Below are 71,620 nucleotides of genomic sequence, written 5' to 3'. Positions count from 1 at the left end.
ATTAATTATTTGATATTCTATGTCAATATTTACTCAAGTATACATATTTGTCATTTACTGATCTAATCAGAGACATTTTAAAGAATTGCTAATGATAAGTATACAAATAAATCAGTTGAATGTTCTTCTGTGCAAACACAACAGAACACATCATAATATAATGGGCTAATATCATCTGAAAGAGGTCAAACTAGGGCTTTCCATAGTTTAACTAAAGTGTTCTTATTCTACTGCTCGCTCGGACTTAGCGTGCAGATGAGAACAGCTGCAGTGAGCCTCCTCCAGCCTGTAGTTACACTAAAAGGTCAAAGGTCAGGCCTCAATGCACCATGATAATCCAAGGGACACATTCATATCACACTGAATATAAGAGAATAGTGAAAGGCAATACTAATCCATTACAAACAACAAATGGAGGTCACCAAATATTTATTCTAATGATTTTATAATCTTAATGACAAACAGTGTTTTACACAGTGTTTTACACAGTTTCACAGTGTTTTAATCCAACAGAATGGATCTGAGATCTTCCTTGAATAAAATAATAATGATCCTAATTAACAGCTAACTTTGAGTTTCTTTGTAGAACAAGAAGCGTACAACATATGGTGGCGGAAGTTTTTACATATGTGCCAAGTAAATCTTTCCACTTCATTATATATACTGAAATTGAAGGTTCTTATAATTGACAAAAAAGTACCATATGACCTTTATACTATTATAAATGACTTTACTTGATTATTTAGATGCCATGATGCATTATGGGTTAGCAGGATGTAAGTGTTGTAGTCAAGGTGGAGCTAGTTTGAACAATTTCATAAATTGTGCATTCAATTTGATCAGCTAATCATGTGTTTTATATCTCAATATTATTATATATGTAACTACAGCTGTCATACAAATGCAGAATTATAAATGAGCTGGACATTATTACATGTATTGTGTTCCATTCCACCGTACAACACCATGCAAGGAAAGATGTTTTATGCCCTGGTTCCTTTTTCCATTTTAGTGATGTATTTCTTTCCTTAATGTCACCATGAAGTTGAGGATGACTGGAAAGGAGGACGGAAGGGGATTCTGTGAGGAAGAGCCCCCAGTGTTTGGTGCTTCCTGTCTGTCAGAGCTGCTGCTTCTACTGAGGGTCAGAATACTGACTAACACTCATAGACTGTATATATAAATGGACGTAGTGTCCGTGACGTCACCCATAGGATTCTGCAGAGTTGCCGAGAAGCCCTTAGTAGGCGGAGTCGGCCACTAACGGCTTGACAGCGACGTCAGAGTCTAATCCCGCCTGCTCCAAATAAGGGCAAAGAGGCGGAGCCGAGGCGGGACCTGCTGCCTCCGAACTGGAAGTAAACAGAGCTAGCTCAGGCTAAGAAGCTAAGCTAACATGAAATACGTGCATACCAAGTTACTGCTAACAGTGTAGTTCCCCTATATAAACGTTACATTCATAATCAAATGAGACAATCTGCAAGAGAATTAGCTATGTTTTGTTATTCTTAATGCTTGTCATTCACACGTTATGAAAAGACGGACTCCACCGCCCGACCCCGGACATAACGGAGCCGCAGTGGGCTAGCTCCAGGACGCCGGCTGGAGCTAGCCCCCTGCAGCTCCGTTAGCTCCGGCGGCCACCACTGGGATAATTGGGTCCCCAATTAATATTTGCTCCCGTTTAGCATTATGGGCGTCATAGCCATAGACTATAAAAGTCTTACCCAAGGCTGAATCATAAACTAAAATGTATATAGTATAAAGGGTTACGTCCTTAGCTGGCTAATAAGTAACAAGCTAAGCTACCAAGCACACAAACACCTGCAAACGGGACATGTATAATATTATCATTTTAGACTTCTTGGAAGTTATGTTACTACATTCAAGCGCACAGCACAACATTTTAATTGTCTGGTATTTGTAACAATATTCCCAAAAAGGCACAATCACCACGAACACGGCTAAAGCTAAAGGGTCAAGTACAGTAACTACAACTAACTAACGTTGTAGCCTCTATGGTTGTAGCCATGCAGAGTGGACAAGTTGCTGTTAGCTGACAGTGAGGCATGTACATGTCCATCAAAGTGACCACGCCCTAATTTATGCAAAAGCTTTAAGGCTTAATATTAATTAAACAGATGACAGAAAAAATTCACCCCCCCCAATCCATATTCATGAAGGAGGGATCTAACTATACAGTGAATATGGTTTTTTGAACCACGATGTAAACATGTTTAATTCTGCTCTAAAGTTGGGCATTTTAACATTGGGGTCTATGGAAATTGCTCCCTTCTGCAGACTGCTCCTACTGGCCACTAGATGAACTGCAGTTTGAGGCACTTCCGCATTGACTTCCCGGCTATTCCCCAGAGTTTGCCGCTTGCTAACACTACAGGTACAAGTACTTCAAAGTATGAATATGCAGCACAATCGCTCATAATTCAGGGCAGAGGAGTGCCAATATGAGCAAACCCAGCTCAGATGACATTTCTTATGAAAGTGCATAGAAAAAGGATGCAGTTTAAAAAGAATGAAGTCAATGTAGTGCATTCATTGTTTTTAATGTAAAAGGAACCAAACGATTATGTATTGTTGTGTTTTTTTTGTAAATAACCGACGGTATCAAGAGGAAGTAAAGTCCCCTGGTTTGTCACTTACTGTATACCCTAACTGCCATGAGACAACTCAAAAGCAAGTTTCCAAAATCCGACACTGAGGTGGTCTTAACGCACCGGCAGATGACAGCGCTGACAAAGTCTGTTTCCCGCAGCGAGACGCTACAATACTAATTGTGGGCTTATCATGTTGATTCGGCCACAACAGAAAAAAGAAAAACAAACTCTCGCTCTCTCCAGAGCGGCAGGTCAGCCAAAAAGGCCAACATTAGCTCGTACCTGCTGCCACCCCTTAAAGCAGTTTTACACATACAAGTCAGCATTCGGTCATTCACACATACAGAGCCTGCCACACACACACACACACACACACACACACACACACACACACACACACACACACACACACACACACACACACACACACACACACACACACACACACACACACACACACACACACACACACACACACACACACACACACACACACACACACACACACACACACACACAATCATCACTCTGAGATGAATGTCTTTTCTGCTCCTTGTTTTATTCATAATAACACAGGGCTGGGGATCGAACCAGCAACCCTCAAACTGGAGGACGACCATCCACCTCCTTAGCCAAAGCAGCTCTGTACAAAATAAATACAAATAACTGTAAACCTATGGTGACGATCTGCTTTAGGATGTGATTCTAACTGGATGTCTATGTGTTTGGAATTGGCTACCCCAAGAGAAGGGACAGGAGCCTGCAGTTAAAAAGAATCACATTAAGGCGCGAACAAGAGCAATAAAAAAGACAGTCACATATAAATATTAGCTAACAGGAAAATGGGAGAAAGCATACCTAGAAAATAGCAGAGAAATTGGATTTGAAATTTTTCTAACTGTGTATAGCAGTAATATAACAGTATCTTTGTGAGTAAACATCTCTTGTGTCTTAATTAAAACATTTTTCACATTAGATTATATTAGATATCATTTGTTCCCCAATTGTAAAACTGTTTTGTTACAGCATCATGTAAACAAGGCATTGCACATGAGTTGAAAATAGAATAAAATAGAAAATAAATATAAATAGATACATGCTAAATATATACATAATATCTAAAGAATGCACAATATATAATATATGGAATAAGTTGTGTTCAAATTTATATAATAGACCTACCTATTACTAAAAATATAAACATAGGACACTTTATACTAAATATAAACAATTTGAGAAAAGTGTGAAAAGTCGTTATTTTCATTACAATAACATCTTTGCTTTCTGAAATGTAAAAACTTTGCTCCTCAGTTTTTCATAGATACATAGAACCATATATCATTTGAAGGTGCTGACAAAGAGCCATTAAGAACCAACCTAACAGGAAGTCTGCCTGCCCCTCAGTGGTGTCAAACACAATCACACTTCCAACTCCACCCTCCATATCATGATCATATATCTCCCTCCTGCCCAACATCATCAGTCTTTCATCCTTCTGAAGGGAACACAATCAAAATAATATATATTTATCCCAAACTCTACCGTCTCTAGAGCAGTTGATAGGACAGCCCCCCCCACCACACACACACACACACACACACACACACACACACACACACACACACACACACACACACACACACACACACACACACACACACACACACACACACACACACACACACACACACACACACACACACACACACACACACACACACACACACACACACACACACACACACACACACACACACACACACACACACACACACACACACACACAGACACACACACACCCACACACACACACACACACACACACACACACACACGTTTTACCAGCTTCTCTCTCCACACCTCCTCCTCTATCTGTCTTTTTGTTTCCCAGGTTGGACTTTGCAGTTGAACTTGAGACCGACAGACAGCTTGTAAACAGTTAGTAGTCTGGCCCCTGTCTGGTCTGGAATGGCCTGGGGAGGGGCAAGGGGAGGGGGCAAAGGGCGGAGAATCGGACACTGGACTGAACAATCCTGTTTTAACACCTCCACATGATTTACAGATCTTTAAACAAGTCCAAACCAACGCAGAGCACAGGAGACTTCACATGCTTTTACAAATAAATAAAAACGATGCCGGACACACTAAATAACTTCCTTAGTTTGAGATCCAATTCATTACATTTCATTGAGCTGACCCTTTTGTCCAAAGAGACTAATGTAACAGGCCCCGCTATGCAGGGCGCGATGACAGATAGTATTCCCGCAAAACAGGAGAAATGATGAACAACAAAATCCTTAGCTGCTCGTTTGGCGGGTCTTGCCAGAATGTATTATTCATTTGGCACACACACAATTGTTAATGTCCATAACCATTTGACACAACACACACACAATTGTTAATGCCCTTTTCTGTCAACACTTGTCCATATATATATATATATTCATGTCTTCAATATATTTGAAATAAACACCATGACTTAAACTAAGAATTTCTCTCTTCAGATATTGATGTTGTAATCAAACTCTTTTAAATACCTTCCCAGGTAAAGCATCAGAATCTAATCTGTGCTAGCATTAACATCCCACAAGCATTTATGTATTAACTCTGACCATAGAACACATACAGATAATACAAAACACACACACAAAATACTTAGGATATAAACCCAGAAAATATGTAAGTACAAAATGTACAGGAGCTGTAAACAATTACATGTACTTACATTCACTTTGACCAAAGAGCTTATGCTACATTAAAATAGCGACCGCCATTACACACACGCGCACACAGCAACCACGAGACAGTCTCCTACGCAGATTTGAAGACTATAAACAACGTCCAAACACCACTTCAAAAACTAGGACATCGTGACACAACACTACCGTGGATATTTATAACACTTGTGACAATATGTAGACAAAACTGACCAGAAAAACAGGAGAAATGATGAACAACAAAATCCTTAGCTGCTCGTTTGGCGGGTCTTGCCAGAATGGCAATCCAACGGCAGCACCGTCTCCACATCAGTTCGTTTACGGCAGGCGCAAATCACAACAAACCCCTTTACAGCAGTGTTACCCTGCCATCTACTGCCCCCTGCTGTCCATTGTTAAACAGGTTTCTAAAATGATATTAAATATAAACATAACATTGTGATCACACACTTTGTATGGGTCACACACTCCCCGACAAAGAAAAATGGCTCCCGACATTAACCATCAACTTCTTAACTTATGCCCCTTCTCTTCGAACTTGAAAACACTTATACACACTCTCACAAGGGCACTTCTTTAAATGTACAGGTGAATACAATATGTATGAGAGTGGGTGTAACAATCTTTCCTTCTCAATATGCATGTATGTATGGTAGCATTACAGTGTAAGGCAGTGTCTGGTGTGTAGTGTAAGGCAGTGTCTGGTGTGTAGTGTAAGGCAGTGTTTGGTGTGTAGTGCAATGTGGCATAGGAACGGGCTGCATTCTCCAGAATGGCAGGGCTTGTACAGTATAGAGTCCCGATGGGTCTGTAGGCCCACATGATCTGAAGGATGGCTGACCAAGGGAGTCATATGTCAGCGTTTGAGGAGGTCTCCTGTCCCGTGTGGATTTCCTCACTGGCTCATCCTGAGGTGTCACAGGTCGGTCCAGGGCTCGACATTAAGGACTGCCCGATGGCCCGGGGCCATCTAGTATTTAACTCGGACAATAAAGCCTCACCTGCTGGTTGCCCGATCGGGCAATCTATTATGCCAGTATCATGCAGCTTGCGGATCCAGTATTGAGTGACCCGACAGTAAAACTAAACATATCTATAACTAGTTTAGGCAGTTTGAGAGGTAATTAAAATAGCTACGTGTGATATTCTAACCTGAAGTGTGTGTTTTGTCCGCTCACCCCTGCATGTGTGATCATGCAGCGCTGCGTGTCGACTCGTCGGCAGCAGCTGATCTCTCTCTCCCGTCAGATTAGACTTCACTCGCGTTTATGTCCATATCGATCAGATCCAGCTAGTTCTAGCTAATGATATGACTACCTGCTTATTAAAAGACACCTAAACAATAAGTGTCGCTATGCAACTGGGTGAGGCCACAAAGTATAGCGCAGCATTTTGCATTTGTTTACATGCCCACCGGAACCCCGAGGCATTACCAACAGATCAACGCACAATCAACCCATACAGGACATCTCTGTCTCCCAATTAAGTGTTAGACATTAGAATTGACTATTCTTGTCTGTCACATACTCTTCTTGTCTGTCACATAAGTGGCGCAACTGAAGCGGTATTGCGCTAAAGGGAAATTATTTTGACCAAAGAGATTTAGATTAGCCGGATAACGGGAACTCTGACGTCGCCATTTTGTGTGCTTCGCGGATGCGCTCGGCTCCTCTCGGCTGCTGCTCGGTCAGCTTCCGGATGAGGAAGCATTCATTCGACCAACTTACAGTAGATAACATTACAAACATTTTCAACAGGAGCCATAATAGTGTAAATAATGTTTATTTTTGGCAGTTAAAACTGAATGTAATGTTTTCTACTTTTTTACATCTGGGAAGGCATTTGCCTTCATGAGATGGAAAGTGTCTTGACAAACAACTTAAGTATTTCTTATAGCTATGCAGGGCATGCAAGCGAAGACAAACACAAACGAGATCAAAGAAACTTCAAATTGTACAATATAATATTGTGGTGGTTCATCTTATAATTCAGTCTAGAGAATGCACCAGACAGCATCTAAGTCTAAGACCTGCAAAAATCTTTTCTTTTCTAGGGGGAGGCCCCCCAATCCCTTCGTGCCATTTCGTCCGCGCACATTTTTCAGGGCAATCTCTATTGGGCTCATGGCCATCTGTAAATTAGCTTAGATGGCCCACAGGGCCATCTCCCAAAATCCTTAATGTCATGCACTGCGGTCATAGCCATAGGGTACTTGTACATACTCATGCTCTTCCGGTGCTTCAGAATCCACAGGCAGGTCTTCCTCATCAGTCCGTTCTTCTGGTTGTTCTCTCTCAGGTGTAACAACCTCATGTTGTTCTGGTGTATGATATCTTGATGGCACTCTATATCCATGTGGTTCTGGTACTGTTTTCGGACCGTCTGTGTTTTGCTGAGATCCAGACCTAAGTTCAATATTCTGTGAGTGAAGTCCAGCTTGTGGGGGTACTCTTAGCCAGTATCGTACTCTAGGTGCCTCATCATCAGAGTTTTCTGAGTCACTGCTTTGTGATGTCTCTCTCTGTCGTTGTTTCTCAACATGATGACTCTTGCTCTTCCCTCTAAGTGGTAGCGAATTTCCTGTTGGTTCAGGCAAGTTTACAGGTAGGTCATTGACAACGTGTAGGAGATTTCGATGGAGGGTACGGATCTTATCACCACCTGTCTCAGGGCACACTTTGTACACAGGAATTTCACCAACTTGTTCTTTGACGACATACAGAGTTTGTTCCCAGTAGGACCTCAATTTTCCAGGTCCACCTCTCTCACTCATGTTGCGGACTAGGACTCTATCACCAGGTTGGAGCACAACTCCCTTGATGTGACAGTCGTAGTACTTCTTGTTTCTTGCACTGGAGTGTTGACTGTTTTCAGATGCAATCCGGTAAGCCTCTTTCATTCTCAGAGCCCATTTCTTAGCATAGCCCTGTGTTGTTTCAGTCTGACCTTTGGCTGACAGACCAAACATCAAATCTACTGGGAGACACGGGTGCCGTCCAAACATGAGGTAGTGGGGTGAGAAGCCTGTTGCCTCATGCCTGGTGCAGTTGTATGCATGTACCACCAGCGATAAGTGGTCTTTCCAGTTGCTCTTTTCTTTTTCTCCCAGGGTCCTCAACATTTGGAGCAGTGTTCTATTGAACCTCTCAGCTGGGTTTCCTTGGGGGTGGTACGGGGTTGTCCTCGAATGAGCAACTCCAGCCAGATGCCACAGAGTCTTGAACAGGTCATTTTCGAACTCTCTGCCTTGGTCGTGGTGTAACCTGGCCGGGTAGCCGAATCTTGGAATGAAGTCATTATAGATTTTTTCAGCAGCTGTTCTGCCAGATTTATTTTTTGTTGCATAGACTTGAGCAAATCTGGTAAAATGGTCAATAAATACTAAAATGTACTCGTAGCCCCCTTTGCTAGTTTCCAGGTGCATATAGTCTATAGACACAAGCTCAAGTGGTGCAGATGAAGTGATGCTGCCCATTGGTGCTCTGACGTTTGTCACAGGTTTCTTTTGTTTGATACAGGGGCACTTTCTGGTTACATAGGTTTCAATGTCCTTTTTCATGAAAGGCCAGTAGAAAACGGTCTCGAGCCAGGTGGATGACCCTTTCAGCCCCAACATGTCCCATGTCGTCATGGAGATGCTTTAGTACGAGGGGGTGGTATTGTGATGGTAAGACGAGCTGCTAACCGGTTGACTGGCTGTCCGGTACAACAGTTGATTTTCCATGTGCAGTTTTCCCCACTCGTTCATGAGCTTTCTGAGTGTACCACTGGCTCTCTTCCTGTCCTCATTGGTCAATACTGCCTTGGCCTCTTTAAGTTTGATAAGTTCACCGATTGCATGGTCCTTCCTTTGGGCATTGACGAGCTCACTGTGGTCAATGGTAAGGGGTGACACATTCACAGGTGACTTTGAGCATGAAGCCAGGTCCAATGCAGCAACATAAGCAACATCCTGCCTCTTTGCAGACTCACAACCATTCCATGTGGTTTGGATGGTTTATCTTGTGAGTTCCACAGTACACTCTCTGACGTAGGTGTCAATGTCAAGAGGGAGACGAGAGAGCATGTCTGCGTCTATGTTCACTCTTCCTGGCCTGTATTTGACATCAAACCTAAAGTCTGCTAGCTCACCTACCCATCGGTGGCCCACAGCATTCAGCTTGGCCGCACTCATCATGTATGTGAGGGGATTATTGTCGGTGTATACTGTGAAATGGGGTGCATAGAACAGGTAATCCCTAAATTTCACACATATCGCCCACTTAAGAGCAAGAAACTCCAGTTTCCCTGAGTGCATGTTGTAATTCTTCTCAGCGGGAGACAGAGTTCTTGAACCATGGGCGATGACTCTCAATTTTCCATCCTGTCGTTGATACAACACAGCGCCGAGTCCCTGCTGAGAGGCGTCAGTGTGAAGCACAAATGGCAGTTCGAAATCCGGATAGGCCAACACAGGTGGGTGTGAAAGCGTGTCAATCAGCTGTTCAAGGATCCTTTGGTGATCATCAGTCCACAGGACAGGTGTCCTTGAGGGCAGCTGAGCTCCTTTTCCAACCTTATGTTTCCCCTGTGTCACGGTAGAGTTTCCTTTAATTTGTAACAGATCATAAACTGGTTTTGCAATGCTTGAGAAGTTTTGAATATAGGCTCTATAGTAGCTTAAGAAACCCAGTAACTTCCGCACTTCTCCAACTGTGCTTGGCCTCTTCTCTTTCAGGGACATGATGGCATCAATGTCTTTTGGGTCAATCCTGACACCGTCTGCAGAGACCAGCCTCCCAACATACCTGACCTCTTTCTGGAACAGCTCACACTTTGTTGGTCGAAGCTTGACACCATGGGACTGCAAGGCTCTCAGGACTTGACGTACTCCCTCAACATGGCTTGTGAAGGAGTCGGAGTAGCAGAGGATGTCATCGAGGTAAGGGATACAGCAGTTGTCATGCAGCGAGTCCAACATTTCCTCCATGCTGCGCTGAAAAGCAGCAGGGGCGTTGGAGAGTCCAAAAGGTATCCTCACCCACTCATACAGCCCCCAAGGGGTGATGAACACCGTCATGTGTCTGGACCCTTCAGCAATGTAGCCCTGGTAGTAGGCCTTGCCTTGGTCTAAAATGCTGAACCAGCTTTGGCCTTTTAGGGTGTCGATGAGTTCCTGGATACGAGGCAATGGGTGACGGTCTGGTACTGTTTTCTGGTTTAACATTCTATAATCGACGCATAACCTTAGGGACCCATCCTTTTTCCTGACGCAGACTACAGGAGCTGAGTACGGAGATTTGGACTTAACTATCAACCAGTGTGCGAAAAAGTGCACGTCCCACCGTCCGGGACGTGTTATCTACAACATCGGACAAGTAGATATTTCAATTCACTTGTCCGGTGGACAAGTGACGTTTTTCACCGCTAATTAATGACAAATTATTGATAAATTCAGCTTACAAAAGGCATGACTCATTCGCAAATTGTCCGTGTCCGCCGTTGTTGTTTGCGACCGCTTTACGTTTCCTTTTTGCTCACTTACGTCGTGTCGTAAAACTGTGTGAAAATGTAAAATACAATGGCGAAGAAGAAGGTTCTAGTGGCCCCAAGAGGGCAACAAAAGATTTCTTTCTTTTCTAAGAAGGTTTGTACACATCATTCTCACAGTTGTAAAATGGTATGTTAAGTTAACAAGGAAAATAATTGAAATAAATTCTGTCAGAAAATAGTGGATTAAGGGCTTGAAAGGGGACTCTACAATTTAAGATAAAATAAGATGGACTTTTATTAATCCCTGTGGGGAAATTCAGTAGGCCTAGTTCAAACAGCAACAGGGTAAGGGTGAAAAACAGGACAGCACAGATTCACACAGGTTAATCAAATCGAAAATAAAATCGAAGATACAAATAAATATAATGAAAAACTATGAAATAAGAAATTAATACAAAATAATAATAAAAAAGCGGTATGTAAAATAATTTTAGAAAAAAAGGGGGGGGATTGAAAGGGGGGTCTATTATTATGTACCAAGGGGCTTGAAAGGGGGCATATCAAATTATTTCAGAAAAAAACCCCAAAAAATGCAGAAAGGTTCTATAATCTATAATTTTTCTGCAAGAACAGGAGTCTGAACAACAGCCTGAACATGCTGAAACGAGTCCTCAGAAAGTCCCAGAGTGTGAGCAGAACGATGACTCCCCCAGTCACAAGAAAGCCTCTGCTAAAAGGCCATGTTCAGTTATCTCACCAATGGCTGGTCCATCTAAAAAGGCCAAGAGTGACATCGCCCTGACACCCAAGAGGAAAAGAATATTTATTGAGACTTGGAAAACCCAGTTTCCGTGGGTAAGATGTGTGGACGACATCATGTTCTGTGAGGTCTGCAGAGAATATACATCCATTGCTGACCACAACAGTCAACTGTACAAGGGTGTCACAGGGTCAAAACGCATTGAGACACTTCAGTCACACGAGTCCAGCAAATATCACCTTCTCTGCATTCAAAGGAAAGAGGTCACAGAGAAAGGCACAGGGCCAATGTTTGTGGCTCTCAAGAAGCAGGCAGAAGATATGGACTACCAACTTCTTCTTCTTCTTTCGTGTATCGTCGTCATATGTCCAGCTCAGTGTCACAAAGCCACGCTCTCATCTCTGGTCCCACTTGGAAGAGGCCAGCCTCTGAAGGAGGTCTGTACAGAGGACAGGTGGTGATTATGTGGTCGGCAGTCTGCTCAGGCTCGCCACACTCGCATACTGCGCTGTCTGCCAGGCCCCACTCCTTCATTGATGATTTGAAACGACCAACCCTAGTACGGAGGCGGTTCAGTAGGGTCCAGTGCCGGCGTGGTAGATGTTCTCCTTCGACTCCATCTCCCGGGTCTTGGATGTGATGGTGCAGACGTGTGAGCTCAGCCGACTCCCATTCCTGCTTCCAGGAAGTTGCTAACCATGCCCTTGTAGACAGGTCCTCAGGGATGGAACCAAGCATCTCTTGTGCTCTCCTGTTGTAGGGGTGACGGGACTTGAGTCTGCTTGGGGTCGCTGCCTTAGTTGTGGTTTCATGCAGGATATGCCAGTCATGTTCTTGGGCTTTCCTTGCAAGTGCAAGGGTAGCGGCCTCTCGTCGGAGGCCGGCCGGGGCAATTCCCGCTAGGACTGGCAGGTAGGACACGGGGGTGGGCTTCAGGCAACCAGTTATGATCCGAAGGGCGTTGTTAATGACAGGATCAATCTTCTTCACATGTGGGCTTCTACACCAGACTGGGGCACAATATTCGGCAGCAGAGAACACCAGGGCTTGTGTGGATATTCGTAGCGTCCTGGCGGAGGCACCCCAGGTTGTACCAGCGAGGCGGCGGATAAGCGAGACCCTTGCTGTCACTTTGGCTCTCACTTCTTCCAGGTGTTGTTTATAGGACAATGTCCTGTCCAGCTGAACACCGAGGTACTTGGGGGCTAGTTGGTGCTCCAAACGTTTGTTGTCAATGGACACCGATAGTTCCCTTTTTGCCTCTCTGTTGCACAGGTGGTATGCGGCCGACACAGTCTTCCCAGTACTGAGCTGCAGACGCCACATGCGCATGTAGGCAGCCAAGATGCCCATGTCCTGGTTGAGACCCTGTTCCACCGCTGACCATGTTGGTTGACGCAGCATGATGGCCAGATCATCCGCGTAACCATATTTACTGGATGTTATCTCCGGGAGGTCATGGATATAGATGTTAAACAGCAGTGGTGAGAGGACAGACCCCTGTGGCACCCCGTTCCTCAATCTTCTCAGTCTGCTTCGCTGGCCATCGCTGGTCCGAAGGATGAAGCTGCGGTTGGACAGCATCTCCATTAGGAACTTCACCATATGCCGGTCTGGGATTGTCCTCAGCAGCTTCAGGTGAAGTCCACGGTGCCAGACGGTGTCATATGCGGCCGTTAGGTCGAGCAACACTACCCCAGCTTTGTCTTTGGCCTGAAAGCTGTCCTCGATGTCCTGGGTGAGCAGGGTTACTTGATCTACTGTTGATCTGCCCCGCCGGAAACCAGCCTGTTCCCTTGGAAGCTGTGGGTCTACTACTGGCTCTATGCGGATGAGGATCATCCTCTCCAGAATCTTTAATGGGACGCAGAGCAGCGAGATGGGTCTGTAGGCCTTGGGGTCTTCCGCAGTTTTGCCTGGTTTCAGCAGAGCGATAACAGCAGCACGGCGCCAGGTCTTCGGCAGTTTGGACCTCTGGAAGCAGGATGTAAAAAAGGAGCAGAGCCAGGCAGATGTTGTCTCACTCTGGTGGGTCATGAACTCCGGATGGATATTATCATGCCCCGGGGACTTGCCTTGCCTAAGGTTGCTAATGGCCGCCCTAAGTTCAGCTGTTGTAAATTCCCCGGAGATGTCAGCATCGACACTGGGTGCCCTAGAGATGGAAGATACCTCGCGCAGCGTAAAGCGGGCGAAGTTCTTGTCTGCACCTTGGAATTGGCTGTTCTTCAGGAGCTGGGCTGCAATGGCATCTGCTGTCACAGGGCACTTGGCGGGTGTTGTTTTCCTGCCAGTGAGCTGGTTAATAATCTGCCACGCCTTACGGCTGGAATGGGTGAAATCGATTGACTCAACAATTTCAGTCCATCTGGCCCTTCGGGTGGCGTCCAGCTTGTGGAGTAGTGCCGTTGCAGTCGTTTCCACATCCTCCCTTGAGCCAGCCTGCTGATGTTCGCGCAGGAGGTGGTTGCACTCTTCGTCCCAGCCCGGAATGTAGCTCGCATTGTAGCCACGAGGGATTGTTTTCTTTGCTGCACTTAGAAGCACTTCGCAGAAGGCTGCATATGCTGAGTCCACATCAGTGATGTCTGGGTCCGGGAGGCTGGCTGATGTTCTCTCTGTCTCCGCGGTGAATGCCTGCCAGTTGGCCTTCCGGAAGTTCCACCTACGGGCAGGTTTACCTTCTACCGGCTGCACCAGTGAGGGGGCTTTGATGACAGACGGTCGGTGGTGTGACCGGGGGAACCTATCGATAACCTGTCTCTCTGGAATTGGGTCACTGTTGTGGCATACAGCAAATGCGAGGTCTGGGTTGGTGAAGGTGTTCCATCTTGAAGAGTGGAAACTTGGTGGCTCTTTAGGGTCGAACAAGAGCTGGGCATTGGCGTTGGAGGCCCACTCACACAGCGTCTCTCCGTCTGGTGTCGTGTGGAAGTATCCCCAGTCAGTGTGCTGGCAGTTAAAGTCCCCTGCATAGATGGCAGGTGCCTGGACAAGCGGGAGGGCCGACACGGTCAGTGTAGATGGTGGAGGCTTGTACACATTTACGACAGATGTTGCCTGTATCCTGGTGGACAGCCATTCAACGCTGGCATTTGGTGGAGATTGGCCAGTGGCTATCCACCCAAGATCAGACCTCACAAAAGTCGCAACACCGTGATGTCTGCTGAGGATGGAACCAGCGAGGTGGAACCCGGGCAGCTTTAGGGTGTCTTCAGCCATACAGTGGGTTTCCTGTAGGAGGACGGCTGCAACCTTGTGGGAGTCGGCGAGGTGGCGTATGATCTCGAGTTTGGCGTTGGTGAGGCCCTCGACGTTTAGCTGGAACACTGCCAGACCTTGGTGGTCGACCGTCGGGATGGATACCCGTCCTGGCGTGGACTTGCATCCCCCCGACCTTTTACGCCTTGGTCTGCCAGGTTGACGATGATTGGGTGTCGACATTGGTTTCACGAGCTGGTCTTTCACCATCTCTCGTTACTTGCAGGGGAGGCCGCGTGGAGGCTGTCGTCTTCTCCCCTACTACCAACTGAAACCCATGTTCAACACAGCGTTTTATGTCGCCAAACAAAAGCTGCCTTTCCGTTCATTTGAGGGCCTCATCGAACTTCAAGAGAAGAATGGCATCAAAATGCAGACACAGTACCGGAACGACAAGGGGTGCAAGGCATTTGTGCAGGCCATTGCAGAAGTCGAGAAGGACAGAGTTTCCGAAGACCTCAAGACTTCAAGATTCTTCGCTCTGATGGGGGATGGATCCACGGATATATCTGTGACAGAACAGGAAAATGTATATGTTAGGTAATTATTATTTTTAATTATTTTGTAAGTGCATATATTGTCTTATTTAAGTTACATTTGATCTCCAAAAGGGCCTTTTGTTTGAGTCATTAATTCACAATCATTTTATTGATGCATTATATTTGTTTTAATTTTCAGTTAACTTAAAAGTTTGTAACAGGTAAAGTATATAAATAAATTGTTTAAAGCAAATGAAGGTGAAGTTGCTTTTTAGTGTTCTTAGTCTAAAAAAAGGTGAAGGCAACACTGGTGTGGGAAGGTTTATATAAGCCAAATCATTTTACATTTTTTTATTGCACTTTATTGATGTACTTTATTTATTTTCTATCTTCAGGTATGTCAAAGATGGACTTCCAACCACAGAGTTCATTGACATCATGGCTGTAAAGTCAGCTGATGCTAATGGTGTGCTGGCAGCCCTCCTCGAGGCACTACATCATGTTGACCTAACAGATGGAGACATAAAGAAGAAAATAATAGCCTGCACATTTGATGGTGCCAGCGTTAACCAAGGTGCCAAGGGAGGAGTTATTGTGAAGTTGAGGGAATTGTTGGGGCATGTGCTCATTTCGATTTGGTGTGCTCCACATAAGCTGGAGCTGTCGCTCCTAGATGCCACCAAAGCCACTGACTTCATTGACATCGTAGAGAAAGGAGTGGACCCTATCTACAGATTCTACTATGGATCTGGTAAACGTAGGAGGGAGGTGAATGCCATATCAGCCGTTATAGACGAGGATCCTGTCTATTTCTCAGCACCCTGTGGCACTAGGTGGATGGCGTCAAGACTCCGGGCATACAAAGCCGTCATAAAAAATTACAACTCTGTCATCCTACACATGGAAGAGGCTTCAAACAGAAAAACAGAAGAAGGAGCTAAGTGTGTGGGGTACTTGAAGGTACTGAAGTCTGCAAAGTTTGTTGATGGGCTCCACTTTATGGTAGATGTCTTAGAAGTGTTGGCCAACGTGAGTCTGGCATTCCAGAGTAATGATCTGTTCATTTATGATGTTGATGTAAAGTTGTGTGAGGCCAGGATCAAGTTGGAAGGCCTTAAGCATAATAGAGGTGATGTCTACACTGGCTACATGGCAACCTGCAAGGATGGCAAGTTTGACAGTAAGAACAATGGACACATCACTTCACTGAAAGGAACAGGTATTCCAGAAACAGTGAAGAATTCCTTCTTGGAGAATTCTGTGAAGTTCCTAGAAAAGAGATTTTCCTTCCTGAAGGATACCACTTTCAGTGATTTCCATGTTCTTGACCCCAGGAACGTCCCAAGATCAGATGCACAACTAGCTACATATGGTGATGTTCAGGTTATGAACATGGTGACCCACTTCGAGTCTGTTCTCAGTGAGGAGGAGGTAACCAACATCCCTAGACAGTGGCCAGCTCTCAAGGCCAGACTGAAGTACAGGCAGAGGCAGCCCCCCAAGGAGGTCATAAGTGACCTTCTCACTGAGAACCACCCAGATGTGAAGGACGTCCTGGTTCTGGTGTACATCATGCAGTGTTTCCCACACAATGTTAATACTTGGGCGGACCGCCCAGGTATATTAAGGCCCGCCCAAGTATATTTCGGACCTTTAAAAAAAAAAATGTATCCGTCCGCGAGCGACGCCATCTGCGAGTGATTAACTAATGGACAATGAGCCCTCGCTCTACGTTTCCTGTGCCTGTTCGCTCTGCGGTTGATTAACTAGGGGACAATAATCCCCCCCTGTTCGCTCTGCGATCGATTAACTAGTGTATGATCCCTCGCTCGACACCTCCTGTTCGTGCTGCCATCGCGTGGAGGGAAACGAAAAACGGAGAAGACGACGTTAATTTAGAAGACGCGAACACTAAGGTAAAGTAACTATTTTCTCCATATTGTGTTGCTGTTTTCTGACTTTGGTAGGAGATTCGAATTATTTGAAGTTAGTGGCAACTAAGAGTGTATTTAACGTAACCAGGCCAACTTTGCTGCGTGCAAGTTACGTGTGCTAAATTAAATATAAAAAAGATTATAATTTGTTTTCTCTTCAGGCTATGCCAGTTAGAAGGACACAGATTAACTTTAGCTAAGGTTAGACTGTTAATTTCCCCTGCATTACTCCTCAGATATGAGTATTCAAAAATATTTTAAGAGAATACGGCGTGAGGATGAGGAGGAGAGACGAGGAGAGGAGGAGAGACCACAGGTAACTTAGCCAATGTTAGCATTTTGCTTGCAATGCAGTGGCGGTTCTAAGGGGTGGCACGGGGTGGCAGCTGCCACCTCAGAAAAATGCCTTGCCACCCCAGCTGCCACCCCAGTTGGCAGCTTTGTTTTGAAAGAAAAGTTGTGGCTCATCGGACATTTATGAGAGAAAATCTCTAATGTCCGAGTGCAAGTGAATGCAGCACGAGACGCGAGCCTTGTAACCCCTCACCTGGCCCTGGCGCGAGCCTGGAAATATGATTGGCGGCGATTTCATTTGAACGGGGGGACAGCGCAAAACGAGAAGCATTTCGGATCCAAGTAGACGGAAGGAAGGAGGTATTTGCGGGTCTACAGTGACAGAGAAGAGCATGTCAGGTTTGGATGCAAGGCAAGTTTATTTATATAGCACTTTTCTGTACGCGACAATTCAAAGTACTTTACAAAACAAATTAAAATACTTGTTAGGAATACATACAGTAAAAACACATATATAATGGCATTTTACAACAGACATTACAAAGCAAAGATAATAAAATAATACAAATAAACACCACAGGTATACAATACATGTTTAAAAGGCATACTTTTGTGCGACTATGAGCAGCTCAATTAAAAGCAGCCAAAGAGATATGTTTTTAGTCTCCATTTAAAAATAGTAAGCGTTTCTGCGGACGTGCATGATTTGGGTAGTTTGTTCCAGAGTGTCGGGGCATAATAGCTAAATGTTGCCTCTCCATGTTTTGTTTTTACTCTCGGAACCGATAGCAGACCCGTCCCAGAAGACCTGAGGCACCTTGATGGCTCGTAATTATGCAGGAGTTCAACAATATACTTTGGTCCTAAACCATGTAATGATTTAAAAACTAGCAATATTATTTTAAAATCAATTCTTTGGCCGACTGGAAGCCAGTGTAAAGATTTCAGAACCGGACTGATGTGATCCACTCATTTAGTGTTATTGAGGACACGTGCAGCAGCGTTCTGAATCAGCTGCAGCTTTCTGATGGATTTTGTTGTCAGCCCTGTGAATACACTATTGAAGCAGTCAAGTCTACTGAAAATAAAAGCATGGACAAGCTTTTCTAAATCCTGTTGTGACATTAGTTTTGTAATCCTCGATAGGTTCTTCAGGCTGTACTCAGCATTGAATCAAAATGCATCATAGCTTTAAATCTTAATAAGTTTCTGAGGCGTTTTGCAGAACAAGATGGTAATCGCCACATTCAGCTGTTATAGGCATGCCAACTTGATGCTCTGCTCACGGATGACTCGATGAGCATAATAAACTTTTAAGATGATGACCTTACGTGTGTAAATATATATTTTTTCTTTGTGGGGGTCTGCCCCCAAAAAACTGTTTTAAGTCCAGAGAAAGTCAAATAAGACGTAAAAATTCACTGCCCAGCCAAAAAAAAGTAACCACTTTGACTTAACTAGGCCAGTAGGTAAGGGCTTTCCACTGGATAATAACTGCAGCGATGTGTATGTTTTAGCTGAATACACGTTTTGTAACCCTAACTGATGCAGTTAGTCACTTCTTTAATTGTTTGTTCTTTCTGATGTAAAGTCAAGGTTGTAACTGTTTGCAATGAAGTGGGGCGCTGAACTGTTCCTTTGAATCTTTTGATATATGATAGTAATTACTTGTCTTTCAAATTTGAAGGAGGGTGAGCAAGCATCTTGAGGAACATTCATCATTAATTCCTCCAAAAAATATAGTTTATTCAATAATAACACTGAATATGTGAATCATAAAAGGGATTGACAGCTGATAGGAATAATATGATTGTTAATATGATCATATTCATACAGACACACATCGATGAGACAGTTAATTAATGTACTTATTGCAGCAGTCTGCATAGATTTGGTACCCCTGCTGGTCTAAGAGTGAGACAAACTCATTCAGTTAAAATTCATTCAATTATGTCTGCCACCTTATATATTTATATTTAAGGCTTTACTGATGTGCCACAAAAATGTCACCAAATGTTATTGAGTTAAAATATTAATATTGTGGCTTTCCAAGTCAACATTGATTGATATGACTGCGTTTAAATCAGAATATACTTCTGCCAGGGATGCCACCCCTCAAAATCTCCTGCCACCCTCTTGCCACCCCATGAACATTTTTCTAGATCCGCCCCTGTTGCAATGGCAATAATAAATGCATAAGTCTCAATAATGATATATGTCGGTTCATTTGACCTGAAATTATACAATTGCAGTCAACAGTGAGTTGCAATGCAGAGACCAAACTAGATTCAAGCTTGTTTTCAATTCTAGCCGGTGGTCAGTGAAGATGCTGGCACAACTAGTCAGAGTACTGAGGGAGAGGCAGCAGGTCCCAGTGTGGTAGAAGCAGCAGCAGGTCCCAGTGTAGAAGCAGGTGCAGGTCCCAGTGTGATACAAGCAGCAGCAGGTCCCAGTGTGGTACAAGCAGGTGCAGGTGAACAAGCAGCACAGTTCCAAGCATCACAGACACAGACACAGACATAGTATAATAGCAAGGAGAACTCTAACATTTAAATGCAGTAATACCAATGCATTATTTTCAGATTCCAAGCATCGCCACTCAGGATGGAACCCTGATTGGCTCAAAATGCCACAGTTCAAGAATTAGCTCTACCTCACCCAGCATGGTATGAATGGCATTTGCAAGTTCATATTTGTAATAAAACTTATTTTTTGTAAGAATTAACACGTTTTTCTTTTTAAAAAGGAATGTTTTGCCGAATCTGCAGGCAACACAAGCCTCCAATAAAGAAAGGCCCCTTAAAATGGGCTTTCTTAGAAGTTGGGATTCTTGTTTTCCGCAAGGATTATATCGAGTGCCACATCTCCTCAGAGCCTCATCAATATAGTGTAAAGCATCAGGTCTCACTTGCATCAGGTATATCATTTTTTTATGTAAAGCTAATTTCTGCAACCTATCAACCATGTTTGGCTCATATAATGAATGATGTCTTTGCCCTTGGTCTAGGCTACTCAGTGATGCAGGCTTTTGAGCCCACAGTTATTATGGAGCATGAGGCCGTCATAGGTGGATTCAAATGTCTTTACTGGCTAGTAAAGAATGAGATGGCTCACCACACCAACTACCCTAAGCTCTTAAGTTTAGCTCAGCTTTTGGGTTGTGATTACTTTGAAAATCTGAAGGTAAACCTAGTACAAAATGATGCTTGTGAAACTAAGAACTTTAACCAGCTAAATGTTAAATGATGTCTTTTTCTCAGGTGGATCAAAGAAACAATTATCAATCACACAGAATAGTGGATGAAATGCTGGAGATCCTTGCAGAGATAGTAGAGTCGCCTATTTTGGAAGAGATAAGGTCATCTCAAGCAATCAGGTCTAGAGGTTGATGAAACCACAGATGTATCTGTAAACCGCCAGCTGGATTTACATGTTAGATGGGGTATTTTTTAAAGGAATGATGTGCATTTAAATAAAGGCCTAGTTAAACTTAATATTTATTAATATGTGTGAAAACCTATACATTTTTATTTTAGACACCTGGATAAAGAGGGTTATGTTTTCAACCACTTCCTTGACCTGGTAACTCTGGAAGATGGGAAAGCTGACAGCGTTGTTGCTGCCATCAAGAGTGTACTACAGAAGAAGGATCTCCCGGTAGACAGGCTCTATGGACTCGGGACAGACGGTGCAGCAGTGATGACGGGTATGGAGTTTATGGTTAAATCTAATGGATTGTGTGAAATGTGTATTGTCAGCTGTTATTAAAGGAAACAAAATGACGCCCTCAACACTGCATTTAATTCTTAAACTTAGGCCGTCTGAATGGAGTGGCAAAGCAGCTCACAGACAGTTTTCCAAAGCTGGTTTCTGTAGCGTGTGCTGCTCACAGACTAGCACTGGCATGCAAAGATGCCTCAAATGCTGTCAGGTATATGGCAAACTTCAGGAACCACCTGCAGGGACTGCACCTATTCTTCCGAAATAGTGCAAATAGGTCAGCCACACTGAGTGCTGCCGCTACCACTCTTGGTCTGAACGACTTGAAAGTCAAGGTGTGTTTTCACCTATTTTCATAATACTATTGTGGTGTCATATTATTTACATATATTTTACTTGCCAGTGTTTCTACTTGTTGTTAGGAGGTCAAAGATACAAGGTGGCTATCGCAGCACCTAGCCGTTCAAAACCTCCAGAGGAAACTTACAGCTGTGCTGGCTGCTCTGGCGGAAGAAGCAACCACAAGGAAGTGCCCAGTGGCCAAAGGTCTATAATGTCTGTGCCACATACCGCTTTGTGGCTGCCCTCTACCTTCAGGCAGATGTGCTGCCCCACATTGCAATGCTGTCTAAGGTGTTTCAGAGAGCTGATGTGAACTTTCTCCACATAAAGGAGTAGGTAGATTACAAAGAAATGCATTTGATGCTCCCAGTTATTTGCATTATCCATCCTATTATATTGTTGTCTTTTTCCACATTTAGGTGCCAGTCACACTTGTTACTCTGAGGAGAATTCTGGAGGCAGGCGAGACCCCACTCCCCGGAACGTTCCTTGCTCGCCTACACCAAGACTTGGACAACCCAGGTGGACTTGGGGCGTTTAGCATTGCCGGAGAGGAGGAGAGGATCAGGAGGGGAGCGCCCCCGGGAAGATATGTGGGCCAGATTTGTCAGAGATGTAAATACATCCCTTCTTACTTTTACATTCCAATATTTATTTTCCTTGAACTGAAAAATGTATAATATCATTCCAGGTCCTCAAACCTTACATCTGCAGCCTGGAGAGCAACATTGAGAGCAGGTTCCAGCATATTGAAGTGCTGGGGGCCTTCAGTGTCCTGGGTCCAAAGGCAGTTACCTCCAATGATGTAACCAACATTTCAATGTTGCAGACCCTTGCCAACAAATTCATCCCAGGGCAGGATGCCACAGTTATCCAAGAGTGGACCTCCTACAAGCAGCATGTTCTTGAAGGAACATTTAAGGTTGGTAAATACCTAAATTAATATGAACTTGACGGTTAGAATTGCTTGTTTTGACATCTGTAAATGTTTCAATTATACTGTATACTCATTTGCCCTGCCTTGGCTAATCTCTGAAGGACAAGACACAAGCTGAGATCATGCAGCTCCTGGCCAGTGAGAAGGACGAATGGGCAGAAATATACCCAAACCTCAGCCTTCTCTCTTCAGCGGGGTTGGTCATCCCTGTCTCCAGTGTAAACTGCGAGAGGGATTTTTCTACGATGAACAGGGTAAGTGTCTTGCATGTCATTCTGTATAGTTCATTTAAAACAAACTGTCTGTTTTACAGATGAAAACTGACATGAGAAACCGACTGAAAGGGGAGCACCTGGCTGCATGTATGCGGATAGCAGTCAGTGGACCAGCGGGATGGGATGAGGCGTTCTCATACACACAGGCGTTGGAGCTGTTCTTCAACAAACCTAGACGGATTAAGTGCTCTGACAAACAGTGCCATCTTTGTACAAAATGAATATTGCCATACAGTAATGTAAAGTTAATGAATAAACCTGTTGTTAAAACTTGTTGTTTGTCACATGTGTTGCACGTCACAAAGCCCGCCCCGCGGTCCGCTCACACCGCTCGCAGCCCCCCCCCCCCTGGCACCTTCCCCCCCAAGTATATTTCAGATCTGTGGGAAACACTGTGGTCACCCTTTCTCCCTCCTCTGCTGCCGTGGAGCGTGGATTTTCCCTCATGAACCTCATAAAAACATCCAGAAAATCCCAGATGACCAATGAAACTCTGGGGTCACTCATGAGGGTCAGCCACATCACCACCACAGTGGCAGAGTTTGACCCAGAGCCAGCCATCCAGAAATGGAAAACCTCTGCTAAGACCAAGAGGTATGTCAAAGCTGCCCCAAAGCCAGCTGCAGTGAACAGCAACTTACCTGTGCCTGCTGGCCCCACAGCCAGCTCGAGAGACAGCTGCAGTGAACAACCACCCTGAGCCTGAAGCCATACATTGCTGCTAGCAGGTCTACTAGTCCCACAGAGGAGAAAACATTATATTGTTAGTACTTAGTTGTTTTATCTTATTATTTTATATCTGACATTCATTTGATGTGCCTTGATGGTAGAAGTTCAGAAACCAGACACTGTGAACAATATGAACAAATAAACAATAAAATGTGTACCTACAGTAACCCAGATTCTTGTATGCTTTATGTTGATATTTAATCATATTTAAAATAGGTGCAGCAATGCATGCACAAAGTATAGCTATGGACAAGTGAAAAATTTATTCGGACAAGTAAATTGCCAAACTCACTTGTCCATGGACAAGTACTCTCTAAAAACTTTTTCTCACACTGTCAACCCTTTTACAAGCAGGTCTTGGATGTACTCTTTAACCTCTTTATAAAGGGGCTTGGGCACTGCACTGTATGTGCGCTGAACTGGGATGTTGTCCTTTAAGTTGATGGACATTTGCAGGCTGGGAATGCAGCCTATGTCCCCATCATCTTTAGCAAAGGCTGCCGATTCCTCGTGTAACATCTGTTCCACCTTCATCTGTTGCTCATCACTCAGGTGGCTGACATCCACAGGTGGGTGCCACAGTGCAGAAGTGGGTTTGTCACTGTTAGAGTGTGGTGATGTGGAAGAACTGGCTATATTTGCCTGGCCTTGATTGTCCTTGCTGCTTGGGTTGTCTGTCTCTATCACTCTATCAATGGTTTCGATGTTGCCTAGAACAGTACAGCTGGGCAGAGTCACAGCACTTCTGGAATGGTTTGACACAGGCACCTTTACGAAAGGTCTCTCTGTCTGTTGGATCGCCATTAGTCCTTCTCCAACACTCAGCTGTGCCAGTGCTGTAGCTTCGGGATTGGGTTCGAAAAGCACAAGTGAATCAGATTCACTAATATCTACTGGTACCCTGCACTTAATATAAGCTACCTGGCCAGGATAAATAGTGACTTCTTTTCTGCCTATCTTTACTGCAGCATTCTGTTGTTCCTGTTTTTGCTCAGTCTTTATGAAACTCACCATAGCTTCTGCCATAGCACTGTCAATCCCCAAAGCACCAGTAAGCAAGTTGACAAGGATAGATATAACTTTGGGTCTACTTTCATGACTCCTAAAGAGTTCCTGGATGACATTAAAACCAACTATTGGTCTGTCTATTTTTATTCGACTCACTAGGAAAGGCACTCGAATAGATAAGTCTGGATCATCGTTTCCCTGCAGGTTTACTACCACTTCAATCCATCCTTCATAAGGTACTGAATCTCCTGTGACAGCCGTCACGTAGAGATCATCCTCCATGAGTTCACTGAGGGGTCTAATATCTTGTCCAGGTAAGTATCTATCTTTCCAAGCACTGTCTATTATGCTCACATTGGCCCCAGAGTCTAAAAGAGCGGTTATGGCGTAACCGTTCATGCTACATCTCAATAGCGACTTTCGGCCAATTAACGGAGCTATCTTTTTGATTGGGTGTTGTTCGTTATTTTTCTGCGTGTTGATAGGTGTATTACCAGTGCTTTGTCTTGCTGCTGCAACCTCCTGGGGGTGGGACTTGTCCTTTGGGTCGGTCAGTGGTCGTCCCGTTGCCCTGACCGGTGCCCGTTTCCCGCCTGCTTCTGTCTTTTCAAGCAGCCTACAGCACGATGACCCTCCTCCCCACAGAAAAAGCAGTGGCTACAGTTTGGTTGAGCCTGAGCTATGCATTGTGGGCACCCATATGGTCTCCTGGTCTTCTTTTCTGGTCTGGTTTTGTCAGAGCAACACTGGTGGGTGGTTTGATGTCGCCCCTCAGGCACCTGGGTCGTTGTTGATAGCTTTTTAAGTGTTTCCATTGCCTGTGTTAAAGCCTCAACCTGAGCACTCAATCTCTGGATGACATTATCCTTACTTTTGATTTTAGTCTCTCCCACACTGCTGAGTATCTCTTCAGGTTCAGCGAGTATGCTGTGTGCTTGAGTTAACTTGCGGTTGGAACTGCGTCCCAGTCTGCGCTTTCTTTCACTTTCTTCCATCGTAGTCTTGATAACCTGCCTTAACAGAGCTTCATCAGACACAGTGGGGTCAGCAAGCAGTGGTTTCAGCTCCCGTCTGACATCCTCATGTCTCTCTCCCATGCCTTGATAGACTGCATTCAAAAACACACCCTGCAGTGTAGATGCATCATATTTAATAAGTGCATTTGCCTGCCTGGAGGTGAATATTATTTTTTGTTTCAGTCCTATCATGCGGTATAGGAATTGCTGTGGAGCTTCATTTTCATGCTGTCTAGCACACATCAATTCCTGGAAGAGCTCTGTGCTGCTCTTCACGCCAAAGTGGGACTGCAGGAAACTCTTCAGCTCGGTGACTTTAAGATCTTCCTTGTTTGTCAGCATGTCTTTAAAGTTTCCACCCTTTACTATGCGTAACACCGCTCTAATGATCTCGTCGTCAGTGTGTTGCTCTCTGCAGCCTTCCTCAATCTGTTTACATAAGCTGTTAAAGCTAATGACTGATGAAGTGTCAGTTATCTGCCCTCCATGAATCTTAAACTCCCTTCTATGCAGAAGGGAAAGATCTTTAAGGGAAATCATGCTCTCTCGGGTGGGATTAGAGAGTCCTTCTGTAAATGTAGGTGGTGAGTTAGGTGTATGCTGCTTACTGGGTTGGCTAGAGTGAGGTTGCAGAGTATCTGAACTAGGTGTGGTGACACTGTGTTGAAATTTGTTTTGCACCTCCTCTAAGCCCCTTAACAGTTTCTGTATGTCTGTGTCATGAATGCCAGTCTCAGTTGGATTGTCTAATGGCTCAAGTTGTTGATTAGCGTTAACAGTAGCAAATAACATCATGGGTGACTTAACAGAAGTATCAATTTCACCCTCTTTTGAACACACTGTGCCACTGCTACGGTTTGCAATAATCAAATCAACAGTATCTTGTAGACACAACAACATTGACATTCCCTCATCTTCTAGGTTTAGTAGAGTCATACTGTTCATATTTGCAGCAATATACTCAACACAGCCCTCCTCGTCGTCCCTGTTAAGCTCTGATGAGTCAAGTCTTTCCACTGGATCGAGGTGTGTGGCAACTTCATATGCTTCATCTGCTGTTAGCTGATGAAGTCCTTTCTTGATGGACCAGCTTAGTCTCTTCCTCTTGTTGTTAGCCATCCTGTGTGTTGTGGGCAACTGTGGCAAACAGTTCTGCACTCCTAGGCGTAGATCCCGTTTAATCTGGTCTCTCTACCTCTTGGGTCGTTAACTGGAAGCACCTCCACTCCGGCAACACGTCGTCAGTCCGGTCCTTTAGGTCCAATATCACTGGATCAGCATATGGTCGTCTCAAACGATGCTAAACCCGGACGAGCCCCCAATAATCTGTAACAGGCCCCGCTATGCAGGGCGCGATGACAGATAGTATTCCTGCAAAACAGGAGAAATGATGAACAACAAAATCCTTAGCTGCTCGTTTGGCGGGTCTTGCCAGAATGTATTATTCATTTGGCACACACACAATTGTTAATGTCCATAACCATTTGACACAACACACACACAATTGTTAATGCCCTTTTCTGTCTTCAATATAAACACTTGTCCATATATATATATATTCATGTCTTCAATATATTTGAAATAAACACCATGACTTAAGCTAAGAATTTCTCTCTTCAGATATTGATGTTGTAATCAAACTCTTTTAAATACCTTCCCAGGTAAAGCATCAGAATCTAATCTGTGCTAGCATTAACATCCCACAAGCATTTATGTATTAACTCTGACCATAGAACACATACAGATAATACAAAACACACACACAATAATACCAGAAAATATGTAAGTACAAAATGTACAGGAGCTGTAAACAATTACATGTACTTGCATTCACTTTGACCAAAGAGCTTATGCTACATTAAAATAGCGACCGCCATTTCACACACACGCGCACACAGCAACCACGAGACAGTCTCCTACGCAGATTTGAAGACTATAAACAACGTCCAAAAACCACTTCAAAAACTAGGACATCGTGACACAACACTACCGTGGATATTTATAACACTTGTGACAATATGTATACAAAACTGACCTGCAAAACTGGAGAAATGGTGAACAACAAAATCCTTAGCTGCTCGTTTGGCGGGTCTTGCCAGAATGGCAAGCCAACGGCAGCGCCGTCTCCACATCAGTCCGTTTACGGCAGGCGCAAATCACAACAAACCCCTTTACGGCAGTGTTACCCTGCCATTTACTGCCCCCTGCTGTCCATTGTTAAACAGGTTTCTAGAATGATATTAAATATAAACATAACATTGTGATCACACACTTTGTATGGGTCACACTAACAATAACTGCAATAAACCATGAAGATACATTCTCAGGACAGCACAGAAAACTACAGTGTGTCATTTCAAAAAAGGCCAAACCAAGTGCTGATGCATTCATGTCAAATGGGCTCCACTTATTGCTATTATTTAACATTTGAAATGTTCAAGGTACAGGCGAAAGAGGTGGGTTTTCAGTGTGCAACAAAATGTAAAATGTACTTCTTAAAAATGCAAGTATATGAGCCATAATCAGAATACGTTTAATAGCCCCAGAGGGGAAATGTACGGAGATAATGGAGAAATAATGGAGATATGTGAAATGAGACAAAGCAATAGCTACACGATGGTCCAAAAACATTACTTTTATGCGACTAAACATCGGTTTGAAAAAGGTAAGACATAATAAAAACAAATATATGAATATGTGAAAATAATGGTTCAGATAATTACAGAGCAACGACAACTGTCCACAGACATTTCCATATTTTTCACTGAGAAATTGTTACGACTGGAGCACATGCACAAAATATGATAGGACCCAAATGCACGACTCCAGACAAAAGATGATTTAAAAAAAAAAGGTTTTTACTTGTGGTGATAAGCAAGGCAATACATTCACAAGGTTCAAAAACGATCTGGCACTGGGCACAGGGAACACACATAATATATACACAAACAAGGGACTCTACAGGTACAAACAATAAGGGCGAGGCAGGTAATCAGGTCAGTGAGCAGAGTGACAAGGTAGGAGTCGAACTACCTGAAAAGAGAAAGGAAATGACAAAGTAAAACAGGAAATGGCAGACAACAAAAAGGTTTAGCAGACGCGGACTTGACAATATAAACTAAACAGAGAAATAATATTAACAAATCTGCAGAGACACAACTGTACCCCCCCCCCCCCCCCCCCCCCCCCCCTCTACGGCCGACTCCGGACGGCCCAGAGTCCTGTGGATTAAGCCTGAAAAAGTCCTTTATCAGTTTCTGATCCACAACAAAGCTTGCGGGTACCCACGACCGATGTTCTGGACCGTATCCTTTCCTGTCTACAAGGAACTGTCGGACGCGTCCTCTCGGCGATCAGCCACCGGGCTAATAACTTTAGTTATGGGAGACAGACCCACAAACCTCGGAGCCAGCTTCCTGGAGGCCACACATAGGGGTAGAAGCCAAACCTTCTGCCCGGGTCTGTAGGCAAGTGCCGGGCGACGATGTCGATCTGCTGCCCTCTTCATGCGAGCAGCACTCTTCAGGAGAACCTGGCGAGCTCCTGCCCAGACTCTGCGACACTGCCTCACCAGGGCATATGCTGATGGTACAGTCAATTCCTTCGCTACTACTGGAAAAAGAGGAGGTTGGTAAATCTGTCAACAACAGTGCAGATGGTGGTGTTACCTGCAGACGGCGGCAGTCCAGTGACAAAATCCAGCGAGATGTCAGACCATGGGCGGCTTGGAATGGACAAAGGTTGCAGAAGACCCATAGGAGACTGGGTAGAGGTCTTATTCCGAGCACAGGTAGTGAAGGCTGCCACATACTCAGTAACCTCCTTCTCCATTTTAGGCCGCCTTTGCTTTATCATGTACATAGTCCGTTTGATACCTGGATGACATGTTAATACAGATGTGTGAGCCCAGTGAATCACGTCAGAGCGGACAGATGGGGGGACAAAGAGGTGGTTAGGGGGACCACCGCTGGGTACAGTTTTTCCCTCTAAAACTCGATTTACCTTAGCCTCAATTGGCCATGTCACCCCTCCTATCACCTGAGTGGGTGGTAGAATTGATTTGGTCTCCTTGGAAAGAGCCTCTGGGTCAAAAAGCCTGGATAACGCGTCTTGTTTGGTGTTCTGTGAGCCAGGACGGTAGGAGAGAGTGAAGTTAAACCTATTGAAGAATAAGGTCCATCGTGCCTGTCTAGAGTTTAACCTCTTAGCCTTGCGTATGTACTCCACATTTTTGTGGTCTGTCCACACAACAAATGGCTGTTTTGCCCCTTCTAGCCAGTGCCTCCACTCATCCAGTGCTACCTTCACGGCTAATAACTCTCTATTGCCTACTACATCATAGTTTCTTTCAGCAGCAGGCAACTTACGTGAAAGGTAGGCACATGAATGGAGCTTACTGTCTTTCTCTGCCCTCTGTGAGAGGACCGCCCCGATGCCCTCGTTGGAGGCATCCACCTCCACCGTGAACTGCCATTGAGGATCCGTGATGGTAAGTATTGGAGTTGTTGTGAACACTTTTTTTGTAACTTCTGGAAAGCTTGGTCTGCCTGTGGGGTCTACACAAACTGAACAGAAGGAGAGGTGAGTACATGCATAGGTGCGGCAATAGCACTACAATTCCTAACAAACTTCCTGTAGAAGTTTGCAAAACCAAGGAACTGTTTGACTTTTTTCCTGGAAGAGGGTGTGGGCCAATCAGCCACAGCGCTCACTTTAGCAGGATCCATCATTATCTGGTCAGGACCCAGGATGAAACCCAGAAATGAAGTGGAACTGACGTAGAACTCACATTTTTCAGTCTTTACATAAAGTTGATTGTCCAACAACTTTCTTAAAACTTGGCGAACATGCGGAACGTGTGAATCTTCATCAAGATAGACAAAAACAAAATGATTCAAAAACTCCCTCCAGACATCATTTATGAGAGCCTGAAAAACGGCAGGTGCGTTTGTTAGACCAAAAGGCCTTACCAGATATTCATAATGTCCGCTTGGAGGGTCAAAACCAGTCTTCCACTCGTCCCCCTCCAGTATCCTTACCAAGTGGTAAGCGTTACGCACAGGGCCGCCTTAATGCACGGGCTGACCTGGGCTGAAGCCCAGGGGCCTACGGAGATCGGGGGCCTATCATGTGCCAATTAAAAAAAAAAAAAAAAAAATTCTATTTTTTTATTTTTTTATTTCGGGTGTTTTTAAAAGAAATATTAAGTAAACAAAGTCTTGGCTTTCAGAATATGAAACTTTCATTTCCAAAATCACACGATAAATACATTTTTGAAGCTTGTAAAGGGAAGACAACAGCTCTCCCTCGCCACTCTGCTGTTCCACAGCGCCGCCCCCCCTCCCTCCACTGAAATTATTAATGTAAGACGTATAGTAATCATAGATAACACGGCAAGGTCCGTTACAGTTTGTCTTCATCTGATTTTAAAAAAACAAAGTCTTGGCTTTCAGAATATTAAACTTGTTTCGGTAAATTCAGATGATAAATACAACTTTGAAGCTTGTAACGGCATAATTACAAGCGGAGAACGGAGTAACTTGACGTCACAGCAGGCATAACAACAGCCGGTGTTTCTCGTGAGTGTTTTCCCCGGGAAACAAACACAATACACACAAACGCAAATATACACAAACACCCACACGTCAGAATGAGAATATGTTTCACATGTGACTTATTCAAATTGCGAGTGATTGAGTGAAGAAAAAGTTTGAGAGTGGCACTCGGAAAAGGAAATTGTTGAGGGAAAAGGAGTTTCGAGACAAGCAGCTGTTACAAAAAATGCCGAAGCTTACAGGTTATTTTAAACCTGTAGGCCAGGATGAGGAGGAAGGACAGATGAGTTCTGTACCGAGCGGTAGCGGTGCCGGCCGCGGGGCCTCGGAGACAAGTAGGCCGTCTGGTTCTGATAGCGATGGAGTAGCGGGAGAGGAAAAACAGACAGGAGGGAAATTATCTGTTGGAGGAGATGGAGAGGACGACGAGGACTTGCTACGTGGAGGGGAGCCAACGGCAACCGGACAAATACATGAGGGAGGCCCGATACGTCACTCATATGGAGGAGAGGACCAGGTGCGTGTAGAGCAGAGTGGAGAAGTGCGATCACAGAGCCTGCCCAGGCTATAAATGACTTTGATTTGTTGTTTAAATAGGGGGCCTACAAAAACTATCAGCCCCAGGGCCTGATGGCAGGTTAAGGCGGGCTTGGTTACGCAGGTCAAGTTTTGAAAAAACTATAGCACCTTTCAAAAGTTCAAACGCTGAGGCCATAAGCGGGAGGGGGTACCTGTTCTTGATGGTTATGTCGTTTAGGGGGCTGTAGTCGATGCAGGGTCAAAGGGATCCATCCTTCTTCTCGACGAAGAAAAAACCAGCTCCGGCGGGAGATGACGAAGGACGGATGAGACCCGTTTACAGAGAGCTGTCTATGTACTCCCTCATTGACTCTCTCTCTGGAGCTGAGAGAGAGTACAGTCTTCCTTTGGGCAAGGGGGACCCAGGCAGGAGATCGATGGCGCAGTCATAGGTGCGATGAGGAGGAAGGGATGTCGCTTTAGTCTTATTTAACACCTCCTTGAGATCTCGGTAGCAGCTGGGCACGTTCGAAAGGTCGGGGAAGTCTGAGTCTTGGTTATTTTCATCTTCCCTGTCGGTGTCTATAATGGGCTCTCTAACAGTTTCAGCAGTTTTACCCCTGAAACACGAATGAGAACAGTCTTAGTGGTGAGCCCCGTCTTTTAACGGGCAGGCTCCAAGGAAATGTCCCTGCTTCCCACAGTAGAAACATAAACGCTCCCGGAGACGCCACTGCTTTTCCTCGGGAGACAGCCTGGCCCTTCCGAGCTGCATGGGTTCCTCTTCTGTGTTCCACGAAGCAGGTTTCATGGTAGAGGAGGGATAGTGGGTACGAAATCCGGGTCGTCGTGGAGATCGTGCAGGAGGTGAGCTTCCTCGTTCAGCTAGCGGAGGTGACGCTTTCCTGGCTTTCTCCCTCCGTCGCTCTTGTAGCCGAGTGTCTGTGCGTATAGCCAAGGCGATCATACTGTCCATATCCGGCGGAAGATCAAGAGGAACAAGAAGATCCCGCACACAGTCACTGAGTCCGCTGAAAAACATATCATATAGTGCGTCTTCATTCCATCCACTGTCCGTGGCCAAAGTGCGAAAATCAATGGCGTAGTCAGCCACACTCCGATTCTGCTGGGAGATCTGTGTCAGGGCTCTGGCAGCTTCTCTCCCCGGTGTGGTTCGGTCAAAGATTTTTTTTATAGTCTCAGTGAATAGTTGTAGTGATTTACACACCGGAGACTTCCGTGCCCACTACGCCGTAGCCCAGGCTTCCGCTCTTCCCGTGAGGTGGGACACAATGAACGCTACCTTGGCTGGATCGCTGGGGAAAGCAGCAGGCTGGCAGGTAAAATGCAGGTCACACTGCGTTAGGAAAGGACTGCAATTACCAGACTCGCCTGAAAACTTTGCAGGAGGAGCAAGACGAATAATGGAAGCTGGCATGGGAAAATCAGCTGTAGTCTCTGGGGCTGGGGCAGCCACGGCAGGAGGAGCGGTGGGCACACTATCCAAACGTGTGAGTACATTATGGACCTGTTCAGCCAGGTGATTGATTTGCATTGTAACCGCACCACGAAACTCACTCTGGCTGTTAGTCAGGGTCATCACTCCCTGGTTTAAGGCCTTCATGTCCTCCTCCTGTTGCTGCAGGCGTTGAGCCTGAAAGCAGAGCGCTGCTCTCAGGGTTTGAGAGTCGGCTGAGTCCATTTGTTGGCCAGATCGTAATGTTACGACTGGAGCACACAAAAAATGATAGGACCCAAATGCACGACTCCAGACAAAAGATGATTTAAAAAAAAAGGTTTTTACTTGCGGTGATAAGCAAGGCAATACATTCACAAGGTTCAAAAACGATCTGGCACTGGGCACAGGGAACACACAGAATATATACACAAACAAGGGACTCCACAGGTACAAACAATAAGGGCGGGTCAGGTAATCAGGTCAGTGAGCAGAGTGACAAGGTAGGAGTCGAACTACCTGAAAAGAGAAAGGAAATGACAAAGTAAAATCGGAAATGGCAGACAACATAAAGGGTTAGCAGACGCGGACTTGACAATATAAACTAAACAGAGAAATAATATTAACAAATCTGCCGAGACACAACAGAAATGTACAGTCTCTACTTTAATAAGGATTATAATAGGGATTTTTTTAGATGAAACAGCGAATAAGTCCATTCTGTAAGTACCCTTTTGAGTTTAGTAAAAGAACAACTGTTGGTACCTGACTTTAAATGAGATGTACGGTGAAATACACAACCCTTTACCAATAGGCTGTGTGTGTGTGTGTGTGTGTGTGTGTGTGTGTGTGTGTGTGTGTGTGTGTGTGTGTATGTGTGTGTGTGTGTGTGTGTGTGTGTGTGTGTGTGTGTGTTCTCTGTTCCGCGAGCAACCCTGTCTTCTAAAAATGACGTTCCCACAGAACTAAACTGCATTCTCAAGTTTAGCTAGAAACGTATTTTCTCCCACATTACGTTTGTTATGAACGTATCTCAAATACGTTTATTTTCTACATATCTTCTAGAAACATATTTTCTCCCACATTACGTTTGTTGATAATAGTCATTTATAAATATAATTTTAGAGCACACATTTCAAATCGACGATCGGGCTCGATATGGTTAAATTAAAATCAGTAGGCGAGGCTGTAATTTCGCCAGCTGTTACTCTCATGAGCGAGGCAGAAAATAATAGTTTTATCATGCCAAAAAGCTGCTATGTAGTTTATTGCACCTCAAAAATTAAAACAAATCCAGAGTTACGTGTTTCTGTACTTCCTATAAGAAGAAAGGACAGTAAAAGAAGAGCTCTCTGGCTTCAGGCTTGATCGCCATTCAAATGACAGCGTTGGTTTCCCCAAAAGTGGGCGGGGCTGTAAAGTGACGTAGATTTTACTCTCATCTATAGAGTGGCGAAGTCACGCCCATCTACTTCCGGTCCATGAGACCTTATTTCGGAAAAATAATGGGTGTCACCATAGATAAACACTAGATGGCTCATGGGAGATTTTCCAGCGTAGCTCACCGGCCGCCATCTTGCTACAGTCAACAGCTACTCTGGTACGCGTTATGGTAGCTGTTGTAAGGTGAGTGATCTGCACAAAAATACTCTTAACTCACTGAAATCTTGACTGATTTACACACGGTTTGGTTTATTATAAACATTATTAGCATGGCTATGATACAGGATGCTTGGACATGTTGAAATTGCAGCTTTTCTTTGTGTATGTGCCGTGGTTGTATTTATTAGCTGGCTAATAACAAGAGGCTGTGAGTGAGACCTAGTATTTACAAAGTTAACCCAGCAACTTTACACCAGTGGGAGAGGCATAACTGCTCTTTCTTTTCAACATATCTTAAGTTACACATGATTTCTCCCAAGTGGTTTGGCTTACATTTTACATTTTAGATTACATTCAACCCAGTCTCACGGCATTTCGTGTTCACCAACACGATTTTTTATCTATTGATTCGTGTTCAACAACACGATTTTCCCCTTTTTTTTGTGTTGCACAGCACGATTTTAAAAGTAATGTATTTCTATTAGTAGTCTTTCCCCTTTTTTTTCGTGTTGCACTGCACGATTTTAAAAGCAATGTATTTCTGTTGGTAGTCTCACGGCATTACGTGTTATAGGAAGACCGGAAGCTGTGTGGTTAATAAAAACATGTTCTTACTCAATATCAAGCCACGATTATTGCTTTTATTTAAAATCGTAAAAAAAAAAAATCATTTTGGACTTTTGTTGCTGTCTGTGAGGAAAATAAGGAAAATAAATGGGGCTCATTTTTCCTTCTAATTTGTTATTCTTTTCAAAATAACACACTGTTATTTAGTCAACAATAACAGACAATTATCTTTGTTTTTATTTATTTGTTTAATTCTATAATCTCGGGCTTTTTTGCCGTCCTTCAGGAACTGAATTTCAAAATAAAAATAACCGGAAACAGACGTAGGCCTATAAGGGACATTTCGAGCATCATCGAGTTTAGGATGGCCGAAGACACTACACTACCCATAATCCCCAGCTATCGTTTAGGACTACAGTCCCCGTTAAACTTCAAGTCGGGATTGGATGTTGGAGTGACAGTGCGCCAAGGTTACGGAATCGAAACTGGATCGAACGCCCCCCCCCCCCCCCCCCAACAATTAGAAGTTGCCAGTATTAAACACCAATTATTAACCAATTAAAATGAACTGATTAAACATCTCTCTGACACACTTTAAACGCATTTCACGAGGAAGAATTGTTCGTGTCTCCTCTTCGTGTCTCGGAAAGCCGGAAGCTGTATTATTTTCAAAAAATAAAAAAAATAAAAACAATTTTTTTTAACCATAACGGGTACTTTACACAACATTGAGTCAAACTTATCCTTGTTTTAATCCTTGTTTTATTTATGTTAAATTCTTGTTGTCGGTTAATTTTCCATTTTATTTATTTTAGTTTAAGATATCATTATTTTTTATTTATTATTATCATTTTGGATGTTTAAACTTTTCTGCATTTTATAAGGCAATATATACTTTTTTGGTTTTGTCCGTAGGCTACTTAGGTTATTAAAGAGTTATCGTGTCAAAATATAGGAAATGTATTAATATTTTATTGTATAATCGGTACAGGAAATGACATCATTCAGAGCACCACCTATTGGCCAAAGATGCTGCCACCGGCATTGCGATCCATCCTCTGACAAAGTAAGTTGGGTCACTAAAGTCTGATACATGTTTTGCTTAGATTTAATAATTGGGGCTTTTTTTTAAGCCTTTACTCGCATGGTTCCTCATACATACTGAACTGTTCTAAGTCTGAGAAATGCTTTCGCCATAATCAGCAAAGCAACATTAATGTGAAATTATTCTTGCGGGCGGCTAGCTAGCTAGCTCACGTTCAACATAAGCTTAAACTAGTTTAGCTACATTTATATCAGCTCATAAGTGGTGTGTGAAAAATATTTGTCTTAATTACGGCTACATACGTCGGTGTTAAAGTGTGAGTAATACGTTATCTTAATCGCTTTTGTTTTACACATGACAGTACTAACGCTGGCCGACATTTTAATATATGTTTGGGGGGGAGGGGCATAGTCCACGTCCATGTGCTTGTTACGCGTATGAAACAGGAAACATGTAAATGAACTCAGTCTGTCTAAAGTAGTTCAACCGTCACAATGTGCATTTAAAAAAGCTAGTTTCACTACATAATTCACTTTTTCTGTTCTCTCCTGCAGCTCCTGTACCCACACCACAAACCCATACACTGATCTACACCATCATAAAACCAATGGCACTTTTAAGAGCCAAACTCAACCTATCTCTCTGTCTATCTACCTACCTTTCTTATAGTTATTGTCTCTATCTTTTTCTATCATTCATTATCTATTTCTTCATCTATCCATCTCAATCTTACAATCATTCTCTCTATCTCTGTTTGTCTCATACAGCAGCTGTTGCATATCTGTTGTGTCTGTCTGGCTGGCTGGCTGGCTGGCTGGCTGTGTTGCAATGGCAACAAAACACAACCCAGACCCCAATAATCCCACATCCAAAGAAGGGAAACGCATGGCTCTTGAGCTGAAGCATGAACACATGCTAGCTGAAGCTAAGGTTGGTGTTTTAACCCATATGACCTCATTAATTTCCCACTTGAATTTGGCTCTATCTGTTATCCAAAAAATGCTGAACAGGCCAAGAGTAACTGGATTTTGGATCAATGTATAGGGCCTTTGCAAAACGGTTCATCATTACAACATGGGGGCAGAGGCTTACTAAATAAAGCTTGTTCAACTTGTTTTACTTCATTAGTTGTATATGGTAGGAAAAACTTGAAGCAAAAATGTTCTTCAAGTGAATGATTTCACTTTTATTTGTCCACTGTCATATGGTATCAGTTTATCAGCAACATCAACCTTACATGAGTTGTTACTTGGTCACAGAAAGCAGCTGAGGAGAGGAAACGGGCATGCTCTGTAGGAGACACTTTACAGTCCCCTAAAAGGGGCTGTATAGGACGTGGCAAGCCGAGAGGGAGGCGTGGAGGGCAACGCCAAGGCTCAGCTACAGGTTGAAATCCCAATTATTTTACATTTTTATGAATTTACTAAGTAAATGGTTGGAAAATCAAATTAAAACACAGTAATTGCTTGTTGAGGGTCTACAATAATTCCAATATATAAACGCATAGTGACACTACAGTCGGAGACATTCCCACTGTGGTGTCATAAGAACTATGCTTTATTTAATTTCACAAGCTTTTAAACAATAGGTAGATAATACAAATCATCAGTTATCTGTTGTTAACCCTCTGTGTGATGTTTTACAGTCACATCCCCCCCGACTGAGGGCTTCCACTCTTCCAGTGTGGAGGTTCTGCGTACTGAACCTTAAGCACAACACAAATTTGGTAAATCACAAAAATGGCTTTAAGTTTAAAACTAAAATCAATTTTTAAATAAATTGTGTTAGTGAGAGAAAATAACCTTATACACAACTGACAGTTCAGGACTCGAACGAGGAATGTAATTCAGTAAAGATATTGGCCAGTTCCATATTGAGCAAAGAAATTATCCTTGATTTTTAGTGTTCATCTTAAATATAGTCATTTACAGTTAAAGTTTCCCATTCTGTTCACAGAAAAGAATATGGAGAGACTCTCTGACATTCTTTCCTTGTGTCCTCCTCCTGAGCCTCAAAAAAGCTCTGCCTCATCCTGGTCTTTTCGGCAGCAGAAAGCCTCAGAGCGCTGGAAAGAAGCGAGCCCACACCACCTACAATGCCTTCTAGAAAAAGAGGCTGTTGGTCATCCCCTGTGTGGCCTCTGCCACGAGCCGGCTGTTATTAGGTGAGATAACATTTACCTTTATTTAAATTACTTTACCTAATTGTAATTTTTCAGTATTAATGCTCAGTGCCCTGCTATTTCAGCTAACATGCATGACTTTTGGGATGTTAGAAAACTGGATACCTAGAGAAAACCCACATGAAAATGAAAGTAATTCTAGGATATTAGAATAATTTTGTATTTCCTCCCAAGGTGTAGAGAGTGTCTCCCCGAGGAGTGGTTCTGTGGAGACTGTGATGTACTTCATCACAAGAACCAGCCACTCCACAACAGGGACAGTTTAATGAATGTTTTTTTTAAACCAATTAGTCCAACAACGTGTGTTGTTAGAGTGGAAGGTGGATATGACACCCATGACCAAGGTATGCTCTGTCAAACTTGCATTTTGATGTTCACATGTCTCTTCGGCCAGCATATAATGGTCATTAGTGCTTTTCTTTTTTTTTGACAGCTTGCATATTTCCAACTGTGAAGGCACCCAACTGCTCCTGTAAAGGCACAAACTTCACTGTGGTACCAGGCAAACCAGTGATTTTAATTACCATCAATGGTAAACAAATATATATATATATATATATATTTGGATTTCTATTGAATTGTTGTTATGTTTACTGTTGTGGGCTGAGCCATTGTGCTTCCACTTTGAGTAAAACCTTCATTTAATATCTGTTCATCTTTGACTATTTGTAGATGGAACTGTTGTAAAATGTGTCTTAATTATGTTTATTTACTTGTTCCAAGGGCGTTATGACTTGCATCTGCCACTATATGTCTGTCAAACTTGCCAGCAGCAGTGGACCCCCGACTTGAAAGTCCTCCTTAAGAGTGGATACTGGCCAGCTTCGGTCAGTATTTCCACACTTTACACCTTGGACCTCCTGAGCTCCTTTGAAGAGCTCAAGATCATCTCTCCGGGATTCTCCAGACAGGCCTTTGCAAAGCTGCTGGAGCATCGCACAAAGTGTGGAGGAAGAGTAAGTGTAAATATTCTTTACCATATTATACATTATAACATTTCCGTAAATAGACCAAATCACAGCAATATATGTAATTATCTTCCAGTCTGGACCTGTCAACGGAGATGCACTGCAGCGCAGCTTTCTGGAGTTCTCCTATGCCTCGTATGAGGAAGACCAGCTCTGCTGTGGTGCTCCTTTCATCTGCCCTGCCTGCACGCCGGAGATGTTGGCTGTTTCTGCCGATGGAAACAGGAAGCTGTATCGCTTTCGGCGAAGTGGAAGGTGCTGTTTTTACAATGTTGTTATTTAACTTTTTTGATTACTGTTTATATTTCATGGATATATTTGCTAATCTTTTTTTCCTCAGTTCTGATGGCAGCGCCTTTTTTAATGGGCTCTTTGTAGCAGAAGACAGCGCGGTGGCTGCATTTGTCGACAAAATACAGAGATCACTGAAAAATGCAAGTTTTTATTCGTCATTTTACCTTATAGGTATATCACAAAAATAGCCATGTATATCCGACCCTGACTTTCTTCAAATTCAGCTACTTCTCCTTACCATCTACTCCAAAATCAGATAATTAGAACAAATGGTGTAGATCGTGATTCCATTGCTTTTAACTGATTTGTCATGATGTAATGTGTGTCTTAGACCCAGGGAAGAGGCACATGTGGGGACTCCCAGTGGACAGCAGCGAGGGAGACGTCAAGGAGGGCTTCGAAGCTGGATGAAGAAGGGATGGAGGTGGCTGTATGTTGCCATGGGTTTCTTTTGAAGGCCTTAAATATGTACAGGGGGGAGATATTCGCCTACCCCCTGTATCTTCAAAAGGAACTCATGCCAGCCAAAGCCAAGTTCTTCGCCATGGATGTGGCTTGCAATTACTGGCCGTACATGGAGAAAGCTGCAAGTGTCCTTCCTGCTCTCCAGGAGCTGACCACCATGAAGCCATTCCTCAGTGTAACGCATGCTCGAGCCCATGCTACCAAATGCGAGGTATGTGAAATATTTTTGTATCACGTACACTTATATTTTTTATATTTATGATACTGAAGTAGTAAATATCTAAGCTATGCTGTTTAGTATAGTAGTATGTAGCCTCTTTGCACAACAATTCCAGCAACCTTTTACCATCAGATTATATGGAGTGGGAAGAACCAGGAGGGAGCAGGGATGACCGCTGGGGAAGAGGTGGAGCAGGTCAACAGCTACCTGTCCCGTTGTGCCCTGACAACAGAATACATGTCCAAAGCAGGTGAGTGGAAGGTTTTGCCCTATTATTGCATACTTTTTTAGATGACACATCATAACCTCATTATTGCTTTCAAAAGCACGACTGGACATGCTCACAGTGCATGCAATGGGATGGAACAGGAAAAAAGGTGACTCCTGTTGTGGATATTTTAAACTCGTCAATACTGTAAAGATGTACAATGAGAGTAATCAATAATAAACTGGTGAAAGCAGGCAGCGTTGTCTTTTAAGATCTTTATTCGAGGCGCCTCGAAGGTACATGTCTCACAGAGTATAGAGTAGTCTGCAGGAGTGCACACAGGGTATAATGTGTGTGTGTGTGTGTGTGTGTTTTATAGAGGACTGATTGCTGTGCAGGAAGTAAAAGATAAGACAACTACAGAAAACTATTATCTTACAATCCTCCCTTAGGGAGGGCCGGATTCTTCAGGTACGACCTTGGCGGGATGCTCCCTTGTGGTTCAACAGGTTGAGTTGCTCCAATACAATTTCTAAGCATAATATAATCATTTGGCTTTACTATATAAAGTAACATAAGAAATTGCCACTACACTCCCTTCATCAGGCACTTTCCACAAGATATGTGAAGGTGAGCCTCCTATTAAAGGTGTTGTTGTGTCCTTTGTCATTTGCACATGGCTTGTTGTTAATCATAGCAAGTTTTAATCTTGATAAATGTCCATCGTCTACTGTTTATCAGACTAGTAAGAGGCTCCTGGAAGAGACTGCAAGTCTTGAGGAACTCAAGACGGAGCTACATTGTGTCTCAGATGACATGGTGTCGACGTGGATTTCCGACGTGAAGGAATGGGCATCTGGTAAGCACGACGCGATAACACCAGCTACATATCATTGTCCATGACTGTTTGAATTTACAGATTTGATCCTAAAGAGCAGCCAATTTTAAGGCAATAAGGCTGATTTTTCATGCCACGTAATGGGACCCTCACTGGATTTCAGTAGACAGGGACATAATCTTCAACCAATAGCAAGCCAACTATGTGTCCATGTTTATCTCTGATATGTTCCAGTTTCCATAGTTGTACCATCAATTTGTGTTAAAAGGTGTTAAATATGTTGCACAACTTTGTTTCTCAAAACCGTTACGTGTTGTGTAACAGTACATTTTACTGCCAATATTATTTCTACAGGAACATCAGAAACATCGGGTACTTCTGAAGACATCCTTCAAACAGCACTGCAGCAAAGCATTGAGGGGCTTTACCTAAGTGTGAGGCAGCGAAAGCAATCCCTTTACCGACAGAATGGTATAACAATATAATGTTTTAGGTTGCAGATTCAACCTACTGAATTATATATATTTTTTGCACTTGCAAATATAATTTGCCACATATCCCTATCCCACTACTTCATGTCTTTTTCACACAGCAGCAAGCTCCGCCATCGACTTCGAAGGAAGCTTGCAGACGACAAAAAGCGCCTTAATCAGGAGGTACTGAAGTACAACCAGCTGGTATACGACTCTGCCAGAGGCATAGATGTTGCTGCGGTGGAGCATTCCCTCTCTGGAGGGAGCATCATGTCCGCGCTGTGGCCGTGGGAAGTTCATGGCATGGGTCAGTTTTCAGATATTTCATAATAATTCATTTGAAGTTCTGTTATATGAAGGTATACCTTGCTGAGTTATGCACATATCATGTAGAGTGTTAGAACATTCATTTAGTTTAAGGGTATATCTTAAGTTTTCTTATTGTGTATACATTTGATTATTTTGAAAGTACATATTTGGAGTTTTAAACATATTGTTATGCTATAATGAAAATGTGATTCATGTATAAACATAACTGTGATTGGATTTTAGCTAACTTTACAGCCAAGAAAAAGATACTTGATCAAGTCATGCTTACACGGAGACTGCAAGAGGAGAAAGGCATCCTATTGTGGGAGATGGCGCAGCATTGCACATGGTTGCAGAACATGGCAGTTGCTCTAAAAAATAAGGTGGCTGAGGAAGGTAAGTTGAAAGCAAAACTTAACCTACCTTGTAAAGTATGAGTTTTAAAGGAAAAAAAGTCAGCCCAAATCATTCTTGGTCACAGAAATTGGATGGAGTATAATGGCCTTTGCCCATTCGACCCGGCCATTTTACATAATGTAGTCCCTTGACAGCGACAATCATCTTTATATGTACATGGGAGAGAATATACTCCATTGAAGTGCTCTGGCCTCGTGAAGCAATCTTACTTTATAGTATGTCCATATAACAATATTTTGTGTATTTTCAGATGTAGACAAGGGGAATGGAGGACTTGGGTGCACCCTAAGAAGGAAGCATGCTGAGGCGTTGGAGAGGTTGCAGGTGGTACTGCAGCAGTACAAGACCGCTTTAGGTCCTGATGCTTGTTTCCTTCAACATGAAGAGGAAAGTCAAAGTGGCCGAAGCAGTCCAGACACCAGTAAAGATGAAGAAGGAAACATAATTTAGGTAATTTACTTATGAATTAATGTACAGTATCTTTGTTGATTTAGCCTCAACCTAGACATGTTGCTGTTACTTTTGTATTCATTAATGCTAAACATACATTGTGTACTCAAAAACCTCAAATTTGGTTTCTGATCTGCCCCTCTTTTTTGTTTCTCTGTATTTCCCCAGATTGCTGCTGCTCTCAAGCACGAATATCCGCCAAGACTTGATGTGCTATCAGAAATGTAAATACTTTACTGACTTTATATTTAGAGATTGTATTCATACTCTTCAATGGAAGATCACCCTTGAATATGTTGACCATATGACTTTTCCCTATACCGCAGCATCAGGCCAAACATTTCACTTGTACACAACTTAAATTGTATTGAAGAAAATGCTCAGCGTCCCTGGAATGCATCCTGATCAATGAACCATTCACTTTTGATCCTTTTTGAAACACTAGAAAGTAAATTCCTAAATCTCCAAGTATATCTTGCTGGTTACCATACAACTTGGTGAGCACATCATTGTCCAAGAGCAGGAGGTCTTTCCCTTTTTTCCCAGAACGGGATGCCTATGCATTATTATTTTCGATCTCTTATAGGATTTACCTGTCATTAACTTTATATGACTGCACCTGTTACACCGCAGGCCAATAACAGCTTTCCTCTAATTGTTCACTCTTGTTTCTTTTGCGTTACTTGCTTTAATTGCTTTGTCAGTTATATTTCCTTTTTGGTCTCCAGCTATTAACCTGATTGATTGAAGTACTTCAACATGTACAATGCACAGTCTTTTAGGATGTATAATTAGGGACATTGAGATAAACAACAAATAGTTTATTTGGTGAATCACCTCATTGTTGTTCTCAAAACCAAATAATACATTGTTATAAATTGTTATATTTGATTTACACATAGAATGTACATGTTTAATATACATAGTTAAGTCATAAAAAAATGGTTGTGTTGTATGATTTCTTAATACTGTATGTTATAACTGTTTGCATAACTTGATTTTATGTTCTGTTGTCCATGCTTTTCATGTTAGACTAACCCCAACGCTCTAGAGTCAAGACATACACCCTTATGGTGGCCTTTTACTTGTATTGTGGTGAAACACATAAGTAAACCATTGCCAGAGAGGACCATTTTATTGTTTTAAAAACAATGTTATTGATGTGATTGGTTGATGAATAAATATAAATTAAGCATACGTCTGTGGTACTTTTTGTTGTTTACATCACACTCCATTATAATGCGTTTGGAAATAAATTCATTTAGAAGTAACAATATGGGTTAGCACTTGAATATTTTTGTAAAGAGATGATCCTCATCCGGAACACTGGTTGTTGGTTTAAGATAAGATATAACTTTATTGATCCCAATCTTTGCGTTGCAGCAGCATTAAAACACATGGCATTATACAATACAAATAAAAAGACAAGAAATAAAGAAGAAAATATACATGTTGAATTTACAAATGAGCAATAACAAGATATGCAAGGTATTATGTTTACATAACTATGTGACAGATGGAATATTAAATATTACACTGAATATGTCAAATGTAAAGTGAAGAGAGAAACTATGGAGCAGAGAGTGCTCTTTCAGCCAGAGGTGATTTGTTGTACAGCAACACGTTCTCACTCCCAACCCGTCACATGTTGACGGACGGTCAGGAACCCTCCCCGTCACCGACTTGCATAGAGCTCCCTGAACGTTGGTTATACACAAGTTATTGAGCCGTTTCCGCTCTACATCCTGAACTCCTCCCTTCGATGCAATGCACTTCCGTTTTGGCGGACTGGGTTTGTTTTGCTAGCTAGCTCCGTTGTGCCGACAAAGCACTGATATCGCAGAGACAAAGAGGATATAACAATTACAACATGAAGAAAAGTGGTTCGGGAACTACGTGTACGGTAGTTGGTTGCAATCACTCGAGAAAGCACCTGAACGAGTGGTTAGATAGAGAGTGCTACGACCACAAACCAGCACCCAGCACCCAGCCATGTTGTTCATTAAATACAGATAAACACAACAAATACTGCATGCATTGTATTTTTTAATATTATATATGAATATTTTCATAGTGATGTAATTGTGTGGGCTGCTTTTATATTTTAATTTGTAATACCTGTTAGGATTAAACGTGATCTTTCTTGTTGAAGCCATTTCTTTAGTTTCCTCTCAACAATTAATTAATTCAGTGTTATTTATGTACAGTATGAGCTTAATATGAATGATGAACTGTGTTAAAAGAAATTGTAGCACTCTAAGGAACATATGAAATGCAATAATGCAATAACAGTGCAATAATTAAATTAAATTACATCAAACTTTATTTTCACTCAAACAGTACAGGCACATATGATATATTGCACAGCATAAAGAGATCATGTAAATTGTGCATTATGTAAACAACAGACAACTGTTGGCTCCTGTGGGCATGACCTAAATAAGGCAGTTTATTTTGGTTTTATGCTGGGCCACGTCGTCATGTTATCCTCCCAGTTTTGCACTGAATTCGGGTGGGGGAGAGTAACGCCATCTCCAGTCAAAGAAGTAGAATCGTGTTCCCAAGCTAGCATCACTGTTAGCATCGAAATCGCTGTGTTTACACCAGTGCCCGTCTGACTGTTTACATCGGTTTACACCGACAGACGCTGTGCAAAAGACTTCCGGCGGAAATGAAGTGCATTTGTGTAGTGTCATGGCGCTACCCGTGTTTTGGCGTGTAAACTTGTCTATAGACACGTTGGGATCGCGGCGAAATGCTCTCCGCAGATCCATTCTCACAGCGTTTATCAACCTTTTTCTTACTCAATATCAAGCCACACTTATTGTTTTTACTTCTTTATTTTAATTGAATAATGTAGGACTTTTGTTGCCGTCAGTCATGGGGAGAGTATGGGCTCAGAATACTGAAATCTGTATTGTTTCATCGTTTTTTCCTTCTAATTTTGTATTCTTTTCTAAACCACACACTGTTATTTACTCAACAACACATAAGTATCCTTGTGTGTATTTATTAGTTTGATTAATAAACACAAGTTGGAATCCGTCAGGACCGAGGGTCGGAGCAGCTCATTTGCTTTAGAGAATTTTACACCCGGAAGTAAGTATTCTCTCCGCTTCGCTTGACAAACCCAGCGCCGTATAGACTGAGAGTTACGTCATCTCCGTTCACTCCAATGGACCACTTTTTTACAGCAATGGCGGATCGTGGAGCCTCTCAATCGTTCCCCGGAAGTTAGCGCCAAGGCTAGCAGAGCTGTAGAGTTGCAGCATAATAGGCCGTTCGTGACGGACTTTTAAAGGTAAGAAGAAGTTTAAAGATTTATATTGCGGATATTATCAGTACATATGATTCAAATTAACATGTGTATTAAAGGATGTCAGTGGATTATCCCTAAATTAGTAGATTTAGGGAACGTTTACAGATAACAGATTAAGCTAGGATACCGGATCAAGTTAGCAACGCACGTTGAACAGCCTTTTAATTGTAAATTCCGTTCTCTTAATGTCATTTCGTCCAACGTTGTTGAATTAGAGAAGAGGGGCTTCTAAACGGGATTGTATGCGGGGGTGGAGGGAGTTAAATATTAGATAAATATAACTTTGGTGCGTGTAAGAGTGAGTGTTTTTAGCAGAGCAATATTGTGTCCTTGTGATTATGTTGATTATTACCTGTCTGTATTATGTTGCAGCTCAGCTGATTTTGGATTGATGGCAAAGGGAGAGAGACTTAAGTGAGAGTGAAAACACAAGGTAAGTTTAATACTACTGTTTTATGTAAGTAAGCATACTAAACATGTATTCTATCACTGTATTATATAAGTAATCTTGTTAGTAACCCAGAGTCTTGCACAGGTCTGATTTTCAAGACCCGCTCCCGCCCCGCACCCGCGACGTGCAATACCGAACCCGCCCCGCTACCCGCACATATTACCAATTCGTTCCGCAACCCGACCCGACCCGTCGGCACAGGATCCGCAACCCGACCCGAACCCGCATATATATGAGCAGTGAAAACGTGCAATTATTAACACACGCAGTTGCATATTTCTCTCAAAAAGCATGGGATGTTGGTTATTCTCTCCATCTAGGAGGACACCAAAAGCCTCCCAGATGTTGGATTTCGCTCTTGAGGAAGTGTTGGAAAATGCTGTATTCTCCGCTAGAGAGCTTCACCTCAGCCATTCAGAATGTGGCGCGCTCAGCAGCAGATTGATGCGCTGCAGAGGTTATGATTATGCACGGTCCCGCGGGGGAGAGGTCTGAGGATTTAAACATTCAACTACATTATTATTATTTAAATATATTTATTATGCAACACCCGCGACCCGACCCGCATCATCTCTGTTTTACCCAGAACCGAACCCGGAAAAAAGTGTTTGAAAAAATACCATCCGCGAAACAAAAAAAAAAGAAAACTTGAGAGCTGTAACCAAGACAACTGTAACAACATGAGTAGAGAGCCACCAAGGTTTTTCAAGTCCCTCTCTTACTCCATTTTGCCAACCCAAACTTCCAGGTACATGACGGGACACCTTGCTTGTTTTTGTTGTTTGCGCTCCTCTGGCTGGGTGCTGGCAGGTGGAGGGCAGTGATGTTACGGGTGGAGGGGCAGTGATGTTAGCTGTTACACACCAGGCTCAAACTTAACACATTGCATCCTTCTTTGCAGTGTCCTTATTCCTGGAAGGGGAATCTGCAATTCCTGGAGTTTTGTAACCTGTTGGTCCGCACGCAAAGCGAGTTTTTAAAGCCTTCTTAATTGTCTCATTGCTCCATTTCATCCCCTTTGTGGTGAGTCTGCCTAATGCCTTAAGTTGGTCTTTTGAAAACGTGTTCTTATATTTCTTGTCCCTACATTTCTTGGTTTTCTTGAGAGCTGCATTTTCCTTCCTGATTTTTCTTTTTGCAGACTTTGCTTTTTTGGTGATTCCTTCTTGGCTCTTTAATTTTCTCTTTAATCTTTTTAATAGATCTGTTTGACTGGCTGCTGGTTCCCTCGTATGCTGACTGGCTGCTGGTTCCCTTGTATGCTGACTGGCTGCTGGTTCCCTTGTATGCTGACTGGCTGCTGGTTCCCTCGTATGCTGACTGGCTGCTGGTTCCCTCGTACGCTGACTGGCTGCTGGTTCCCTCGTATGCTGACTGGCTGCTGGTTCCCTCGTATGCTGACTGGCTGTTGGCTGAGTGGGTGGTGTCCACCCTCCCTGTCTCTCCTCACTAGCCATGTCCTCTCTTTCTCCACCCTCACTTTCCTTTTTCTCAGTCTCCTCATCCCTTCTTCCCTCAATCTTTGAGACCAATGTAAGTAGAAGACATGGCACTGTAGATTTTTGAACATTTAAAATATTATACCACTTAAAAATAAGAAATATGACTTTTGTTACTAAGAGTTCATACTTATTATACCTGTGTCACCTTTCACTCTATAGCTGTGATCATGAGCTATGGGCTTTGTAGATACAGGTCCCGGGGTGAATCGTGGTGCAGGGCCCCTTCTCTTTTTGACCACAGGGCGATGCACAAAGATGGTGGGTATAGCCTCTGCTCTCAGCCTAGTCTTGCCCTTTTTTGTCTTGACAAACTGGTCTGCATCAAAATGTGCCTGCGGAGTGACTTGAGGTTACTTCACACACAGAACAACTCAGTTTTGTCTGCCCACATACATATTCCATAGTGGTTGAATACACAGTATTAGGAAACACTTTATACTTACTGGACATGTTATACTCATTACATACTGTATACAAAATATGACCAAGAATGTGAGACAACTTTATAGAAATTCATATCACATCTGTTACTGATGCCATTTGTCATACTTTGTTAAACTCACAAATAATAAAGTTCCATAACTTCAGTTGGCAACAAAGACCAAACCTTATCTCCCCAAGGCAATTTCTCATCCAATAGGTGTGCTATATAGGTGTGTATAACCCTTTCTCCTGTCTGTTACTCCCTCTTTCAGCACAAAAACCAGAGGGGGATTCAATGGAGCCTGAATACCTGCACCCTGAGTCTCAACTCTGTGTTTTTCAAGCCTTTCCCTGTTTTTTTGTATTAAACAAAACATTAAGCTTTCCCGATGGTGTGGTTTTTGTTTTGTGAAAAAGTGCAAATGCAGTGTTTGTATATAATTACCTCACATATGTTTTTGCTGTTGGTCGTGAAATTGCTCCTGCTGACTTGAGCCAGCCATTTTTTCCTGCTCTCTGTCAGTGGGGAAGCCGTACATTCGTACTCCTTTCTCGGAGCGATTTGAGCATCCCCAGGCAGCACAGCAAACCATGGTGGCGACTAGGAGGCAGCACAGCAAACCAGGACAACACGGAGGAAAAGGCACAGACAATCTGCATGATATGCTATTCAATGTTTATTGAATTCCATGTATTTGCAATGGATGTTCCTAAAACCACACATTTAACATCATCATCATGCTGCTGCTGCTGCTGCTGCTGCTGCTGCTGCTGCTGCTAGTCCTTTGATAGTCACCTGTCGGTCTCCTGTCCTTTCTGAAAGCCATAAAGATGACATTAGTCATTTAGATAACTTGTCTCCTTAATTAGCATGGGATTACTGAAACTACCATGAATTTAAGAAAATGGTAGAAATTAATCTAATCTGAATTTTGAAGCATTCCTTTAGATCCCCTCCCTCTAAATATATCAATAAACATTAGAAAGTGATGCTCCTGACTACCATACAAGTTTAAGAAGATAATATTGTTTTGAAAGAATTCAAAGCTATAAACAGCAACAGGCTCTTTAACCAAAGCACTGTTAGCCTAACATGTAAACTAGTTGTTCACACTAATCCTAATTTTATCACTTAATAGAGAAACTGTTGGAACAGTGGGAAACAAGAGGACTGATTCCGGCAGATGATCAACCTGGACCAAGAAAAGCCCATAGAAGAGCAGTACTCGACTATGAGCATGAACAACAGCTAACGATATGGAGGGAAGCTGAAGAAAGATTTATGAGAGTTACAAGTCTGATACTCCATCTGGAATATGCCAGCTATTGGCAGACAGCATAAATCTGGTCCAAGTAGAAGACCCGGTGTTACGGCTGCTGCCTTCCTGGTCGTCTGAGTGTTTTCAGCTGTGTGTTCTATGTAAATGAGCTGTGCGGTTGCCCTCCCGGCATTGGCTCCCATCTCCTGGTCCGCCCCTGAAGATTGCGATTGGAGCACGCCGGGCCCGACGCACTCCAATCGCAGCGCACAGCCGGCGCACACCTGCTGGAGATTATTACAAAGCTTGGGGACAATCATCATTCTGGAGGCTCTGTTTGTGGACAGATGCCTCTCGCTACTTGCTCTTTGTTCTGGGGTTAAAACTTGTGTGATTAGTAGTGTCTAGAGTAGGTTAGTTAGAGTGTAGAGTAGCTTAGTTAGTGTTTAAAGTAGTTAGGATTCTGTGACGGTTGCCTTTAGTTTAGCTGTGTTTTTGTATAGATTATTTGTGTTAGTTGTACCACTTTTAGAGTGAGGTTTTGTTTCGTTCTTTATTTAGTATATTAGTATTTATTTTCCCTGTATGTCTTTAGACTCCTTTCTTAGAGTCCTCCTTTTGTTTGGTTATTTGTCAACCGGTGCCCTTTTGGCCCTTTTTGTTTGTTTCAGGCTGCTTGCCTGCCATTTTGTTTACAGCTGTTTTAAATAAACGCTTATAATTAATACCAATTCCACTCTGGTCGTGTTATTTCCCTTTGGTTCCCCTAGCCCAATAGGGAACGTAACAGTGAGGGAAGACGTAGCAGAAAAAAACAAAGAGAGCCCAGTTATCCAAACTCCGAAGCAGTATCTAAGCCTGGTCGAAATCCCTCCTCCCTCCCTGAATGTTGGTTTTATAGGAGAAGTCTTGCAGTTCAATGGAGTCTCCACGGACAAACATCTCAAAGAATTGGAGTATGAAGTAAGAATGCTAACCAGTAAATCAAAACACCTGATGGGAGAGAACATACGATTAGAATAAATACTTGAAAGACAAACACAGAAATGGAAGCACTACAACTCACACTCTTGAAGATACAAATACCTGAGAAAGATACCGAAGCTAATAAAAACAAGAAAGCGGCAAGGCAAATGGCAGCTAAATCAGAGATGGCCATAGAACCAGAGAAGGCAGGGCAGACACCTCAAACAGTTCAAACTCAGGTAGCACCAGAGATTCAGGTGCAGAATCAACGAAGTGGGGGAGGAGGTTTCCGAGGAAGACAATGTCGCAGAGGAGGAGGACGTTTCCAAGGAGGTAATCGATCAATTGGGCCAGATATTGTCCCCAACACAGGATGCTGCAAGTACCAGAATATCTTCCCACACAATTTCGGCAACAGCAAACACCTGCATTTCCTCCCACCCAAGTACAGCCGCAAGCACAGGTATACACTCCCATACAGTATCAACAAAAGGGACAATGGAGAGGAGAGCAACAATCAAGACGAAGAAGAGATGAAGGCTGCTACAAATGTGGTCGGCCGACACATTGGTCCAGAGAGTGTCCGCAGAACATTGCACCAAACAACGGCCCTCCATGCAGTTACCCCAGGGGAAGTTTCCATGATGCCGACGGAGGCAGGGGGTCCCAGAGATGCCAAAGACGAACAGGGGTGCCAAACATGAACCAAATGCTACTGACAGCCTGGTAGCAACCACAACAATGAGGAAGCTCAGAGGGCCAGACCACCAGGTGATGCATCTTCAGCACTAGGGTATTTTGAAAACCAGCTACATTGAGCCATATCTGTCAACACAGGAGGGAGAGGTTGAATGTTATTAAAAAGATAGTGAGTAGCATATTGCATTTACACATAAAGCATCCACAGAGTAAAACATTTAGCAGAATATTTTTGTAATTATGAGAAGGATAGAGATTACGAGTGATGTTTTTCCCCCACACAGAAAACGATTGTGTCCACACAGCTAGTGAGGTCAAGACGATGGGTTTCCGCCCAAAATATGAAGACGGAAACCTAGTACTCGCCCAAGATGGAGGATCCTTACCAAGTCCTCATGTTTACACCGACTGTAGTTCAAGGGGCGACGATACACCTGACGTGAAGCTGTTGAGACCAGAAAACAGAAACTTGATTCTTCTGTGGTGAAGTCTGGCTACAAAGGGAGGTGTCCGATAGGGTCGCTTGTCTCAAACCAGTGAAGAAGTCAACAAGAACCCAGCAGAACATATTTATTTCATGCAACGTTATGGGTTTTACCTGTCCTGTTCAGAATAGGGTAATCATTGCAATATTAATTGAGCATGTTATGCTCAAAGGAGGGAGTGTCATGATTATACAGATATGTTGATTTCAGTTAACAATAGGTCTCATAACAACAAGAGGTATGCCGAAGCTTGGACCTTCTCCAAGGAGGGAGTGGTCCAGTTTTAGAGATTAGACGAATAGAAGTGGATGAATATGTCAGAACTCTGAGTAATATTATCCAAGTTTTGTCTACACAGGCTAGGAAAGCTACAGAGATACCAGGCGAGACACCAGAAGAGACTCCTGTTCGGCCAGGTGAATGGGTGAGGGTGAAAGTTCACAAAAGACAGTGAGCTGATCCCCGGTGGTCGGAACCGTGAGAAGTAAGGAACTTCACACGCGCTCCGGTTTAAACGTAAAGAAAAAGGAGCAAATTGACACCACCTCACACATTGTCACCCTTCACTGGCAACTTCCATAAAGTTATTGGGAGTTAGGACTGATTTGGCAGAGCTGGAACAAAACAATACATAGAAATAAGATAAGGATAGAAAAATCTCAAAAGACGAATTGTCTATAGATTTTTATAGATAGTACACTAAAGTGAAAACCTATTTTTTGTTTTACACCTGAAAAAGAGCCCAACGTTTTGTATACGTTATTTTAGTACTCATTATTTAAATTCTTTAACTGACACAACCATTGAGAAAATAGAGATGATGTCAAGAAAAAAGCCAAAGCAATTGTGGGGTCCCCTAGGGATAAGAGTTAGAATAGCATTGTTGATTGTGCTCATTACACTTGGCACCGTTCTGGTTGGATGGGGAGTACACTATCATGTAAGACATGGATCCATTAGTTCACTCATAGAGAATGCCCACATCACTAACAAAACTCCAGCTGTGTTTCAGAGACTTTCACTTATCCCCAGAGCCAAAAGATCAGCTGAGCAACAAGAGGAGGAATTAGAAATACTCGTTCCCAAAGGTGAGACGGTTATAATCAAGAAGATTCACCCCCCCTATATGCAGTTATTGTATCAAATGATGAGATGGGTTTAAGTGATCGGGATATGTAAGTGATGGGGATTTACAGATTAGGGGAATCTCCAAATACACTGGATCCATGTTTTAGTCTGTACCAGAAACACCCCCTGTTAAGTTTAGGAACAACCGACTGGTGACCTGGGGCCTCATTTATAAAGGGATATACGCTCAAAAAATGGCGTACGCAAGTTTCTACGCAATGTTTGCGATTTATAAAATACTAACTTGACGGGAAAACGTGCGGTCCTCCACGCAAACTCTAACCCATGCGTACGCACCAAGCACAAAAACGGGAGAGACGAGAAACTGCGACACCGTTGGCAGAATGAAGAATGGAGAGAAATATGTGGAAATAATACCATAAATAAAATGTTACCTCTCATTTATCATATATGAAGAATTCATTTTCAAACATTGATTAAAGCCAATCTTAAAATGATTAAACAAACGGCTGTTTGCGACTCCTCAGTGCACACAAAAACATAACTTTGAGAAATAAATAAATACGGATATGTTATTTAAAACCACCTCGAATATGTTGTGTTAATGTTATGAAATGTTTTCTCACAAATGATGCAGTAAGCAGGAGGATAGAATTACGTCCAAACTGACGCCGTTTTGCATTTCTATAGGTTGTAGATACGAGCATGGTTTTATATATCACGTTTAATCGTGTTTTATGCCGTTTGCCAAGACTTGATAAGTCCCTCGTAAAACACAGGAGGTATGGAAACTAAGAACACCATATGTGGTAAATTGTACAACTAATATAACACAACACATTAGTTGTATTTCCTTTAACTGGTGGATATAGAGTTGCGGGGGGGTTTGAGATGCAGAGGCTGCAGTGGAGACGCTGCGCACAGCTGATCGACAGCTGGGACACAAACCACCAAATACAAAAACATAATTCAGATCCAGTCGTCATGACTCCACTCCGGAGGGATTCCCCGATCATTTCTTACAGTTTCTCATCAAGGGGGTGTCTCCTGTCCCCGGTACAAACACACTGCCTGAGGAAGGCTATGTGTATTTTTTTTTGTCATTAACCTTTTTCGGACCACTTATTTATTTATTTTGGTGACGATCTGACCTCCATGCTGCTACTCTGGTTCAAACTGCATCCACCAAACAATATGATTTATCTCGACTTCCCCAAAATAACCAAAATCTGACACGGTGTGAGGTTCCTGCTATCTTCTTCATAAAGTCAGTCAAAATGAATGAATGGGCGTTTCTTTGACTATTTATCTGAAAATATGGGCGTTACGTGAAGCCCGCAAAAGCTGCACCGCATTTCGAGTCGATTGTGATTTATAAAGGGAAACCAGCGTAGGAAGTGCTGTACGCACTTTCCTCGCCGGTACGCAATGTTTGGTGAATCGGAAAATGTCGGAACATTTCTGTACCTATTTTTTGGATTTCTATTACGTAAGCAACCTACCCAGGTGAATCCTACGCACGGCGTTATAAATGAGGCCCCTGAGCACAATTATTGAAAATGATTACAGTAGAAACAGGCTACTAACCCACAAGTACAGCTTTGTACGTACAAACTCTATGAACAACATTCCACAGCAGATAGTGGCGACATTGCAGATATGTCCAGTCACAAAAGTTACTTATGTTCTAAATAACAGTGAGATTTAAAGTGATGGAGAAAATATGGCGACGTTCTTTTATAGTGTGTGAAATATGTGGTGCTTGAAACATGTAGGTATTTCAATTTATAGAAGAAAATGGTTCCCTGAAAGAGTTATTTGGAGTAGCCATGTTACAGTGGGTGGAAACAATGTGTAGGGATATGGTAAAATTATTAGGAGACATTAACTGGGCTTAGATGAGATTTAACATCTAAAACAGTAAGATTAGGAAAATAGAGTGGAAAGGGTTATATTTATTATTACCTCAGTGTGTTAGAATTATCCTTAGGTAATGCGTCCCGAGATCTCTCTCTCTCTCTCTGCCTGTCAGACCGCTACGACCCCATCTTCCAAGTAGACAAAAGACCTCACCACGGAAGACTCCTCCTTCTCCATCGAACAGACAGAGAACCAGACCTGAAACAACAACTGCAGGACTGCATCCAGAACCATCTCCACCTGAGGCATCCAGAACCAAAACCAGCTGACATAAAAAGGTATAATCTCATCGGTCCCCCACAGGACATGAAGTTCCAAGCTGAGCCACGAGATTTGGCACAAGAGCAGAGTGTGGGACATGAGAGCGGAATACGCCCTCCATGCAACAGCGTAGACTGTAAAGGAGGAGAGGAAATGCAAAGCAGTTGGGCCACTGAAGAGAGTTACAGTGGAAGGGTTCAAGAGCGGATGGACTGAGGAGAAGGTGGACGGAGGAGAGGACAGGACGGAGGAGTTGGCATAGTCCAGCAGAACGTGAGGGGGTCGTGGCTTGACAACCAGAGGGGGAGAGAAGGAAACGGGAGTGAGTGAGTTTACACAAACACACTTATTCACCAACGAGAAATACGTAAAGAAAAAGATTTATTAGCCATGGATTAATCAATTGGTACATTTATAAAGTAAGAAAGAGGAAACTATTAAATAACCCTAAAAACACACTGAGGGTAGAACATATTATTCAATCTTTTCATCATATAAAAAAATTATTTTTTAAGAGATTCCAATGCATGTGCAAATTTGGGGAAGATTTAATTTGTTACAAAAAACATCTACAGTTCAAAGGGATAGTTTTAGTAACCACTCTATAAGAGTAGACAAATCTTTATTTGTATGGAAAATGTTACAGGTAGAGCTAGAACCAAGCCAAAGATAGTATTCCAATCTAAAGTATTGATTTCACCATTGTAGCATGGTTATTACCTCAGGAGAACTGTTAAGGTGGAAATAACATTTGTTTGTCGTCCAAGATGTAGAGTTTTAAAAAGACACTGGGCAAAGAGCGATTGAAAATGTTCATTTTGAAAAACTAATATAATCTGGAGTAATACATGCTTGGATACTTGGATCACTCATTGTGATGGTGCATATTTTTGACAAAAAATATCGTTCAGGGAGAAGGGGTCGCTCGACCCACCCTGCAGATGTTTTAAATCTCACTTTCAGCTTCAGAGGGAGCGCACGGCACCAGAGTATGAGTTTTAAAAGACAAGCACAACCAACGGTTGGTCATCCATTCACCAGATGACCTGACATTTAGAGATGTTATTTAAAGGAGAAACATATCTGCCATAAGTGAAAATTCCTGAATTGAACTACAAACCATTAATGAAATGACTTCTGTTTTTAAAGTCCTTGTTAAAGGAGGGAGTAATTATCACATGCTCGGGCACCCAAGGTTCCACACACTGTTAAAGGGGTTAGCATAGTTCTTTAAAGAGCAACTTGCAGGTTAGAGACACCAGTGAATAAATGTGTAGGAAAATGATGAATACACTAGATTTTCAAAAAAATATACAGAAATATACACTACAGTGACATTTGGCGTCGTTTTAGTAAGACATTTTCACTTCCGCATAAAAAAGCCTCCGCACGTGACCTCCCTCGTGTGACGTAACATGGGGGAGAGCGGCCGGTCTAACGTATGAATAAACATGGATCACAATGCTAGTTTTGAGACAGAAGAGGTTGAAAATATATATTTGAATGCATATGATTATAATTATGAGCCTGCTATGCGTCCAAGAGACCAGGAGCAGCCAAGGATTAGAAAAAATAACGGCAATCAAAGAGAAATGGAGCTTTGGTGTGTGGAGAACCAGTGGAGAACAGAGCAGCTGTCTTGGTGAGTGACCGGCGTTAGCTACAGTTAATGTTAGCTAACGTCAGTCACATCACAACATTGTAAAGTTAGCGATCATATATCAGGCTATAACTAAAGTAGTATTGATAATATAGTAACATTACTGGCAGGACTGTTGATACTGATCCATAACAGAAACTAATGCGCAAGTATCAGCCGTATCTCTCGCGTTACCTAATGCAACTCCACACTATGGTGCTGTGTACCGGAGGGGAGACGCAAGATACGGCTGATACTTGACGATCTGGCGGAGAAAGGTTGTGGAGCCTCCGTTGATATGCCGTTGTAAATGGCTTGATGGAAAGCAGGTGTGTAGTCGGGGAGGGTGCACAGCTGATTGCAGCAGGTGAGTGGAGGTTGAGCCGGGAGCCAGGAGTGACAGCCACCACACCCACACAAACAAAACAGACAGGGGGAAACAAACAAACATAAAGGAGACGGCTGGAGCAGTACAGCAACCACAGCGTTACCTAATGCAACTCCACACTATGGTGCTGTTTACCGGAGGGGAGACGCGAGATACGGCTGATTTGGCTGTCCGAAAAGTCGCCAGAAGTCCCTAAATGACGTCATTGCCTAATTTGCATATCATGTAATGGCGGTAAAAAAACGTTCCACTCCCTTCAAGGAGGATCAAAACTTGAAACCAGAGTAAATCCAGACGACAGTAGATCAGAAATGTCTCTATGAGAAAAAGTAGAAAGTAGTTTTAATAGTTTTTAATAGAAATCTCCCTTACAATAAAGGCAGTATGCCCGTGTGTCATCTCCAATAAATGGCTTCAACCATCCTTTTAAACTCAGGGTTTGATTCGCCCTCCTTTCTGTACTTTTGTGATTACAGTTTAGACTGTGACATGATGACCTATGTGAATGTTTAGCTTGTCACAGAGAAGCACACACACACTGGACGAGGTGATTAAGTGACTGAGGCTGTGTGTGAGTCAATGCAAAGCAAAGGCAGTTATTTATGTGTGTGACAGTGAAGAAACATTTACATTTTACATTTAAATCCCGCTCAAAACCAGGACGGCTTGTCGCATTAGCAATTCATTTACAGTCTCGACGCGGGAGGGTGTGGCTGTCTCCTCTCTGCTCTGACTGCAGCTGAGCTGCTGCGGGAGGCAACTAGCGCCTGTGAGTACTATGGGAGGGCAGAGCAGGGGCAGAGGGGCTCACGGCAGCACCCGCGGTTCGTTAACTGCTGAACAATATGTGAGTCTCCAAACAACAGAAAAGTCCCTAATAACACCATTACAAGTCGTTAGATTAATCGTTAGTCGCTTTTGACAAAAATAAGTAGCCGGAGGGTTTGGAAAGCCACCGAATTTAACGACAACGTCGCCAAGTTGGCAACACTGGTCCCGCCCAAGCCCCCAGGAAGTGCGCCGGACTCAGATGAAAATATTCCTGCTGGCCAAACGGCGATACTACACTTCCGTTTGGTTGTCAGGCCCTGAAACACTTTTTTCCATTGACTTACATGGGAAAAGAGTGGTCTGTAAATCGTTGGATAATTTTTTTTAAACTAAATAAACTACCCAGTATGAACACTTGTATAGCCCTTATTAAAAACATTAGTTCCTCAAGTTGTAAAAATGTGCTAATAACGTTATTCTGATAGTTATTTCCCTCTGCATTATGAACACGCATCTAACCCACGGGACCGCGCCGCCCGGCACGTTCATGTTACGTGTTCTGCAATGCGTTTATCTTTACCCATGGATGCACAATAAGAACGGACCCATATCGTCTTACTGCCATCCCACGGAGCTGTAATAATGGATATATTGCACATGTTTGCTGTAATTCATCATTAGTAAAATATTATACTACATGGGCTGTATGATTACATCTTGTACCGTAAATGTTATATTAAATAAAGTTAATATTACCGACGTTAGATTAACGTCCCTGTAGCTTCTTATTGCACTAAGAAGCTTATTGCACTGTATATATATATATATACAGTGCAATAATTATTTCATGCGAAATGAAGCTCTGTTGCTTGGATATCACTAGATCCTGTTACAGCGTAATATAAGTACATAACGATTGATGTGTACATTAGCATAATTACTAGCTAGCCGATAGCTGCTAACTGCCGCCTTGTTAAATGATCCAAGCTGCTTTCCTGGGTTCTAAAGTGCTGTGAAGCAGCCTGTTCTCTGGCTTCAGTCTGGGTGGAAGAGCCATCTGCAGCGCAGAGCTCTCTGGGTAAACTCTCCTCCTATTTACAACACTTTTGCCACTTTTCAAACACTATTCCTGGCTTAAAAAGCGATGTGCATCACCCTGGATGTCCAAATCCATCATCATAACAACTCATGACCATACTGTCATGAACGCGCGGTGCTGTTACGTGTACGCAAATTGACGTGCTTGATGTGAACGAGCATTTTGGTTAAAGTTGCGCATGCGCTATGAGCGCACATACGGGTACTTCTCAGGCATGCCGGGTAATCTGTGACGTTTTGCTCTCTCAAAAGTTGGGCCATGCTCTTTGCTCTTAGCAGGTGGCAACACTGGACTGTGACTGGATGAGAGATGGCAGAGGGAAGTGACGGGGCAGGAAGCGAGTTAGCAGACATGGAAGGAGTAGGCGGGAGTTATGGAAATGGAGAATGGGATATAGTGAGGAGGAATAAACGTAAAAAGCAAGGAAATACTAATTCGGATGAGAGTAATAGTGAGGGTGAAAGGAGAGAAAGAGTAGTCGGAAATAGGCAACAGGAGTTCATGGTGGTTGTGAAACTTGCGAAAGAGGGAGCTTCGTTTGGTGAGTGGAACCCTATACGGTTAACTAAATCGATCAGTAAAGAAATCGGGGAGGTAATGAGTGCCAAAGTATTGAGGAATGGATCAATGTTGATCAAAAGTAGGGATAGAGAGCAACAGGGGAGGGCAATAAAGATGAGTACCGTGGAGGGTAAGAAAGTGAAGTGTTCACTGTTTAGTGGTAAAAAGCTAGTCAGGGGAGTGGTGACAGGAATCCCTGTCAGAATTACAGCGGAAGATGTGAAAGAGAATATAAAAAATGCAAAAATAAGTGATGTCAAACGCATGAAAGCAAACCGCAATGGGGTTAAAGAAGATAGTCTTTCGGTTCTGATCACCTTTGATGAGAAAAGGCTTCCGGAAAAAATACTTATTGGATATATGTGTTATTATGTGAGACCGTATGTTACACCACCAATAAGATGTTTTAAATGTCAGAGATTTGGACATGTGGCGGCAGTGTGCAAGGGAAAACAAAGGTGTGGCAGATGTGGTGGAGATCATGAATACGGCAAATGTGAAGAAGGGGTAAAGCTGAAATGTTGCAATTGCGGAGGGGAGCATAGTTCAGCGTACCGTGGATGTGAGGTTAGCAAGAAAGCAGAAGAGGTGCAGCGAGTCAGGGTGACGCAGGGAGTAAGCTATGCAGAGGCAGCAAAGACAGTTTCAGGAGGCACGCAGGTTACAATGGAAAACAAGAATAAGAGCAAAGAAACAGAAAAAGTCCACAACTGTGTTAAGTTGAAGGAGGACACTGATAGTGAGTAAAAGAGAGTTTGTCCTGTTTATGGCCGAGATTATCAACTGTTCAGCGCAGACTACAAGCCAGAATGAAAGAATCAAAAATAATTGTCAAATCAGCTGAAAAGTACCTTGATGTGAAAGGGATGCACTGGGAAAATGTGAAAGATATCCTAAATGATGACGTCCAACAACCTCAGACATGGACTGGATCATCATGATGGTGTTAGTTGTACTGCAGTGGAATGCTAGAAGTTTAATTGCAAATGGACAAGAGTTTAAAAAATATAATGACAATCTGGGAGAGAAACCTAATGTAATTTGTATTCAGGAAACATGGCTGAAACCACAACTGGATTTTATTGTGAAGGGATATACTGGAAGAGTTGCAACATTCATACAGTGTGGTGTAAGTTACAAAGTTATGCATGTAAGTACAGATCATGAAGCAATAGTTATAAGGGTATGGAATGATAGAGGACCTATAGATATAGTAAATTATTATAATCCGTGTGGGAAATTAGATCAAAGTATGTTAGAGGATGTTGGGGGTTTACTGCAAGGAAAAGTCATATGGTGTGGGGATTTTAATTCACATAACTCACTATGGGGTAGCAGTAGCACAGATGCAAATGGTGCAGTAATTGAGGAATTTATAGATGACCTCGGGCTAGTGTGTATTAACACTGGGGAAGGAACAAGATATAATTGTACAAAGAATATAGAAACAGTACTCGATCTGACATTTGTGTCTAGTGATATAGCAGGTATAAGTACATGGAGTGTGGTAAAGCATACTACAGTGGGCAGTGATCATTATCCTGTAATGACTAAAGTTGGGACCAACATACGTTTTGAAAAGGAGAAGAAAATTCCTAGATGGAAATTGGGAAAGGCTAATTGGGATGCTTTCCAAGTTGTAAGTACGAATAGATGTAAAACACTTCAAGAGGAAAATGATGATGATATAAATAAATTGAATGAGGAGCTCGTTAAGGTTATCATACATTCAGCTAAAGAAACAATTCCGGAAGTTGAAGGAGTTAGGCGCACCAAGAGTGTACCCTGGTGGAATGGTGAATGTAACGAATCCATTAAAGACAGAATTAAAGCATTCAGACAACTCAAACAACTCCATTCTCAGGAAGCTTTGAATCAGTATAAAAGGGCCCAGGCTATAGTAAGGAGGACGATACGAACGCAAAAACGCACTTTTTGGAGGCAATATTGCAATAGTATTGGAAGAGAAGTACAGCTTGCAGATGTTTGGGGCATGATTAGGAGAATGGGGGGAGTTCGAAGGAATTATGAGTTGCCAGTTTTGAGCAGAGTGGACATAATATCTGTCACAAACTTAGGAAAGGCGGAACTTCTAGCTCAGACATTTAAGAAAGTTCATAGTTCAGATAACCTTGCAGAGGAAGCCAGGCAGTGCAGAGATAATACATTAATGGAAAACCCGAGAATATTGGATAGAGTAGAAGTGTTGGGGGATCAGGTGGATCTGCATTTTAGTATGTTTGAGTTGAGGAAAGCAATTATTAGTGTCCGTCAAACCACTCCTGGGAAAGATGGTGTTTGCTATAAAATGTTGGAATATATGACGGATAACTCTCTAGTCATTGTGTTAAGATTGTTTAATAGGGTGTGGGATTTTGGCCAACTTCCTTCGGTTTGGAAACAAGCGATAATAGTGCCCATACTAAAGCCAGGGAAGGACCCTTCAGATCCATCTAGCTACAGACCTATTGCCCTGACATCGCATTTATGCAAAATCATGGAAAGAATGGTTACAGAAAGGTTGACATATATCTTAGAAAGTAAAGCTCTGTTGTCCTCATATCAATGTGGGTTCCGTAGAGGTCGGAATACAATGGATTCTATATTGTGCTAAGAATCAGACATCAGGAAAGCACAGACCAACAAGGAAGTAGTGATTGCAGTCTTCTTTGATATTGAAAAGGCTTATGACATGCTCTGGAAGGAAGGACTACTAATCAAGTTAAAATCATTGGGAATTGGTGGTAAAGCATATAATTGGGTTATGAATTTTTTACGGGACAGGAAAATACAAGTAAGAGTAGGTGCAGAATATTCAAGTGTGTGTATGATGTGGAAAATGGTACTCCGCAAGGTAGTGTATGTAGTCCGTTGTTGTTCAATATAATGATACATGACATTTTTAATCAAGTTCATCCAAGTGTGGGAAAATCTTTGTATGCAGATGATGGGGCTTTGTGGGCAAAAGGCCGCAATGTAGCAAATGTTGGAAAAAAAATACAAGCCGCAATAGTTGAAGTGGAGAAATGGTCAAATAAATGGGGATTCAAACTGTCAGTAGCTAAAACGCAAGTCATTTGTTTTACAAAACGGCATAAAATTGCTCCTGTATCATTAAAATTGTATGAGCAACCTCTTGAACAGGTAAATACAATAAGATTTATTGGTGTTTGGTTTGATGGAAAGCTAACGTGGAGCAATCATATAGGAAAAGTTCAAAGTAAATGTAAAAAGGTCAACAATGTACTTCGGTGTTTGGTGGGACAGGAGTGGGGAGCGAGTAGGTCATCACTACTGAACATATATTGGGCACTCATGAGACCTGTATTCGATTATGGGTGTATAGCGTTCATGGCAGCAGCAGAATCAAACCTTAAAAAGCTGGATGTCCTACAAGCTCAGGCCCTGAGGATTTGTAGTGGAGCTTTTAAAACATCTCCAGTATCAGCAATACAGGTGGAAATGGGAGAAAAGCCTTTAAGGATAAGAAGAGTAAAGTTAATGTTGGCATACTGGGTAAACCTTCAGGGGCATGGTGATAGTCATCCAGCGAAAAGTATTTTTGAAAGACTGCTGGGAGCACAATGAGTCACATTTAACAAGTTTCGGATGGATTGGTGATGTTAAAGCGGCAAGTATAGGATTGAATCAAATACAGTATTGCCCTACAGTTGCAATCCCTTCCATTCCACCCTGGTTATTCCCATTGCCAAGTGTAGACCTCAATATACAAAAAGAGTTGAAGGAAAAGAAAGAAATACCAGTATGGCACATAGTCCAGAATTATTTTTGCAAGATATCACTCAGACTCAACAATCATATTTACAGATGGCTCCAAAGATCCAGAGACAGGGCGTGCTGGGGCAGCAGTTTATATCCCAGTGAGTAATTCACATATAAAGAAAAGGGTAACAGACCATGTGTCAGTATACACCACAGAGTTGTTGGCATTGGTATTGGCATTGGAATGGATAGAGGAGAAAGGAATACATAATACTGTAATTGCATCTGACAGCTATTCAGCTTTATCGAGTATACGATCAGGCAGATCTTCATTTAGAATGGACATAATAAATGAAATATTTCTAATTTTGTATAAAATGCAAATCAAAGGAATAGCAACTCGTTTCATCTGGGTTCCTGCTCATGTTGGTGTGGAGGGTAATGAACAGGTGGATATTCTGGCCAAACAAACACTCAGAATTATGAATATAGACATTGAAGTTCCGCTCAGCAAAGCGGAGGTTAAAACATTCATACATATATATGCGCAAACAACATGGCAAGATCATTGGGACCTTAGTGACACAGGAAGACATCTTTATAAAATACAAAGGTATGTGGGTGATGGAAGGAAGGTGGGGTTTAAAAGAAGGGAGGAAAATGTCATTTCTCGGATGAGAATAGGTCACACAGGTCTCAATCATACATTAAGGGTAATAGGAAAGCATCCAACCGGAAAGTGTACTCACTGTAGCCAGTCAGAAACGGTTGAACATGTTTTGCTGCATTGCAGGAAATATAGTATTCAGAGAAATGTGCTTTTCCAAACACTGAAGAAAGCAAAATACATTGACTTTTCGCTATCAGGGCTGTTAGGGAAAACATCAGGCAATATGTATTGTGAGCTTATTACGTTTCTTAGAGAAATTGATCAATTTAAAATAATCTAGAGTTTTGGTTTTATTTTATTTATTTATTTTTGTTTGTTTTATTTTGTTTATTGTTTTCTGCATAGTCTCTTGTCCATACTCCAGTCCAGCTGGTGACGGTAATGCACCTAACATTTGGTTTGCCAACCGCCAATAAACACTAAAGAAGAAGAAGAAGAAGAAGAAGAAGAAGAAGAAGTTGGGCCCGCCTCTGTTAGAAATTAAAATCAATGTTTTAATGGAGAAATGTAGTTTAAACATGCCGTCAGTTTTAATGCTCTTTTATACTGAAAAAACAGAAATTCTTGTGCACAAGCAGTTAAGCTTTTATTCTGAAAATCCTTCATCTACGGTTAGCATTTAGCATGTGGCTAATAAACGATTTCCTGAAGAGGTGAATTTAGTAGCGAAATGATATGGAGTGGTGCAAACCGAAGCCTACTGATTTAACACTACAACTATAGATGTCGAGATACTACCATGCTGAATATTAAATGAAGGTACAGTTTATTTGAATACATTATTGTTTACAGACGAGAGTAGCATGTGACAACATCCGGAATGACCGGAAACCAAACGAGCCGAGAAGTATTTTTTAGAGTATTGATTACAGCGTTTAGAATGTGTTAAATGAAAAGTGATGAAAGAGAATATGAGGAGAAAAGGCGTGTTAAGCATATATTGAATGTGAAAAGAACCAATCCTCTGTTTAAATGCAACAACAGACATTGGAGACGAGGCGAGCCGGCTGGCGGGGAGGAGCCAGCAGAGGATAACGGCACCGGAGGAGAGATCCGGTCTCTTCTCTTCCCTAACGAGGAGCGGATCACAGCTGTTTGTCTGACTGAACAATATCATGCTTGTGACCAACCCACGCCTTTTTTAATTAAAGTACCCAATTGAACTTTCACAGAGACTCCATTTAGTCTCCTTTTAAAGCTTCTCTCCTGGACGAGAGAATAACGAACACAGTTAACACCTCCCACGCTGTATCCAGTTCTTATAGAGAGCTGCAGTGACGCGTCGTAAAACCCGGAAGTAAGTTAGCATTTTTAGCACTTCCGGTTCCTTCCTCAAAAAGCAATGCATTTTTTCTATAGGGTTTTGGAAAATAGCTCGAAATGAGGTCTGTGGTTGACACAAATTTAAGAGGTAATTTACGTTTTGTTCTGCGACATTAAATACATCAGCAGTGTACTGGGGATTTTTGAAGAGTTTACGTGTCTGAAAAACGATGGTTGTTACCGAATGGCTGAATAGGACTACAGAAATTGTCGAGGCCGTTGTACGTCATTACGCCGAACACGTAAACACTCCCGCTAAGTTTGTTTTCCCCTGTGTTCTGCTTAAAAGCAAGTACCTGCCTATCTTTAGTATCTGTATATCTATATCTGACCATTAGAATCTGTATTTTTGAAATTGTCGTTTTTAAAACCGTAGTTTTACAAATTATAGAATAATTAATTACCAGTGTTTTCCAATTTTACTCGGCAGTTCGTTTCGTTGGCTAACGTTAGCTAAAGCTAGCGCTACTAGTTAGCTACGCAATGGTTTGTTGCTTTGCTCCGGGTTGCAGCCACAGGTCTTCGCATGAAACGTGCTTGTTCTATCGTTTCCCGGCCAATGTTTTCCAAAGGAGAGTCTGGATTCGTGCCATGAGGTAAGCTGACGTTACATTTTTGTCCATGTCACGGTGAAATGTAAATAATGGGTAGTGACTGTATCGCCGTTATAGAGATGGCGCTGCTGAAAAGACCGCAACATAAGTAAAGATAATGAATACATCCTATTAAAACCTGTGTGGCTTATATGATAAGTCTTATTAGTACAAGCAGCATAACGTTTCACCATGTAACTAAAGATTGTAGTCAGGGAAATCAGTTTGACATATTGAACTAATAACAAATCACCTCTGGCTGGCAGAGAACTCTCTGCTCCATAGCTTCTCTTGGACGTAAAATCACATGTACATTTTACATTTATATTCAATTTAATATTCCATCCCTCACATACTTTTGTATATATAATAACTTATATTTTGTTTTTCTTGTTATGCTGCTGCAACACAAACATTTCCCAAATTGGGATCAATACAGTAATATCTTATCTTAATTAATTAAGAAATATAACTATTATAATTAGTGTAGCAGCTGACACCTATTTTCAATATGGATTAATCTACCATTTATTACTTTAGTTCAATTTTCATCAATAAAAATGTCAAAATAGTGAAAATGTTCACGAGACTTAACAAAGTGCAAGGTTATATCTTTAGATGTTTTGTTTTAGCCTATGTACTGTATGTCTTAATGCTCTCACAGTATGTGACGGTGTGACTTCCATTAAACTATATTTTATATCTTCCCAACAGACGAGCTGACAGAAAACCTAACACTCTAACAACCACAACATTGCAAAGGCGAGTAAATGTAAATTAAAAACAATTCACAATTTTATTATTTCTTCTTCTTTCTTGCAGTGAGGTGAAGCTGACCTTGCACTTGGTGCCAGTAAGGATGTTCCTCACGCAGGCTGAATGTTTCTCCTTCCTTACTGACAAAGAAGCCCTTGATTTGCAATGCTTCACTAATTGTCATTTCCCTGGCTCCGTAGGGACACTTTACCTCCAGCACAGCGGAAGACCCTACCAGACCATCTGGAGATGCCCCCAACATTCCTGATTGGGAGAGCCACAAATCTGACTCATGGACCTGCATCTGAGTTGCAGTGGTGAATGCCCTGACGCCCTCACATTCATTCATATTCCCCCACTGTACAGAAAAAACACAATCAAGGGCCTGTTGTTGCCTTAGCACCCTGGCAATAAAGGAAGCAGTCACACGCTTTGACCTCAGGACAGCTCCAAAGTTGCTGGCAGTCAACCTTCCTTTCCTGAACAAATGCCAGTTTGGGCTGGTTCGCTGGCCAGTGGTAGCCACCTGAATTGCCCTCTGTTGCTCTTCAGACAATGCCATGCTTGCCACAATTGCCTCAAGTCCCTGATGCCCAACAGATTTGATAATTTCAGGAACAGTAAGTGTTTCCAAGCTGTAGTGTTCCTCTTCTAGCTCGGGGGAGAGAAACCAAGAAATTCCTGAGAACCTGCCCCCGAGTCTGTCCCTCAGCCAGTCACGATCTTCGGAGGTAGGCTCTCTTGTCAGCGGGTTAAATTAGTTATTGGTTTCAACAGTCAAATTTAAAACAGTTACTAAATCAGCTTACTATCACCTAAAGAACATATCTAGGATTAAAAGACTAAAGTCACAGCAGGATTTGGAAAAACGTGTCCATGCTTTTATCTTCAGTAGACTGGACTACTGCAATGGTGTCTTCACAGGTCTCACTAAAAAATCTATTCGAAAGCTGCAGCTGATTCAGAACACCGCTGCTCGAGTCCTCACTAACACTAAGAAAGTGGATCACATCACTCCTGTTCTGAAGTCTTTACACTGGCTTCCTGTGTGTCAAAGAATAGATTTCAAAATACTGCTGCTGTTTATAAAGCACTGAATGGTTTTGGACCAAAATGCATTTCTGACCTCCTGCTAAATGATGAACCATCCAGATCTCTCAGGTCTTCAGGGACTGGTCAGCTTTCTGTCCCCAGAGTCAGAACTAAACATGGTAAAGCAGCGTACAGTTATTATTCTCCAAATATCTGGAACAAACTCCCAGAAACCTGCAGGTCCGCTGCAACTTACTATTTTTAAATCCAGGCTGAAGACTTTTCTTTTTGTCGCTGCTCTTAATTGAACTATTAATATCTTAGACTGCACTGTAACTTTTATCCATGTATTTTTTCTTTTAATGTTTATTTTATTAGCTTTTCTTTTTAATGACTGATTTTAAATGCCATTTTCTTAATGTCTTTCATTTTTTGTAAAGCACTTTGAATTGCCTTGTGTTGAAAAGTGCTATATAAATAAACTTGCCTTGCCTAATAAAGATTTCATATGACACATAAAATTGATTTGTTGATGGGAATTAATGTGAATAAATTAACTCGGTCTTAAAAGGTTAACGGTACTCTTGCTATCACTACTCACCGACACTATAAACCTTGTCCCTCATGCTAGCCCTGACAACACCGGTAAGCACACCTTCATCTAGGCTGCACTGTAACGTGTCCTGACTTGTAGTGTTTCTCTCCTCTATCTACACTCTTCTTGTCATCTTTGTAAAACGATATCAGACTGGTAATTGACACAGCCATGACTTCTAGTTCAATTCAGTGTGGCTCAAATGAAAAGCTTTGTTAAAATATGCAAGCACGCGAAAGTCAAATTCAGCTTTATTGTCAAAAATTCTACATGTGTTATACATCCAGAAATATCGAAATATCGTTTCCCACAGTGTGACATGTATACATAAAACAAAAAGGGCCTAGATAACCGGGGTATACAGTTTAAAATGTTAATATATTTAAAGTGTTCAAAGTGCAGTTTCAGTGCAAGTCAGTTGAAACGATCTTAAGTTGGCGTGACGTTGAAGTCGTGCGACCCTGCTGCTGTACTGGCTTGTAGTTCGTTTATAGCATAACGTTAGCATTTTGCTTCTGCCGACTAGATTTATTATTCAAAAATTATAAAAGTAGGGTTGACATGTGGATATTATCCGGCTGAACCAAACGTGATCCATCTCTTAAATATGTGTCAACCACAGACCTTATTTCGAGCTATTTTCCAAAATCCTATGGAAAAATTGCATTGCGTTTTAGACGAAGGAACCGGAAGAAGTTTACTTCCGGGTTTAAGGACGCGTCACTGCGGCTCTCTATTATACATCCATGATCACGCCCAAAGGAGATGCGAGCCGAGGAGCCGAGGAGGGGAGCCGAGGAGAGAGGAGGGGAAGCAGCAGGCGGTTAGAGAAATGAGAACTCCTCTCCTCTGAGCGGTCATTTTAAAGAGACGTCCATTAATGATGACACGAGTCACAGCAGCCCTCTGTCTGATGGACAGATGTGTTCATGACGACTTATATAGAGAGGCGAAGTCCCGCCCATCTACTTCCGACCCATGGGACCCCGGAAGCGGAAAATTATACATTGACGTCAATGGAGAGAGAAAAGTCATCTTTCGATCCCGTTTGAATTGTGCCACGAATGACACATATGATGTTTGTCAAATTAAAAGAACATTTTGCAAGTCAAAAAAATAAAAATGTGTCGTAAAACTGTGAAGTTACCATTTTTTTTGTGTGAAACCGCTCAGTGAACTACAGGTCTCTGGTCTCGCACAATACGCGTCACCATCACAAAGATGGCTGTCACGTTAGTAAATTTCACCTGTTTCTTTCAGAATGAGGCGAAAAAGTATAAAACGAGGTGAAAATCACTACAAGTCTGGGCATGTTGAGAGCTGTACATACACGAAAGGGAGCGGTTCTGTAAGAGCCAGCATGCGGGACCGGCTTTACAAGGTTTCAGTGAGTAATATGAGTGCAATGTTTAAGGTTAATGTCAGCTAGCTAACAAGGTACACTAACGTGTTTTGTTTTAGAAACTAGTTTTCTCCTTAAGAACTTTGTGGTGTCTGTGTATGCTGTGGATAACATTAGTGTTCACAAGAACAAGATACACTCCCGTGTTTTGTTTTAGTTGCTCTTCAGATTGAAGCGGCCAGTTCTATATCGACTATATGTGTGATCTCCTTTTTACATCTCGTTGTGTCATTTGAGTTTATTTGCTGTGTGTAGATTCAAGGATTTTGGTTATCTTGTCCAGGGATGCAAACTTGTCACCTTTCGGCGAAATTCTCCGTTTTGAATCCAAAATAGGTCGTTTTTGTGATTCCTGTAGATCTGCAATAAAAATATTTTTTGGGTATGGGAGGGGGTCTGGGACCCGGATTAATGTGCGGCCGCGAGCTTTTTTTATATATATTATAATGAAGCGCGAGCTGTGTGCTCGAGTCTTCCTGCCTGTCGGCTCTGCTCATGATGTATAATAAGCCTCTGCTGCTCGGCGATGATGGTCTAGCTTCAGCAGCTACATTACCTACGGTGCGTTCGTTAATATTAACTGTGATTCCGGAGTCCCTGTGGCACAGACTGGACCGCTGGTGAACAGCTGTTAGAACGGGCCGTTCAGGTGTTCACAATAGAGCTCCCTGTCGGAGCGGCAGAGCGTGATGTGCACTGAAAAGTTTTTTTTCCCCGTCGCAATATTATCGTTGAGCTAGCTAACTAGCATACATTGTCACTATCTGCTAACGTTAGCTTTAGCCTTCGTTTTCTAATCGTTTTTTTCATAGGCTATAAACAGAGGTGGTATAAGTATATATCTTGTAATTGATTAAAATTAGAAGTACTCAGTTCTTGTACTTGAGTAAAAGTAGAAGTACCAGAGTGTAGGAATACTCTGTTACAGTAAAAGTCCTGCATTCCAAATGTTCCTCAAGTAAAAGTAGAAAAGTATTATTATCAAAATATAGTGAAAGTAGCGACAGTAAAAGTAGTCGTTTTGCAGATTGGTCCATTTCAGAATAATATGATACGTTTTATAATTGATCATGAAAGTGTTCTCAAAGCTGGTAAAGGTGCAGCTAGTCTGAATGACTTTGTATACTGCAGGGTAGCTTTTGGATTTACTCCAGGTGGAACTAAAGTCTGATTTAACACTTGATTATATTTCACATCATTCATCCACATCTGTAAAGTAACTAAAGGTATTACATACATGTAGTGGAGTAAAAGTACACCATTTACCTCTGAACTGTAGTGGAGTAGAAGTACAAAGTAGCAAAACATTGAAATACTTAAGTAAAGTACAAGTATCTCAAAATTGTGCCCAAGTATAGTACTTGTTGAGTTTATGAACTTAGTTACTTTACACCAGTGGCTATAAAGATAGAAAGACTAAGCCTTGCACAGAGGCCTGAAAATACATTTTCAAAATGCTCAACAGTGCTGCCAAAATTATAAACTGACTGCTACACAATTAAAATAAATGCTTTTTATATATTTCTATTAGATGTGACTCTATGGCGTTTCTGTTAATATTAACACT

At 42.4% G+C, this 71,620-nt stretch overlaps 2 protein-coding genes and 2 long non-coding RNA genes across 31 annotated transcripts; all 4 read left to right on the top strand.

The window, feature by feature from the left end:
* The first annotated feature begins 15,364 nt into the window (after positions 1-15,364).
* Positions 15,365-23,141, top strand: LOC307015555 (zinc finger protein 862-like). Of its 9 annotated transcripts, XM_079644240.1 has the most exons (10): positions 17,255-20,005; positions 20,115-20,198; positions 20,279-20,715; positions 20,793-21,238; positions 21,349-21,587; positions 21,675-21,926; positions 22,014-22,209; positions 22,286-22,516; positions 22,633-22,785; positions 22,845-23,141. In XM_079644240.1, the coding sequence occupies exons 7-10, from the start codon at positions 22,186-22,188 to the stop codon at positions 23,025-23,027; spliced, it is 591 nt and encodes a 196-aa protein (XP_079500366.1). In that variant the 5' UTR covers positions 17,255-20,005; positions 20,115-20,198; positions 20,279-20,715; positions 20,793-21,238; positions 21,349-21,587; positions 21,675-21,926; positions 22,014-22,185; the 3' UTR covers positions 23,028-23,141. The 9 variants fall into 9 exon arrangements, with proteins under 9 accessions (XP_079500361.1, XP_079500362.1, XP_079500365.1 ...); XM_079644235.1 differs by lacking the exon at positions 17,255-20,005 and adding an exon at positions 15,365-17,220 and having other exon boundaries at positions 22,633-23,141; XM_079644236.1 differs by lacking the exon at positions 17,255-20,005 and adding an exon at positions 15,365-17,220 and having other exon boundaries at positions 20,115-20,449; positions 20,540-20,715; positions 22,633-23,141.
* An 11,512-nt stretch (positions 23,142-34,653) lies between these two features.
* Positions 34,654-42,213, top strand: LOC307015409 (uncharacterized protein). Of its 12 annotated transcripts, none has more exons than XM_079643987.1 (18): positions 34,659-34,715; positions 36,250-36,324; positions 36,858-37,233; positions 37,563-37,689; positions 37,949-38,029; positions 38,260-38,467; positions 38,660-38,829; positions 38,919-39,017; positions 39,209-39,441; positions 39,530-39,708; positions 39,794-39,887; positions 40,079-40,423; positions 40,565-40,682; positions 41,093-41,111; positions 41,247-41,270; positions 41,382-41,499; positions 41,833-41,949; positions 42,074-42,213. In XM_079643987.1, the coding sequence occupies exons 6-15, from the start codon at positions 38,268-38,270 to the stop codon at positions 41,266-41,268; spliced, it is 1,479 nt and encodes a 492-aa protein (XP_079500113.1). In that variant the 5' UTR covers positions 34,659-34,715; positions 36,250-36,324; positions 36,858-37,233; positions 37,563-37,689; positions 37,949-38,029; positions 38,260-38,267; the 3' UTR covers positions 41,269-41,270; positions 41,382-41,499; positions 41,833-41,949; positions 42,074-42,213. The 12 variants fall into 12 exon arrangements, with proteins under 12 accessions (XP_079500110.1, XP_079500105.1, XP_079500109.1 ...); XM_079643985.1 differs by having other exon boundaries at positions 41,093-41,149; XM_079643986.1 differs by adding an exon at positions 40,759-40,809 and having other exon boundaries at positions 41,020-41,270.
* Positions 42,214-42,503: 290 nt separating this feature from the next.
* Positions 42,504-50,892, top strand: LOC307015411. Of its 9 annotated transcripts, none has more exons than XR_013801513.1 (5): positions 42,504-42,656; positions 42,928-46,428; positions 47,799-48,430; positions 48,587-48,657; positions 49,095-50,886. It is a non-coding gene; the product is annotated as an uncharacterized lncRNA (long non-coding RNA). The 9 variants fall into 9 exon arrangements; XR_013801514.1 differs by having other exon boundaries at positions 48,559-48,657; XR_013801508.1 differs by having other exon boundaries at positions 42,928-46,226; positions 46,322-46,428; positions 47,799-50,890.
* An 8,280-nt stretch (positions 50,893-59,172) lies between these two features.
* Positions 59,173-65,521, top strand: LOC307017356. The gene is made up of 2 exons (XR_013802143.1): positions 59,173-59,939; positions 61,011-65,521. It is a non-coding gene; the product is annotated as an uncharacterized lncRNA (long non-coding RNA).
* The last annotated feature ends 6,099 nt before the right edge of the window (positions 65,522-71,620 follow it).

This window comes from Notothenia rossii (assembly GCF_949606895.1).
Source record: "Notothenia rossii genome assembly, chromosome: 8".
In the NCBI taxonomy this organism is placed as follows: Eukaryota; Metazoa; Chordata; class Actinopteri; order Perciformes; family Nototheniidae; genus Notothenia; species Notothenia rossii.
This window is presented reverse-complemented; position numbering and strand designations above follow the sequence as displayed.

Bases quoted from the DNA above. Each gene is read 5' to 3' on its own strand.
- LOC307015555 (XM_079644238.1), top strand. From the start codon at position 15,743: ATGGCTGTAAAGTCAGCTGATGCTAATGGTGTGCTGGCAGCCCTCCTC.
- LOC307015409 (XM_079643983.1), top strand. From the start codon at position 38,268: ATGGAGAGACTCTCTGACATTCTTTCCTTGTGTCCTCCTCCTGAGCCT. The intron at 39,442-39,529 runs GTAAGTGTAAAT...ATTATCTTCCAG, and splicing joins GCACAAAGTGTGGAGGAAGA to TCTGGACCTGTCAACGGAGA. The intron at 40,683-40,758 runs GTGAGTGGAAGG...TGCTTTCAAAAG, and splicing joins AGAATACATGTCCAAAGCAG to CACGACTGGACATGCTCACA.